The 69,051-nt window shown below is 50.8% G+C and overlaps 4 protein-coding genes across 10 annotated transcripts; 3 read left to right on the top strand and 1 right to left on the bottom strand.

Annotated features, from left to right (window-relative positions):
- The first annotated feature begins 1,260 nt into the window (after positions 1 to 1,260).
- On the top strand, positions 1,261 to 21,268 carry SDC4 (syndecan 4). The gene is made up of 5 exons (XM_079944742.1): positions 1,261 to 1,438; positions 14,189 to 14,327; positions 15,432 to 15,478; positions 16,299 to 16,497; positions 19,739 to 21,268. Exons 1-5 carry the CDS (start codon positions 1,370 to 1,372, stop codon positions 19,888 to 19,890), a joined length of 606 nt encoding a protein of 201 aa, XP_079800868.1. The 5' UTR covers positions 1,261 to 1,369; the 3' UTR covers positions 19,891 to 21,268.
- A 5,018-nt stretch (positions 21,269 to 26,286) lies between these two features.
- MATN4 (matrilin 4) lies at positions 26,287 to 49,544 on the top strand. 7 transcript variants are annotated; one of them, XM_079945001.1, is made up of 12 exons: positions 35,547 to 35,685; positions 37,286 to 37,406; positions 39,871 to 39,984; positions 40,730 to 41,299; positions 42,032 to 42,154; positions 43,970 to 44,092; positions 44,182 to 44,304; positions 44,398 to 44,520; positions 46,110 to 46,523; positions 46,625 to 46,777; positions 48,723 to 48,829; positions 48,909 to 49,544. In XM_079945001.1, the coding sequence occupies exons 3-12, from the start codon at positions 39,906 to 39,908 to the stop codon at positions 48,966 to 48,968; spliced, it is 1,875 nt and encodes a 624-aa protein (XP_079801127.1). In that variant the 5' UTR covers positions 35,547 to 35,685; positions 37,286 to 37,406; positions 39,871 to 39,905; the 3' UTR covers positions 48,969 to 49,544. The 7 variants fall into 7 exon arrangements, with proteins under 7 accessions (XP_079801130.1, XP_079801129.1, XP_079801127.1 ...); XM_079945004.1 differs by lacking the exons at positions 35,547 to 35,685; positions 37,286 to 37,406 and adding an exon at positions 26,287 to 27,153; XM_079945003.1 differs by lacking the exons at positions 35,547 to 35,685; positions 37,286 to 37,406 and adding an exon at positions 34,008 to 34,754.
- RBPJL (recombination signal binding protein for immunoglobulin kappa J region like) lies at positions 29,036 to 36,118 on the bottom strand (the record flags this gene model as incomplete). The annotated part of the gene is made up of 10 exons (XM_079944607.1): positions 29,036 to 29,405; positions 29,516 to 29,619; positions 29,752 to 29,907; positions 30,656 to 30,808; positions 31,082 to 31,191; positions 31,606 to 31,743; positions 33,944 to 34,118; positions 34,387 to 34,502; positions 34,672 to 34,742; positions 35,934 to 36,118. The coding sequence occupies 10 exons, from the start codon at positions 36,116 to 36,118 to the stop codon at positions 29,132 to 29,134; spliced, it is 1,482 nt and encodes a 493-aa protein (XP_079800733.1). The 3' UTR covers positions 29,036 to 29,131.
- Positions 49,545 to 61,188: 11,644 nt separating the features above from the next.
- SLPI (secretory leukocyte peptidase inhibitor) lies at positions 61,189 to 63,416 on the top strand. The gene is made up of 4 exons (XM_079946164.1): positions 61,189 to 61,399; positions 62,081 to 62,239; positions 62,489 to 62,638; positions 63,225 to 63,416. Exons 1-4 carry the CDS (start codon positions 61,318 to 61,320, stop codon positions 63,227 to 63,229), a joined length of 396 nt encoding a protein of 131 aa, XP_079802290.1. The 5' UTR covers positions 61,189 to 61,317; the 3' UTR covers positions 63,230 to 63,416.
- Positions 63,417 to 69,051: the final 5,635 nt, after the last annotated feature.

A 69,051-nucleotide genomic window follows, 5' to 3' on the forward strand; every position in this document is an offset into this window, starting at 1 on the left:
CTTTATGGTATATATACAGGTGTGTGTGTGTATATATATACATATACATATATATATACAATCAATCAGTGCCCAAGTCTAGGCACTTCGGGCACTGATTGATTGTCATAGAATACTACCCCCCCTAATCATTCCAACAGTACTTGTACTTGGGGCCTCAGAGAACTTTACCAAACCCCTTCCCCCCCCACACACACTCACACACACAAATACACACTGTAAGGAGGATATTCAGGGGATAAGGAGAACATGAAACTATCTTTTACAAAGGGTGGGAGCAGATCTCAGAATTAAGATAAACTTGTCCACCGGTTCTCAAAGAGATCAAACTTTTTTTTTTGCGGTACGCGGGCCTCTCACTGTTGTGGCTTCTCCCGTTGCGGAGCACAGGCTCCGGACACGCAGGCTCAGCGGCCATGGCTCACGGGCCCAGCCGCTCCGCGGCATGTGGGATCTTCCCGGACCGGGGCATGAACCCGTGTCCCCTGCATCGGCAGGCGGACTCTCAACCACTGCGCCACCAGGGAAGCCCGAGATCAAACTTTTTAAGAAGTTCAAAATCTGGAAAACAAATCCCTTAAAACAGAGGTCAGCCACCCTAAGACTAAAAAGTCTGCCCTGCGGCTTGTTTGTGTTCAGCCCACTAAGAATAGTTTTACATCTTTAAATGGTTGGGGGAAAAAAAAATCAAAAGAAGTATGCTATCTCGTGACACGTGAAAATTATATGAAATTCAAATTTCAGAGTCCATAATAGTGTTTTATCAGGACACAGCCACTGTCCTTCTTTTAAGTATTAACATTTAAGGCTGCCTTTGAGCTGCTGTGCTAGAGTTTGAGTAATTGTGACAGAGACCATCTGGCTTGCAAAGCCTAAAATATTTAGCTCTTTACAGAAAATGATGGCTGACCCCTGCCTTAAAACAACCCGCATTCACTGCCCATTTGGAAAGTCTTCTGTCCCTCAGAGGGCAGCGTACCCGGTTGGAAGGGCTAATCTAAATTCACGACCCTGGACAAGTCCTTCCTTTCCGTGGGCCTCAGTTTCCCCAGTTGCCCATCTGTAAAAGGGGGTTAGGCACAGTGATCTCCCGTCACCTGCCTAGCAGGGAATCGGGGATCCGGGTTGCTGGAGGTCAGGGATTCGGGTGGACTGAGCGGCCCGGTCCACGGGGCGGGTCCCTCGGGTTTCCAGCTGGGCGGGCAGGCGTAGCGCCCCGGAGGCCCAGCTTTCGCTGGGGAATTCCTGGCGGGTGCGGGCGACGGGGGCGGGCCGGGGCGGGGCCGGGGCGGACCGATCACCGCCTATAAGAGGGCACGCGCGCCAGCCCTGGCCACCAGCCTTCGCGCTCTCTCCGGACAGTGGTACGATGGCCCCCGCCCGCCTGCTCGCGCTGCTGTGGCTCCTCGTGGGCGCCCTTGCCGTCGCCGCCGAGTCGGTGGGTACTGGGAGATCCCCGGGGGGGGGACTGGTGCCTCCTTTGTTCCTGGGATCCTGCGATGCGGGGGCAATGGGGAGGGGGATGCGCCGCCCCCAGTTAGACGCAGAGGCCAGAGACACTTTGTTGGAAACTTGGCTCCAGGGTCCCAGGGAGGCTCCGGGGAGAGGGGGGGTGGGGGGCTCCCTCGCGCGCCGTGCGCCCCCAGCCTGTTGCGCTTCCCGTCTCCCTCTGGCCTCAGACCCGCCGCGGGCTCAAGGCTCGGACGTGACTAAGCTGGTGTCACCTCGTTTCCCCTCACCCTCTCGCCCCTTCCCTGGTGATCCTGGGGCAGGCTCGGAACCCTGACGCCCCTTCTCGCCCTCTAGAATCCGAGATGGCCTGGGAGTGAAGAGGGCTGCCTGTACTAGGAATGGGGAGGGGTTTAGGGTTCTGCAGGGCCTTGTTTCACACACCGGGGCAAGGAGTGAGCCCTGACCTCCGTTCTGGCCGCAGCCCTGCCACTGGCCTGTGGCTCCGGGCAAGGCCCTGCCCCTTCTGAGTCTCGATTTTCCCATCGGCCCAAAGCGTATGGGGGACTGGGACAGGAGGTGACCAGTGCTTCTTTAGGGTCCCTACAAAGTTGGGACGCTGATTTTTCAAGGGCGGACTGGAGGGGACGGTTTAGGCTCACCACTTGGCCAGGAGTCAAGTCTCTGCTCTCCGCCAGAAGAGCGTTTAGCGCTGGGGAAACCTAAAGTTCCCACTTTGGGGTGGGGTGAAGGGGGGCTGGGGGAAGAGAAGGTCTCAGTGAGCGCCGAGGAGCGTCCTTCTCAGCGCTTACTGGTCCCTGCTGTAGTTTACAAAGCCTGGGGCCCACCAGAAGCTCCGTTCGTCCCAGCAGCCAGCTGGGAAGGAGTGAGCCAATCACATCTGGGAAGTTGGGGTGCAGGAATTGCTGAGAGGCAATCTGACCCCCGCCCCCCAAAAAAGCCTGGGCTTTGTGCTTCCTTGGTGCCCTTAAACCTCGGTTTTGGGGAGAGCAAGTCCAGTGGCGTTTAATCATTAATGTTAATTCTTTATGGGCTCCTATTCCTCTGGGATTACTTAGGGGTGCTCGTTTCTGCCTGGCAGGCTTCATCTGAGGTATGGGTGAGACCCTGAGCTATACCCACCCCTGACCCCAGCCCCCCTTCCACCCCGTCCCCACGTACAACTGCAGCCCTGAGTGATGACAGCAAACATTTAGTGCTTATGGTACTGTCCTAATAGCTTTCTAATAGCTATTTCTAATAGCTGTTGTAGTGGCTCTATCAGCTAGTTTAACTCAGCCCTTCTGTTTACTGTTTTAAACTGGTCCTGAGGCTACACAGGTCAACTAACCTGCCCAAGGTCACACAGCTGATAAGAGGCTGAGTCAGATGCAAATGAAGCAGACAGGCTTCCAGGTCCCTTTTTTCTCTTTTGCACGTATCTTGACGTGTAGTCTGATGCTACTCTGAGTGGCTGCTGTTATGTCTCATCCCTGGGTCACTCTTTAGAATCCATAAAAGATTCGGGGCGGGCCGGCCACAAGGAGTTCTGGGGTAGAAGGAAACCGAGGGCCAGAGTGAGGTGATGACTTCCCCAAACTAAGAAGGGCAACCTCGCCAAAAGGTGAGTGGCTGAGTTAGGACTCGAACCCAAGCCTGCTGCTCCCCGTGCAGTGCTCTCAACTAGGCCGCTGAAGGATGTGTTGGCGTCACAGCTGTGGAGGCATCCGAAGGAATGGCATGGCATGTCGCATCGGCCTGGGTGGTGTGGGGAAAAGGGGAAAGACCCTGGTGGTTGAGAGGTAACATGCCGGTCTCGGTTCAGGGGCTGCCAAGCCTGCAGGTGCTTGGGGGGTCGGGGGAGGAGCAGGCAGCTGTGCCTGGGGGCAGTGAGGAGGATGTGGTTTGGGGGAGGGTATGTGGTGACCCATCAGCTGGAGAAGTGAGCCCTAGACAGCTGCTTCCTGAGAGAGATGTCCGTCTCTCTCATCCTGACCTCAGCGCTCCCTTCCTGGCTAATGTTACGAGATCTTCCACCTTGAACTGGGTCCCAGGGCTTCCCCCCTTTCCCCCGCACCCTGCTCCCAGCACTTTTCTTCCTCCCAAGGTTGTGGCTGGAAAAATCAGACCTAGTCACAGTTGGATTAGACCACAGAGATGATCCGGTCGACACTCTTCTTTTTGCAGGCGGAGAAAATTGAGGCCCAGAGAGAACGGTTTTGGTGATAACAGTTGTTGTTTATGGAGTGTTTTCCATATACCAGGTCTGGTGTATTTTATTCTCATAAAAACCCTAGCATGTGGGGATTATATTATGCCCATTTTACAGGTGAGGTGAAATGGTACCATCTTGGGGTAGCAGAGAGCTCACAGGCCATCAGAATCTCTTGTCCTGTAGTCCCCCTCCAATAATGCTATTGGGGCCACTGCCCAAAGTTTAGGTTTAAGCCAAAGGCCTGTCCTCCCCATGGGTAGTGCCCTCCTTTCCGCCCCCTCAGTGCCACAGGTTTTGGGAAGGGAACACAGGCTGAGCCAGACCCTTCTCTGTTAGGTGGGGCTTGCCGTCCTAAACCAGTTCTTCCTGTCCAGCTGGAAGCATTCCCCTGATCTGCCTTCCTGCCACTCCCTCCCTGGCCAATTAAAGGCAGCCTTGTTTTGGGAGCTGGACCCCCGCCCCGTGGTGTTGCTGCCCAGGGGCACAGACGTGGCACCAGGCCCAGTCAGTCCTGGGGAAGTGTCCCCCACGCACCCCGTGTACTTTAGCTAAGAGATGTTTCTGGTCTTCCTGAGAATTCTCTCCTTGGAAGTAGCGGTGGGGACGGAAGCCCAGGGGATCTAGGACCCTTGAGTGGCCAGAGAGAGTTCTTTGGAATTCTTAGAAGCCCAGAGAGCTACCAAAGGAAAATATTTGGGCCATGCTTTGGAGGGCTGTGTGAGATTGGGTCCCTTTCTCTCTCTGGGTTGACATCCCCCATCTGTAAAATGGAGTTTGAACTGAATAGAGAGCCCCTTCCAGCTCGGGTATTCTATTAATAATTAAGTAGCTACTCTTTGAAAGGGTTGTGGAAACCATAAAGACATCTAAGGCATTCCCTCCCTTGAAGAAACTTATGGCTCATGAGGGTATTAACATACCCCATCAAATTCTGAGCCCTTCCTCCTCCTCCCCTCTTCCAGCCCCCGACACACCCAGGCCAGGAACTCTGCTCTATTCACTTTCAGTGAAATACCTGGCCCATAGTTAGTACTCAGGAAATGTGTGTATGAATGAACAAATAAATGTATGCATGTAACTTCATTCTAAAAGGTGCACTGAGGTTATTTCTTACTGACATGATTGCCTCCCAGTGATACTGTGAGGTGGGTATTATTATCTCCATTTTTACAGGAAAGTGATGCTCAGAGGAACGTAGGGGCTTGCCAAGGTCAGGACCAGGTCTGTCAGGTAACACAAGGTGTCTGATTTGCAGGTCCTCGGAGAACATTCCAGATGAGGAAATTGGCTGGGTTTGATAGTAGATGCCTTGGGTCCTCCTTCTGAATCGCTGGGTGACCTTCAGCAAACATGCCCTCTCGGTCTCAGTGTCCCCCACTCTGGAATGAGGTTGTTGGACCAAAGCCGTCTAAAGGGTCCTTTCTGGCGGGGGGAGAGGAGCTTTCTTGGCATCCTTGGTTAAGAGTCTACGCAAGAAGCAATGGTGGGGAGGCGGGTGGTGGAGACATTCAGCTCCTTCCATCCCCAGCTCCTGGAAACAGGGCTTTTCCAAGTACTTGGAGCGCTGAGCTGGCCTGAATGAGGGGGTGGGAAGCCTGGCCTGGCTCCCCCGCCCCAGGTCCCTCTTGGGAGGAATTGGCTCCTAGCTGTCCTCGGCCTCCTGGACTGGTGGGTGTGATTTCCAAGTGACGACTTAAAATTGGGGGAAGGGGCTGGACAGGGCTCTGTGAGTCACTGGAGGAGAGTGGTAGCTGGCCTGCCTGAGTCACCCATTTCCTTTCAGCCTCTTCGCTAATAGGATGGCCCTGCAGTGGGCATGTTGGCATGAGCTCCAGAGTTTCACCTTGTCCTTTGGGGGCCTATTAGCGATAGTCACCTAGTGTCCAGGGCCTTGAAGGGACATACAGGAAATACTAGTACTAGGCCCCAGACCTTCACAGCGCCTTGCCTGTGTGTGGCCTCTGACGGAATAGAGTTGACCTCTGCAACTGAATTGTGGTTGCCAAGGGGGAAAGGGGGTGGGGAAGGGATGGAGCGGGAGTTTGGGGTTAGCAGATGCAAACTATTACACATAGAATGGATAAACAACAAGGTCCAACTCTATAGCACAGGGAACTATAGTCAATATGCTCTGATAAACCATAATGGAAAAGAGTATAAAAAAGATTGTATATATACGTATAACTGAATCACTTTGCTGTACAGCAGAAATTAACACAACATTGTAAATCAACTGTACTTCAATTAAAAACAAAAAAAGATTACGTAGAGCAAAAGAGAAGAAAATAAGTGACCCCTGGCAGGTAGTGCTCCCCGCCCCCCCCCCCCACCGCCTCCCTTAAAGCAAAACTGAAGCTACCATTGGTCTGAGTTTACAGAGCAAAGCTGGTACAGTCCAGATTGATCCCAGGATTCTGATTTTTCTGACGCTCTCTCTTGCTTCTTGGGATTGGAACATTGATTTGGATTTAGGCAGACCTGACTCCAGAGATGTGAAACCCCCCCTCTTACCAGCCCCATGGCTTGGGACAGGCCACTGGGCCGCTCCAAGCCTCTGCTTTCTGGTCTATAAGAAGATGGGGTTTGTGGGGAGGCTTGTAGGAGATGACAAGGCCGCAAGTGGAGCTCTTAGGAGCCCGCCTGGTAGGCAGGAGGCCTCAGCGAAAGTTCCCAGCTTTGCCCAGGCTGCCTTGTTGCCAGATGGTCCTTTCCTTTAGAGGATCCCACCCTCAGGGGCCCCAGGAGAGCTCTCTCCCCTCCCCCCAACAGCTGCAAGGTGGGAAGGGAGGAGTCTAGGGTGGGGCTGACAGAGCCCAAATCTCCTATTTGTTTGTCTTAGAAGTTTGTTAATTATCGGATGGGTTGATATTTAAACAAGAACCAGTTCCCGGCAGCCCTACCCCTCCTGCGGGGATCGGTAGGAATCCCCCCGCTGAGCAATTTTTCAGCCTGGAGAGAGACGGGGCAGGGGGACCGGACAGCCAGGACACTGCCCGGGCCGCAGGGGTTGGCCTCCCATGCTGGAGGAGCCTTGTGCAGTAGGGGGAGGGCCGGTGTTTCCAGTCCAGAGGCCGAGGGAATTGCAAAAAAAAAAAACGCCCTGGGCTCTGGGGGAGGGAGTGTGATGGTGGACAGAAAAGGTGCAGTGTTCTGGAATGCCAGTTTTCAGATGTTTTCATCGTGTGATGCCTAGGGAGAGAGAAGGCTTGTGTCAACAGCTGGGGCCTGATTTAACCCTAAGAGTTCAAGCAACCTGACTTGGGCGGGTTTGTTATTAACTCACTGGTGATCTTTGGGCGTGGTCCCCTCTGGCCCTGTCCCCGGGAGGCTGGGAGACTGGAAAATGGGTACGTTTCACGTCAGAAAAACCTGAGTTCCCGTCTCAGCCCTACTGCTCAGCCAGGGACACGCAGTTAGTTAATAAGTCATTTGGCTGGTGTGAGCCCCAGCGTCCTCTATAAAACACCTGTGTCACTCCGGGTCGTCATCAGTGTTTGGCAAACTTGTGAAGCTCTGGTTTAAGTTTAGTTTATTATTAGTGGCTAGACAAGGGTTCTTGACCTGGCCAGAGGTTGGCGTGGGGAGGCAGTTGTCTGTGTGCGCGCTGAGAAATGTAAACCAGTAGTTATGGTTCTTGGGGTTCAGAACTTTTTATCCCTCTCACAGGGCTCCAGGAGTCCCCAAAAAGATCACTCTGTGATCCTAACAGTTCTTAACAGCTTCAGCCTTCTGTGGTCCCCCCTACCCACCCCTGTGACTCCCTACCTCCCACCCCAGCCCCAGGCCCTCCTACTCAGCCCCCTCCCTCCTGCTTTACTCTGCATCCCCCCTCCCCCTCCTTCAGGCTTGGAGCTCGGCTGCCCCAGTTTTCTCTGGCACAGTAGCAGAGGCTGCTAGTCAGGTGACACCTGGGGTAATGGAAAGGGGAGGCAGGGAGAGGCTGGTATGTGTGGAAACAGTGACTTGGTGGGGCCCGCCGGTCGTGGCCAGGCCTGCGGGGGACTGGCTGTACTGTTCAACCTCGGGGCATGGGGGCAGTGGTGACCAACGGCTGGGACACTCCTTGCCCTGGGGAAGCCCAGCCAAAAGACGTCTGCGGGACAGACTGACCCGATCTGGAGCTGTGGCTTCCCCGGGCGGCGGGGGAGGCTGGGAAGGGGCAGGAAGCCAGCACCCAGGGCTGATCTAATCGGCCGAGACAAGGCTATATCGACTCTGCCCTAGAGAACACGGGAGGCTTGTTTATACCCTGCCCTCGGATCCAGCAGGGACCTCGGATCCGCTGCCTAGATTACCAGCCCAGCTTCAATGCACCTCTGTCTCTGCGGCCCTGAGGGAACCAGCCCCCTCCCGGCTGTCTCCACCGGTAATCGGTAATCGGAGCAGTCCCCAGCTTGGTTACCAGGCCTCCAGACAGAGGAAGGCTTGTCTCTTTGAGAATCGCCTTTCATAGGTGGGGAAACCGAGGCCCAGAGAGAGAATCTCCCACGATTATCCGGGGTGTTAGTGACAAGGATGCCGCATCAGCTTCGGCCAGGGGGATGTCCAGAAGCTCCCCCCACCCTTCCCCTTCCAGTCTCTATTACTAGCTGGCACCCCTGGGTCCTGGAGCTGCCCTGGATGGGCAGGGGGGATTGGTGAAAAGCTGCTGGCAATGCCAGGCCTGGCTTCTCTCCTGAGCGATTGTGTTCCTAGTAACCCGACCTTGGAGTGGGCAGGGCCGACATTCGAACCCCCATCCCCAGACCTGGCTTAACCCTTCCCATACCAGCACACCAGGTCCTGGATTTGTGTGTGGTTTCTTCTGGCCTTCTAGATATTTTTTTCATCCTCAAGGCAGGTCAGGAAATACTCTGGGGATACAGGTCCCCAAGTAGAGTTTCAAGTGTCTCTCTGGTCACTGCCGTTTGCTCTTTTTGGAAAAACGCAGTTGGTCTCTCCTCTGCCTCTATCTGCTTAGGACAGGTGCTCCAAGCTGTGTGACCTTGCGCAGATCTCTGCCCATCTCTGGGCCTTTCTCTCTTCTATCAGGGGGCCTGACTGGTTGTTAAAGAGTCTCTGGTCTCGGAAGCAAAATAAATAACAAGCTATAGGGTATGTCCCTGCGCAGTTTGCAAAGCACATCCCCACCCACCAACCACTTTTCTAGCAATGCAACTGCTTCGACAACTTTTCCCAGGTCTCTCTGACCCTTTGAGCACTAATCCCCTCAGCCAGAAGGAAGGCAGATGGGGATTAATAATAGCTGCTACTCACTGAGCACCTGCTGTGTACCAGGCCACGTGCTGGGTCCCTTGCACACCCCAATGCGTTTCACTTAATCCTCATCCTTCAGCAAGGTGCTACTAGCCCTGGTTACAAAAAGAGGAAACTGAGGCTTTAAGATGTGAAATAAATGGCCAGGCTTGTATAGTTAGGGAGTGATAGGACTGTGGTTTGCTGGTGGAACTGCCTTCACAGGTCACCACTCTGGTGGTGGATCCTTCCATTTCTGCCAACATGTAGAGTCCTGATTGTGGCACCCAGCTTTTGCTCATTCTAGGGGATATCTGACCCTTCAGAAGGAGGATGGGGGAGGACCATGCCTGGATCAGTGGCCCCTTCTGGGGATCTCCTGCCAGGACCACCGTGCTGGGCTCAGCAGTTAGGGCCCAGGGTACTCGGCATCCCAGCTTCCCCCCAAATTTGGCTTGCCCAATTGACCTTCTGGTCTCACCCCCGAAAGAAGGGTCGAGTGTGTCCCTGACCCCTGGGGGTGGCTTCCTCCCCTGGGGAAGGGCCAGGTGGGGGAAGGCTCGCCTCTCTTTTCCTCCCACCCGTTCTCTGACCCTGAACTTCTCCCCGGTGTCCCAGCCAAGTTTCTGTTCTTTTGTTTAAGCAATATCACTTTTACCTTTGTTTACTCCCTGACCAGGGGAAGGGGTGCCCTGGAGCCCTGGCCTGGAATTTGTACGCTCTGGGCTGTGGCACTGGGGTGGAGAGGTAAATTGTGGGTGGCAGTGAGAAGTCTGGCTGTGGCTAAGACATGGTCTTGAGAAAGATCTAGGTTTGAATCCCACCTCTGTCGCTTTCTAGCTCTGTGACTTTACATGAATGACTCAACTGAAGCTCTCTTTCCGGCAACATGGGTAGAGCACCTTACAAGGCTGTTGTGTCAATAAAAACAGCTCATACGGAGAAAATACGCTCATACGTGGGTACTGGCCCCATGATTTTCCTGGGTGACTGAAGCTGTAGGACTTTGCAGTAGGGTTGCTGACGTTTCCTAGCTTCATGCCAATCGCCTAAGGATTGGATGTGGGTTATATCTGGAGTGACAGCTGCTGCCCGTGGATTTGCTGAGCCCTTTAGGGGCAGCCCAGACCCTAGAAGTGGGAAAGGAAGACAAGTCCAACCCAGGAGCCCAGAGACCTAGGTTCTTTCTTTTTTTTTAATTTTTAAATTTTTATTTATTTTTTATACAGCAGGTTCTTATTAGTTATCCATTTTATACATATTAGTGTATACATGTCAATCCCAATCTCCCAATTCATCCCAACACCACCACCCCCCGCCACTTTCCCCCCTTGGTGTCCATACGTTTGTTCTCTCCATCTGTGTCTCTATTTCTGTCCTAGGTTCTTTTTTTTTTTTTTTTTTTAGGGACCTAAGTTCTAAGTCCAGTTCTGCTTGGGTGACCTTGGCAAAGGCCCTTATCTTTTAATCTGGGTAATAAAGTGAGATGGTTGGGCCTCAGACACCTTCTGTAGGTAGGCATTAGTCTTCACAGCACAAAATAGCGCCTACCCCTCTTCTTTGCTATGGAGGCTCTGGGGAAGCATCCAGCATCTCTAAACCTCCAGGCAGCAGCCCCAGGTGCCCACCAGGGTCTGCTGATTCAGCTGCTGATTTCTGTTGTGTGTCTATGAGTAGGACAAAGATACAGAGAGACCTGAGGGCCCAGACCTGCGTGCACACACGTGTGACCACACGCTCCCCGGGCAGGGATGGGGTGAGCCAGGTGCAGGGTGGAGTCCCTCTCTGGTCAGGGCTCGGCCTGGCTGCTGGGGGGCCTGGTTCTTCAAAGCCACCTCAGACTGAATGGGCCTTGTCTGAAAAGAGGGTGGGGGAAGGGAGGGCTCTTGGCATCCCCCCATCCACACACAGACACAAAAGGGATACTTGCCCACAATCCCAGGGAGCCTGGTTGCGTCTTACTGGTCTAGTCTTAGGGATTCTGCCCACTTGGGAATTTCCCTCTTGTTAGGGGTCTTGGGCAGAGAAGGGGCCACTTCTGTAGTTGGAGAGGATTTAATTTCCTGTGTCCTCCATCAGTACACCTCACAGAGCTCCTCCTAAGCCCTTTGACTTGCTGGAAGAGGCACCTGGGCTCATCTAAGGCAGCCTTCAGGGATCCCTGCCCATTTATTTATCTGTTTGTTTGTTTGTTTGTGGCGCACCACACGCCATGCAGGTTCCTTTAGGGATCCCTGTCCCGCTTGCTTATTTATTTATTTATTTGTGGCACACCACATGGCATGCAGGTTCTTACTTCCCCAACCAGGGATCGAACCCGTACCCCCTACAGTGGAAGCTCAGAGTCCTAACCACTGGACTGCCAGGGAATTCCCAATCCCTGTCCTTTTAGAGCTGAGATAGGTGTCTGATGGGATCTAATCCTGGCTAATTCTGGCCATTCCTGACCTTAAGAAAAGTCATTTATGCTCTCAAGGAACCTGGTATAAAAATGAAGGGTTGGGGACTTCCCTGGTGGCGCAGTGGTTGAGAGTCCACCTGCCGATGCAGGGGACGCGGGTTCGTGCCCCGGTCCGGGAAGATCCCACATGCCGCAGAGCGGCTGGGCCTGTGAGCCATGGCCGCTGAGCCTGCGCATCCGGAGCCTGTGCTCCGCAACAGGAGAGGCCGCAACAGTGAGAGGCCCGCGTACCGCAGCAAAAAAAACCCAAAAAAAACCCAACAACAACAAAAAATGAAGGGTTAGGGATGACCCGGTGACCCCCAAGATGGCTGAACTAGGAATCAATCTAGTTTTCAGCCTGGGTTTTGCTGCAGACTTGGTCTTCATTTCCTGACGTAAAACAGAGCTGTTACCAACCAGTCAGTGTGCTGATCCCGTGGGTTGTTTTGAAACACTCCTCAGCACTTTCACCCACTAAAAGAAAGGCAGGATTCATAAATAACCAGTTGTGGCTCCTGGGAATGAGAAGGTAGGGGAACGTCTCAGCCTGAAACAACACAGTGTTGGGACCCTAGCCCCCATCTTGAGGACTTTGAGCTCTGACTTGTCTCCAGGCCAGATAAGCAAGTGGCCAAAGTACCTTCTTTCCCTCCTGGGCTGGGTTTGACCTCCGCTTGACAGGACTCCCTCCTAACCGAGGTAGGTGGGCACTCTGTGTACACGTGTGTTCATGCATGTGTTTATCCGTATGTGGCTAAAGGCTCAGGTGACCCATGCCTGGGTTCCGGTCCAGTGTGGGGACTTTCTTGCCTGGGTGATCTTGGGGAAGGGACTTATTTTCTGAGCATCCACCCCCGCCCCCCGCCTCCCCCCCTCCCCCGCCTCTTAATACTTCTGCAAATAAGGGCTATGAGGTGGAGCTCATTCACGCTAAGTGCTTAGTGTAGTAAGCCGCTGGGGTCCTGCTGTTTCTGATTCTGGGCCCCAGGGGAATTTGCAGCAGGAGATGGGGGTAGAGCACAGGGACCCCACCCTAGGTACAGGCAGCTTGCGCAACCACGGAGGAGCCTTCCTCCAGTGCTGCCAAACTGAAGCCACAGGCATGGGGCTGTGCGGGGGCTGGAATTCCAGCGCCGGCAACCCCACAGCTCCTGATTCCCGAGTCATGAAGTCATCCCCCACCAGGGCTTAACCCCTTCTGGCTCCCCACCCCCACGTGTATCAAGCGTTCAGCAGAGATTCTCGCCTTGGCGGTGGGGGGGGGTTGCCTGCCCACTGTCTTCCTCCCGGCCTGACCCTGCTCCCTTCCGGGAATCCAGCTGCCCTTGACAGGGTGGAAGGGGACCTGATATGATAGTCCGGTTCCGCCCACCTCTCCCCGGAAGCCTGGGCCTCTCCCACAGATGGTAACCTTGTCTTAGGAACGGATGTTCCTTCTCAGGCTCTCCCCTGTGTTACTGGCAAGTCTCTGCTGGGTGAAGGACAGCTTGGGCAGTCAGAAGCACGCCCTGGCCTCTTTCCTGAGCTATGTAGCTAACTCACTGTGTGACCTTGGGCAAGTCACTGCTGTGTCCGGGACTCATCTTGCAAATTCTGTGAAATGGGAGGACAGGGGCCTCCCTGGGCTCCAGCTGGTGTTCCTGGTTCTGAGGAGACCTTCCACCCCCTGCAGTTAGGGGGTTGGGGAAAAGAGAATGTCTTGGGCAGGGGTGTGTATTGAATGTATTCGAAACCCTGACGCTTCTGGGAAATAATAGGCATTTTAATATTTGAGTTCATTAGTGAAAGAATGAACTTTGCCCAGGGCTGCTGTTCTGTGGGCAGAGGAAGGCTTAACCCAGAAGCTAGGGGGAAGGGTGGTGCGCATCCCATATATTTCCCGACTCTCTTGAAGGAGCTTTGTTTTACACTCAGCTGAACTTGAGGGGATGGGAGCAGGGTAGCTGATGTTCTGTAGGACTTGGGGAAAGTTCTTCGCCTTCCTGGATCTTTCATACTTTCTTTTTGAAAGCTTCTCAGTGGGGATGGACCTAAGGTTCTGCTGGGAACAGCTAGCCCCAATAGGTGGCAGCTGAGTGATACACACGGGTCCTGGAGTGGGTGGTCCGTGAGGGCAGAGGCAGGGCTCACTTAGCACACCGCAGAATGACTGTGGGAGATGTTTGGAAGGCTGAACACACGAGTGTGCTCATGTACTCTTGAGTCCCTAGCTCCAGGCAGAGCCCTGACCCGAAGCTGTCCTGGGGTGTGGGTGGGCCAGCCCTGCCTGTCCCAGCCCCGTCCGACTCAGCTGGGAAAGTTGTCCTAGACAGGGCGTGACCAGCACCAGTGGCCCTCTCCCTGCCGTGGGTGAATCAGCTGTGATAGCATCATAGCGCCCTGGAGTGTGGATGGGGAACAGTGGCTCTGAAGGCGGGCAGCCCTATGTGGAGTCCTCACTTCTCCATCTGCTACTCCCGTCACCAAGAGAAAATGATTTAATATCTTTGATACCCAGCTTCCTCAGTTATAAAATGGAATTAAAGACTGGCCTTTAGAGTTATTAAGAACAGAGCCTGGCATATAGCAAGTGCCTCAGTACAGGGCACCTAAGGTATTTATATTCGGTTCATGACCACCTTTATATTTTTATTAGCTCAGAATGGGAACGGGATTTTTCTAAGGTCACACAGCAAGTTAGGGGCCAGGAGGGGGCCAGGACCCAGGTCTCCAGGCTCTGGCCTGATCCTCTTCCAGCACCCCAGCTCACCTTCCTGAACGCCCACTTCACTGCCTCTCCAGGGTTCAGGGGCTGCTATAGAGCACTGGGAGGCGACTGACTGATGTGTCTCCTGTTTTTACCCTAGATCCGAGAAACTGAGGTCATCGACCCCCGAGACCTCCTAGAAGGCCGACACTTTTCCGGAGACTTACCGGACGACGAGGATGTTGGGGTACCTGGGCAGGAGCCCCATGACTTTGAGCTGTCTGGCTCTGGAGATCTGGGTACGGAGGGTGTGGTGGGCAGGCCAGGGCCCAGGGCTGGAGGGAACCCATCCTCTTCCTCCTACAAGGGTGACCCCGCCTTGAAGTTGGATTTTCCTATCGTGCCCCTCCCCCTAAAAAGGGGGGAAACCAAAGTTGCCGGATCAACCCATCCCTGAAACCCTCTCTGGGCAAATGGTTTGTTGCTTTGAGTTCAATTTTAGTTCTATCTTTGCGCCAGCCCGAACCTGTCCACCTTCGGACAGGGTTGGGTGGGGTGGGCGTGGGGAGGAGGACTGTTGAGTGTTTTTCTTCCTTTGAAAAGGAAAGGGAGCAGCTCAGAAGCCTGGGGACAAGGTGACGAGAGCGGTGTGGGTGGGAACAGAGAGCAAACCCCCTGCTTCGGAGGGCGTGGGAGTAGTGAAGGGGCCCAGACCAGGGGCCGGTAACTCTCCTGGTCTGTGACTTCCTGGCTCCGGCTGCCGGGCTAGACAGAACTGCAAGAAGCATCCCTCCTATGTGTGAGGTGGTGTAATAATTTGAAGTTTGAGCTTTGGAGACACGTAGTCCCGAGTTCCAACTGCCACTCGGTGACCTCTAAGCCTTTGTTTCCTCATCTGTGAGATGGGAATAGAAATGACAGTGCATCGGTGTCTGTGTTGTGGAGTTGGGACTGAGTGAAAGCCCTTGGCATTTACCACACCCTCGGGAAATACACGAATATTGCAATTTCTAATATCTACTGTTGCAATCTAGCTTCTTCTCAAATGAATCCCCTGGAGATCTTGTTAAAATACAGATTTCGATTTAGTGGACCCTGAGATTCTGCATTTCTAACCAGCTACCGGGTGATGCTGTTGGTCCTGGGATCTATATGGAGCAAGAGTTTGGAGCTGACAAAAAAATCTGCCCAGTTACCAGCTCAACATTCCTGTGAAAGAGCCAGGGAGGCAGGTCTCAGGAGCCCCATTTTACAGATGAGATGGCTGCGGCTGGGGTGGGAATGATCACCTGCTGGACACTGAACATTTGGGGGCCGATTGTGAATTCGAACTCCCACCAGCCCTGGGTCATTGACCTGGGGGTAACCGACCTCACATTCACACGGCCTTTCTGTCCTTACAGATGACTCAGAGGACAGCCCTATCTTCCCGGAAGTGATCCATCCCTTGGTAAGCAGCTACACGCTTTTGCCTCTCCTGTTCTTAGTACCTCTTGAGGGGAGCAGAATAAGTGGGAGTCTGACCTCACTCTGCAAGAGGCTTCTATTTGTGGCCCTGGACTCTTGGGACAGGCACAACTGTGGGTCATGGGCAAGCCATCCTCTCTGCAGGGGTAATCAGTAAGTGATAAACACTTAGATGTGTTTCCAGCCTCCTTTTTAGTGTGCGTTTCTAGGTATTTCCCAACATTAATATCGAATTATACATACAGTTCTATGTACTTCGTTTTTCACTTAAAGTGATCATGAGTATTTCCACACGTAATTAAATGTTTTTCCTAGTCATTTTTATGGCCTGCGTAATCAGAGTTCACCCAGTTTCCCTTATTGATGGAAAAGAGGTTTATGATTTTTTGATCCTTCAATGACAACACTGCAGCAAGCATCTTTTACACAAATCTCTGATTAGCCCCTTAGGACAGAGTCCCAGAGATAAAATTGCTGCCTTAATGGAGAAGCTATTTCTGCAGTTTTGCCAAACCACCCTCCAGAATAGAATAGTAATATTCTGTTACTCTAGAATATTCTAGAACACCTGCTTCCCTGTGCCCTTGGTCACATTATTCATTCCCCTTTTGGGACAGATTTACTAGAAAAGTTGACAGCATAATTGTTGAGAGGTTGTTGCTGATTTCTGCTCTAGGACCACGTGGTTTGGCCAGCGAGATGCAGAACCAGATTCCTCACCTGGCTGAATGTCCCTGTCCCCTGCCCTGGGTCCCTCCCCCAACCATGCTGAGTGTTGGTCTCTTTTCCTTCCCTCTATCCAGGTGCCTCTAGATAACCACATACCTGAGAAGACAGGGCTTGGGAGCCGGGTCCCCACCGAACCCAAGGAACTGGAGGAGAATGAGGTCATCCCCAAGAGGATGTCACCCTTTGGTGGGGACGAGGATGTGTCCAGCAAGGTGTCCATGTCCAGCACAGCCCAGGGCAGCAACATCTTTGAGAGGACAGAGGTTCTGGCAGGTAAGGTCCCACGCTTCCCACAAGATACCCCGAAGGGGGAGAGGGCTTCAGGTGGGGGCAGAATAGAGCTGCAGGCAAGGATGCCTCTAGCCCGTTAGGCAACTTGGTACCCCTTCCTTACAACCCCTGGGTGCCCTGGGGCCTTGAAGGATGACACTTCCCCAAAGACTCTGTGCTCAGCCTGTTGCACAGAGAGGAAGAATTACATACCAAGGGCTAAAATAATAAATGTTGAGTCATTCACTTGCCATAAGTCCTTCTCTTATTTACAAAGCACTTTCCCAGCCTGAGTTTAGCACCTGGGGAGTCAATTATTAAAAGTTTAACCTACCTTGAAAACGTCCCCTGAAAGCCCAGAGGCTCCTTTGGGTTGGGCTGTCTTCCCCTCCCCCTGCTGTCACTTGGCAGCCTTGTGACCTAGGCTGAGAAGCTTTCCAGCCTCAGTGGATGAAATGACCCTCAGTTTCCGTGTCTGCAAATGGGTACAGTGCTATCCCCTTGGGTTTCATGACTTCATGAAAAGTAGAATCTAAAATAACTTGGCAAACTGTAAAGGGCCGTTCTGGTTTGTCAGTATAGTTCACAATAGTAGACGGTACAGTACAGTACACTAGTAGTAGGTGGCACCCAGGGAGACTTCATGGGCCAGGTTAAGAAACAGAGGCCTAGAGAGAGTACGTGTTTGGCAAGAGCTGTAGCACTCTTGACTGTAATGTGCTGTGTGGCGAAAGCTCTGTCCCGGGGAGAGGCTGCAGGAGTGGCTCTGTGTAGCCTGGCTGTGGGATCTTCAGCTGGGGTGGTATTTGGCTTCTTCTCTTCTTCTCTGGCAGCTGTGGGGGTCCCCAAAGCTGGGTGGGGGGCTTTGTCAGAGGGAACTCCCTTTCTGGCCAGATTCTGCAGGCCGAGGGCCAGCCTGGATGAACCAGCCTGGTGAAGGGGCACCCTGGGCCCAGGCTGGGTTTTTCCTGTCTTCTGGCAAGCAGCTGGGCCGGCAGCTCCGAGTAGGCTGGAGGTACAGGGAAAGAGCCCTGTGCGCTGCCTGCAACCAGGACAGATGAAGGATCTTGCCTGCATCTTGCCAGGGTATAACCCCTGGGGACATTGGGCCCAGCTCAGCGCTGACCCTGGCCCACGGGTCCCAGAGTCAATGTTCTTTGAACTTTATGTGTGATGTGGGTGGGGTGAGGGATGCTGTCGAAACTAGAGGGGCCCTTAGAGACCTTTTAATCTTTGTAAGTTTCAAACTACTTGGTGGAAGTTCAGAGGTAAAGCCTGCCCCATCTTTCTTCACCCACAGAGTTTCACTTTTATCTGGTGGATGTGGGATAAGGTTTTGGCTTTTACCAACTAACCGTTCTACTGCTTTTAAAGAAAAACGTAAAAACCACTGATCTAGTCCAAACAACTGTTTCTTATACATAGAGAGACTCAGACCCAGAGAAAGCAAACCGCTTACTTTGGGTCATTTAACAAGAGAGAACCGGGTCATCTCAATACTTCCAATGGAGAATTACACAAGTGTGAGATCTTCAGTTGAAAAGTTATATTGTCGAGCTAGCTGAGGTGGGACCCTCCATTCCAGTAGTTTTAAAAAAGCACCTGGGACTTTATCCAGTGCTTGTCATGTGCCGTGTGATTAATGCACCTGCCTCACTGAGTCCCCATAACAACCACATCCGCCAGGTATGGTTATCTATACTCTTACAGATAAGGAAACTGAAGCTTGGAGAAGCCTAGTCACTTGTCCAAAGGCACAAGACCAGATAGTGGTAGACCTGGCATTGGAACCTAGGACCACAGGCACTTCTGAGACTGTCCTTGACCTTGTGGGGAATCCCAGCACAGACCAAGGGTCTAACAGAGGAGTCATCAGAGGGAAAGGCGATAGAAACGGGAAGGGGGTTGATACCTGATAGTCCACGTCCTTTTTCTGGTATTTCCTGGGGGTACTTTGTTGCTGCTTTTTCGTCATTTTAGTCAAGAAAGAGCCTGATTTGATTCTCTGCCACTCTGTCCCCATTCTGTGCATGGATTTGGAGTGTGTGCAGGGGCAGAAAATTAATCTTCTTAGGTTAAGACTGAATTAGGGGACTCAATCTGCTACAGAAAGGATTCTGGGAGATATCCCTGCCCGCTCAACAAACAGGAGTGAGCCCTCCGGGCAGCCTGGTGTCATACAGAGAACATAACGTTCACCTGAAAAGCCCACACCTGCCTGACACTAACCAGGTGCCCTCGGCCAGTGCTCCTCTCTGAGCCAAACTGTGTCATGTATTAAGCACCTACTGTTGTGCCAGAATGATTCAGGGTGCTAGGGACACAGATATAAACCACGAAGGTTCATCATTAATGAGTACTGAGCATATGCTATGCACTGTTCTGAGCTCTCTAAGTGGATTAATTTATTTCATCCTGGGGACAAACCTATGAGAAAGGCACTATTGTGTCCATTTTGCAATGAGAGAGATGAAGGAATTTTATTACTTAGATCCCGCAGCCAGTTAAGTGGCAGAGATAGGAATGGAACGTAGGCCTTAAGCACTGAGTTCGTATGTAGGGACATAAACCACATGTACAATTTTTTTTTTGGCCACACCGTGCGGCATGTGGGATCTTAGTTCCCCGACCAGGGATCAAACCCATGCCCCCTGCAGTGGAAGCATGGAGTCTTAACCCCTGGACCGCCAGGGAAGTCCCAAACCACATATATAGTTATCTATAACGTAGGAGTGTGGACACATTTGCATGTGGTAACTGTGTATGGTAGCATATACCTGCGTGTGTATAGAAGGTATATACCAGTCTATAGACATGTAGGTCTGCACAGGGATGCATGCACACGGGGTCAGCTAGAGAGCTCGCTGTGCTAAGGACCATGGGGTAAGTAGGTTTAAGGGGGATTTCCACAGCCTGCAGTTTCTCTTCTTCCTGGCTCAGGGCTGAGCTGGGAGTTGGCCTGGTGTTGAGAAAGAGCCTGGCTTTGGACTCAAGCAGATGTGGGTTGGAATGGTGCCTTTGTCACTCTGGTTCTATGGTTTTTTCGGTGACTTACAGTGACCCCCTTCTCATTAATGAGGTTGTGAGAATCAAATTCAGTAAGGCATCAGCAGAGCACACCCAGGGGAGTGATGGCGAGGACGTCTAGTGGTAGGAGAACCGACCAGGCGGAAGTGGCCAGTGTACCCCGAGGTCGCGACGGGCAGCCAGCTCTCACCTCACCGCTCCCCTCTCTCCTCTCCAGCTCTGATTGTGGGCGGTGGCGTGGGCATCCTCTTTGCCATTTTCCTGGTCCTGCTGCTGGTGTACCGCATGAAGAAGAAGGACGAGGGCAGCTACGACCTGGGCAAGAAACCTATCTACAAAAAAGCCCCCACCAACGAGTTCTATGCCTGAAGCTTCCTCCTGAGCACCTGCTTGGACTTCACGGGGAAGGGCCGCTGAAGGATTTTGAAGGGTGGACATTAGGGGAGGGGGAGGGCAACCCAGTCCTGATCTATCAGCATCTCCAGCTCCGATTAGGGTTTCAGTGTCAGAAGAGACATCATCTTCTACTGTTCCTGCCTGCCTCTTCTTGATTCTCTGGGCCTCCATTGTCCCAGCAGAAAAACAGGGTTAAACTTGGCCTTTCTCAAGTCCAAGTCTGGGATTGGATCGTTTCTTCATCTTCCGGTTTAGAATCGAGGCCCAGCTGAGAGCCTGTACTGAACAGGCCTCATCCAGAGCCTTTCTAAGCTATTGTGTGAATCCTGCTGGAGGGGGGCCCCCACCCCCGGCCTTCTTCCCTCCCTCCCTTCCTTCCACAGCCTGGCCCCTCTGCCAGGAGCTGGGAGAAGGAACCAGAACCATCTATCTGCACCTGGAGATGTGTCCCTCAAAGGGCACCTGCAACCACACTATGAGAGTCTGTGGTACACCTTGGGCCATTCTAGCCTCTTCCAAGTGACTTTTGGAAATCAACATTTTTTATTTGGGGAGGGTGGGGAGAAGAGCTGAAAGTTCATTGTGAAATGGACTTGTAGAATATTCATAAATCTATTTTTAGTGGGATTTTTTTTTAATGGTTCATTCCTTTGTACAGAGCGTCTCTACCTGGGCAAGAATACACAGAAGCCGAGGCATTCTCCTCCCTCTTGCACCTTTCCACAGTACTTGCTACGTTTGTATTTAATGTTTTTTGTTTTTGTTACTCGAAAGAGAGAGCAGAGTTGGAGATATAATTTTTATTAATTTTTTTTTACTATTTATAGCTTCAGACAGGGCCTCTCCTTCCCTCTTGCCTCTTTTTCTTTAAATCCCCTCCCCGTGTTTTTTGTCTTTTTAATTCTTCATACTTCCCTGCTTATGACCTTGGCCCTTTCTAAAGCTGCTTCCTCTAAGAAGCTTTTGCTGAAATATAGTTTTCTAGCAGATCCCAAAACATAACCTAGGGGATGGGATATTTGTGTCTCTTTTTCATGTAATATATTATTATTCTTCCTTGGTTCTAGCAAAATAGATAAATATATTTTTTCAGGAAATAGTGTGCTATGATATTCCCACGTAAAGCTGGGTGGTTGAGCGAGTGAGTTTTCGTGTGGCTGAGTGGATTTTTGCCTTTTTCTCTGGTCCTGTTCTTTGGTGCCTCCTCCTGATTGGGCTGGAAACCTTCTCTCCAGCTTTTGCTTTGAGCCTAGCTGGGGTTCCTTCATTTGCTGTCTCCTAACTTAAGAGAAAATTGGAGAGCAGTGCTATCCAATATGGCAGCCACTAGCCACATTGAGATCAATTAAAACTACACGAAGTCAAACGTTCGTTCCTCAGTCATAGTAACCACATTTCAAGCGCTCAGCAGCCACACGTGGCTGGTGGCTGGTGTACCAAACATGTAGGCAGAGCCCACTGGCGACGGTTGGACAGCACAGCTCGAGAACTAAGCTGGTTTAACAAGTCACAGCCCCAGTTTTGCTGAGATGACCTTTGTCTCCCTAGACAAAGGGGGATGGGGGAGGGCTGATCAGGCCCTGGCCCTGTTATCTGTGACCCTTCCTCTCCAGAGAGGAGAGGCCTGGAGAGGCCTAGTGGCTTAGCCAGGGCAGGCGACACCTCCTGACCCCATTGGCTGGGGTTGGGGGGGGAATTACCCTTGCTTCCCTCACCTTTCATCACCATAACCCCAGGGTCCCAGCTGGCTGGGTCCTCTTCCTCCCCTGGTGTCCTTTTCCTCTGGCCATGTTGGGAGTGAGCACCTCACACTGTTGTCTGTTACTGATTTTTTGATAAAAAGATAATAAAACCTGGTACTTTCTAGATCGCCTGCCTCTATCATTTTTAAGTTCATCAGACGTCATCCTTTCCCTTGATCTCAGTGGAGCCTGAGGTAATTGCTACCAGACACCAGAGGCAGAGATGTAAGACGCCAGGAAAGAGCCCGGACAGGAGGGAGGAAAGTCAGAACATGCACACTGGCCGGTGGGCCATGTCTTGCCTACCTCGGACTTTTGTTTAAGCGGCACCGTGTTTCAAAAACAAACGCAGAAATCCTTGAATTAGTTGCCGACTATGAAAGTGAGGATGTTTCCCATAAAAATCCAGACTGATTCCTTACTTCTCCCTGGGGGAAAAAAATCAAGATTTGGCAACTCTCAGGCTGCATGGCAGCCGCTGGGAGTTGCTGATGGGCGGGTACCTGTTTTAGATGCAGGCTCTCTGCTTTGCCACAGTCTGCCCACCTGCTTGGCCTCTGGGCATCGAAGCTGGTAGGCTCTGGTCAGATACCATTGATGCCTCTCGATCCTCATAACAACCTTCTGAGGTGGGTAAGATCCTTTTTTTTATTTTTAAATTTAATTTAATTTATCTATTTATTTATTTTGGCTGTGCTGGGTCTTAGTTGTGGCACGTGAGATCTTCGCTGCGGCATGCAGACTTCTGAGCTGTGGCATGCAGACTCTTAGTTGCGGCATACGTGCAGGATCCCCGACCAGGGATGGAACCCGGGCCCCCTGCATTGAGAGTGCAGAGTCTTACCCACTGGACCACCAGGGAAGTCCCAGTTCCTCCCATCTGTTCGATCTGCATTATCCAATCCAGTGGCCACTAGTTACATGTGAGTGTTTAAATTAAAATTAATTAAAATTCAAAAAATTAAAATTCAGTTCCTTAGTGGCACTAGTCACATTTCAAGTGCTCAGTAGTCACACGTGGCTGGTGCCCACTCTGTTGGATAGAGCAGATATAGAACATTATCGACTGCGGTAGGGCTAGGTTGGATGGTGTGAGATTAGCTCAGGATCCCGGGATTTGGATTTCACCTTCATTAGCTGTTACTTTGGGCTCCAATGGGCTCCAGGGAGGTGGGTCAGAACTTGGTCCATAGGAAGTGTTCCCTAAGTGGCACCTTATCCTCATCATAAACACATCTTTTGGGTGAGGTATTAGTTCCAGAAAGCCCTGTATCTTTTATTGCCGTGTAAAATTACCCCCAAACTTAGGGATTTATCACAATGTAAATATCTCACATAGTTTCCACGGGTCAGGAGTTAGCTAGGTGGTTCTGGAGTCTCATGGGATTGTAGTGAAAATGTTGGCCAGAGCTGCAGTCATCTGAAAGCTTGACTGGGCTGGAGGATCCACTCCCAAGATGGTGCACGTACATGGCAAGCGGTGCTGGCTGTCGGCAGGAGTCCTCAGTTCCTTGCCATGTGGACCCCCATAGGGCTGATTTGAGTGTCCTCATGACACAGCAGCTGGCTCTTCCCAAAGAGTGATCTAAGAGAGACAGGTGGAAGCTATAACACCTTTTATGGCCGAACCTCAGAAGTCGCACACTGTCGTTTCTACTAAATCCCATTGATCAAAGGGGTCAACCCTATTCATTGTGAGAGGGGACTACAGAAGGCAGGAGGCAGGACTCGTCAGAAGCCATCTTAAAGGCTGGTTCTTACAGCACCCCAGCTGGTCAACTCTGGACAGGGGTTAATTTATGTGGAATGCTAACTCTGAGTGGAGCTTGGTATCATATTATTTCTGAGAATTGGGCAGGGGATGCAGAGTGGTTTTGGACAATACTGGGCCAGTTTTGTTCATGATCCTGCCAATCTTCTGAAGCACCAGAAGCACTGACCCCTGTATGGGGCAGTTCCTTCCTGGGGCAGAGAGAGGCCTATAGGCCAAATGGATTCCCCCTTGCCAATAATTTGCTATGTGGTTTTGGGGAATGGGATGGTCAGAATTCCAAGGTGACCCCCAAGATTTCTGCCCCCTGGAGTACATAACCTGTCTATTCCCTCCCCTTGAGTACGGGCAAGACCTCTAAATATGATGGATGTCACCCCTATGGTAAGGGCACATTGGGTAGCACCTGTGAAAGGATTTTGCAGATGTCATTAGGGTCCTGAATTAGTTGGTTTTTGAGTTAGTAAAAAGGGAGATTATTCTGGGTGGGCCAGGCTTAATCAGTTGAAAATATGGATAAGAGGGTCTGGGACCTTCCTGATGAGAGTGAGGCTCTCCTGTTGGCCCTGAAGAAGCAAGCTGCCATTGAGTTCTGCAGCTACAAGGACATGGATTTTGCCAACAACCATGTGAGCTTGGAAGAGGGCCCTGTGCCTCGGAGAGACTGCAGCCCTGGCTGACACCTTGATGACAGCCTTGGGAGCCCCTCATCAGAAGACCCAGCCAAGCTGTGTGTGGACTCCTGACCCATGGAAACTGGGGGACAGTAAGCCATGTTGTTTCAACCTGCTATGTTTGTGCTAATTAGTTATGTAACACGGAACACGAATACAGGAAGGTCACTTGCCTCCTCTGGACCATCAGATTCCTCATCTGTCGGAGGAAAATTGCAGTGTTTGGATCGTCTCTAAAAGGGCCTCTGGAGTAACAATGGCAGCAACTGGCCCATATAAAGTGGTTAACTCTGGGCCACTGTTGACCGTACTTTCCATGTATTATCTTATTCTTCATGACATCTTATGAAACCAATCCTATTTTCCCCATTTACAGAAGAGGAAGCTGAGGCACAGAGAGGTTAAGTGCCTTGAACTAGACAAACTCACCCACCTAGTACATACAGCTTGGCTGTCGTCTGAATGTCACTGTTAGCTCTGCATTCCTTCATTTTAAGGTGACTTCTCTGAAAATACATATGAGTCATTAGTGTGAGAAGGGAATGTATATATGTACATATAGCGTACATATATACTTTCTCGACTTACCATGGGGCTATGTCCCGATAAACCCATCGTAAATTGAAAATATTTTAAGTTGAAAATATCATAAGTTGAAAATGCATTTAATCCACCTAACCTACCAAACATCCTAGCTTAGCTTAGCCCCACTTAAATGTACTCAGAACACTTCTATTAGCCTACAGTTGGGTAAAATCATCTAACACAAAGTTTATTTTATAATAAAGTGTTGAATCTCTCATGTAATTTATTGATACTGTACTGAAAGTGAGAAACAGAATGGTTGTCAGTGTATCAGCCGTTCACCCTCACGAACACGTGGCTGACTGGGAACTGAGGTTCATTGCCGCTGCCCAGCATCAGGAGAGAAAACCTGACTGCATCTCGCCAGCCTGGAAAAAGATCCAAATTCAAAGTACAGTTTCTACTGAACACGTATTGCTTTTGCACCATCGCAGAGTGAAAAGATCGTAACTTGAACCATGGTAAGTTGGGGACCATCTGTATAGGTATATACCAGGACACAACCAGCCAAGCCCAGGATACTCCCACGCTGGATGAGGGGCTCTTGGTGTACTTCCGGACCCCAGCCAGGGTCGGGAGGAGGATACTTAGAACCAGATGGCGGCTTGGGGATGAGCTTGGCAGAGTGAGGCCCACTTCAATGCCCTATAACCAGAGTGAGTCCATAGAGAACTTGGTCACGAGGATCTGCCTTACCCCCTGCCCCCATCCCTGAACTTTACCTGCCCCTCCCCGTCCCCCCAGGAGGCGAACAGCCAGCCGTAACAGGTGTTTACCACTTAACCACAGAAATCATTATCGTAGCACCGCTGCCCGGCCTGCCTTTTGTCCCTTGGAGTCTGGAACAGAGCCAGGTCTGCCTGGGGGGGCCTTTTTGGGTGAATATGGTCAGGGCTGACGTTGCAAAACTTAGTATATATCATCTTACTGGTTTCGTTCCCCTTAAAGCTAATTCCTCTCTCCCTTGCCATCTTCACGGTCTGTGCCCACAGCTGTCAGCATCCTCAGGGAGGAGGGGTATGAGAATTTTACCCACACTGGTTATATAATGACTTTCTACTTGAGGAAACAACTGAAAAGAAACGGAACAGAGAGAGAAACCCAAAGGTCAATGCTTAAACCGGAAGATTAGCTTATTCCCAGTGGGGTCTCAGGCAGCATGAGAGCTGGTAAATTGGGAGATTTTGGAACGGAGATTTTGACCTTATTCGTAGTGAGAGTACACTATGTGCCCTACCTCATCCCCCCACCCCCCGCCCCTTGTAAAACACACATTCTACCTACACGTAGCAGGGAATTAAGAGTATTAAGTAGAAAACGAAAAGAATCTCAAGAGCCCCAGACTTAGCATTAAAAATATAGGATTCAAATCAGGTGCTGCCATCAACCTGCTCTCAGGTTCATGGACTTTCTCTCTCAGAGCCTCAGTTTCCCCATGTGTAAAATGAGGAGGAAATATGGACCACAGTAATGACTCTCAACCCTGTGGAGTTCTAATCCTGAGAGCATGGAAGAGTTAAGATTATCTTTAAGGACCCCAACAGTTCTTCCAGCTATAAATGAAAACTCAATTCTTGGGCTTCCCTGGTGGCGCAGTGGTTGAGAGTCTGCCTGCCGATGCAGAGGATGCCGGTTCGTGCCCCGGTCTGGGAAGATCCCACATGCCGCGGACAGGCTGGTCCTGTGAGCCATGGCCGCTGAGCCTGCGCTCCGCAACGGGAGAGGCCACAACAGTGAGAGGCCCGCGTACCGCAAAAAAACAAAACAAAGCAAAACAAACTCAATTCTTGAGAGGAGAACAGTGCCATCTGCTGGTTTCACTTTGCACTTGGAAAATCCAAATACCTGCCAATGCAATGCCATGCAATTTGGTATTTATTAAGCGCCGACTCTGTTCAAGGCGTTGTAATGCACCTCTTAGACACACCTGAATGAGCTCCTTTCTATATGAAGGTCACAGTCTAGAGGGGACAATTGACGCATATATAAAGCTCTTTGATCCAAGGTGGGCAGTACATGGTCCCAGTGGGATTCTATGGGAAAAAGAGTGGAAAGCCTGGGGCCAGGGCCAGCTTCGTGGGCTTGTGACCTTGAAAGTCACACAAGGCTCTGTGCTTAGCAGGGCCCTGCCTTGATTTCAGGCTCTGCTATCGCTGTCTTGAAATTCTTAATAATTTTTGAACAAGGGGCCATATATTTTCATTTTGCCCTGGGTCCTACAAGTTATGTAGCCAGTCTTGCCTTGTGGAAATCTTGAAGAAGTTACTCTGTGAGCTGAGTTTGGAGAACAGGGCAGCAGTGGAGTAGAGGAAGAAACCTATTCTACCAAAGGGAAGGAGAGAGAGAGGGGCGTTTGATGTTAGATGGATTCAGGCTCGCAGCAGGGAAGACGTCCAAGGACAGTCCAGCAGCTGGAACTCAGAAGACGGGCCAGGGTTGGAGCTCTGAGGCCACAGACTTTCAGGTGGGTGCGTAGGTGGAACCAAGGGTCCTGGGGTGCCCTGAGGGGAGTGCAAAAAAAGACAGAGCTGCATGGCTGGGCCTGGCCTTTCAGGTCAACCTAGGTCCTTGGCTTCTAGGACTCCTGCCTTGTGGAGTGGTAGAGGAAGTTCTTGAGGGCAGGGCTGGAAAGGCCCTTGAGCCCTAACTCCCCATGTGATGTGCTACGAAACTCCTCTTAGCCTCTTTACAAGTGGCTTCCTGCTTCAACATCTTCCCGGAGCAGTGAGCTCAGACTCTCCTCGGGCAGGCACTCATGTCGAGGACATTTCCTATCAATTTGCTCTCTGTGTTCCTCAGCCAGGATCCACTCTCGGGGCCATGCCAGGCTTTGAACAAGCTTCTCTTTTCCCATCATTATGGGTTTCAGCTTGCTGATGGCAGAGGACAGAACTTAGCCAAGACTTTGGGGAGCCTAAGAGCAAAGCCCATTTCGCCCCCTTGGGAAATGTCAGCTGCTTCTTTTTCACGGGGGTTTCCATGTTCTAGGGGAAGAGTGTCACAGGAAATGAACTTAGAGTTCAAAGGAAGACCCAGAGGGGTGAGAACTCTCAACCCACATTTCAGACCAGTTCTCCCCATTCGGCACCCCCAGGGGCTGGTACAAGTAGCTGGCACCTCTGAGATCTGCCTCATTGTTCCAAAAGCCCGACCCAGGACCCTCCCTGTAGAGCGTGGACTTGGCAGAGGGTGGGAAGGCTGGGCAGGGATGAATTTTGATTTGGTCCCTGGGCTCCAAGCAAAGAAGCTACTTTCTTGGCTGGCTTATCGCCCAGTTGATCCCAAGAGTTCTGCCTGGAGTTGTCTTCGGAAAGTTTTGTTTTGTGTCCTGTGGTTGCCCCTGGGCCTGGGGTGCCACTCTGCTTGAGGTGGAGGGATAGTTAGTAGGGTAACTTATCCCCAGAGGCAACAGGTGGTCCCCAGGGCAGGGACAGGGACTCAGGGATGCTGGCTGCTTCTGAACCCCCATTCCTCCTCCAGAAAGGGTCACAAATGTAAGCTATCTTCTCCATCTCACGTGTGGTCCTTTCCTCTGTGTGTACGGGGGGCGAAGTACACTGAGGCACCTCCCTCTGTGTGGAGGTGGGTCATACAGATCAGACTCTGCCTTGGATAGGACAGCAGAGCAATCTCTGACCCTCAGGACTGCATTTTACTGGGCCTGTGAGAGAAATGCCTGGGTAGACAGTTTAGATGGCAAGACCTGACCACCACACCAGGGACCTAACCAGCCACCAAAGTTGTGGACCAGAGACCAAACAGCCCGCCTGGGTACTGTGCCTGGCTCCAGCCATAGGAAGAATAAGGAGGGTTAGGGCTTTGTATTGCAGGCTGAAACCCAGTACTCCAGGGCGGGGGCCCCATGCTCCAGAAGGGACTCAGTGCTCTGAGTGGGATCCAGTGTTCCACGTAAGACCTGGTACATCAGGGCAAGCAGGCCACGCCTCAGGAGTCCATTGCCCCTTGCCCGGATGTGTGAAACTATGGATTTCCTCTTCTAGGGGAAACACAGCTGCCGGGAGGGGAAATGCTCTAGGCTTGGAATTTCACGCACTTTTCAGAGTGTGTGGAACTGTATGCAAGACACATAGAGAGATGGAGAAAGACAAAGATGGAGGGATAGGGATGCACAAATAAGAGAGATTTACAAAGTTACTGAGGGACGGAGAGTGTGTGATTGATTTAGAGAGTGAACCAGAAACAAAGACAGGGAAAGCCACACTCCTGACTGGACACAAAGGGAGCGTCACTCAGGTCGTGTCTTCCTAGCTGGAAAAGGATGAGTGGGTGACCCGTGTTAGACCCACAGGGACGGGTTTCTAGGGCGAGAGGCTTCTGCTGCTCGGGCTGCAGCCTTCAATTCCGCAGCACAGGGGCAGAGGGCAGGGCCCAGGACCCAGGAAACCGGCCGGGGATCAGGCCCCGCGTCCAGCCCGCGCCTGCTACGTCTGGATGAAGAGGTGGAAGTTGGTGCGTGTAAACTCGTGGTGGATGCTCTCCAGGAGCGCATCGGCGTCGGCGGCGGGCGCAGAGGCACCCGGAGGCCCGGACCGCACGCTGTACTCCGGGGTGTAGGTGAAGGAGAAGGCGCTGGGGTAGAAGAGGCCGTCGGCACGCACGAGGCTCACGGGCACTGTGATGGGTGCGCGCAGCCAGCGCCAGTCGCTGCCGAAGGCGGCTATGTCTGGTACCACGCACACGAGGGACCGCGGGCTCCTGGGGGCGGGGCATCGAGGTCAGGGCTGCAGTGAGAGTGATGACATGCATCCCCCCACCCCTAACCTGCTTCGTTCCCTGGGACCCATGGGAGTCCCCCCTCCTCATACCTGTACATGGTTTCGGCCTCCACTTCCCCGAACCAAACCTTGAGCCCCGCGTGGAGGTTTTCACCGTGGAGCTCCAGTGTTGCCACATCGCCCCCGCCACTCAGCTGGGGGAGGGTGAGACCAGGGGGTGTGGGAGAAGCGGTGGCCGAGAGCCCGCAGCCCTCCCTCACCTGCACTCCCACCCTCCAGCGCAGTCGGTATCCACGCCCGCCAGCGTCCCCCAGCGCGCGATTCACCTCCAGGGTGCTGATGAGGGGCACCGGAGTGACAGGCTCCCGGGTACACGCCAGGCTGGTGCTGAAGGAGAATTCCACTGACTCGGTGCCGATGATGGTCCAGCAAGAGCTGTCATTGAGCACCGCCTTGTTCGCCTCCTTGGGGCAGGGGGAGGCCTGGGGGGAGATCCGAGGGCATGGGGCAGAAGCCGCGGATGGTGGCTGTCAGCGCGTCCATCCAGCGCAGTGCAGAGGCTTCCGCGTTCCTAGCGTTCTGGTCCTCGGCTCTGCGGTTTACCTGCCCTGTGAGCTTGGACAAAACCCTTAAGTTCTCTCTTTAGAGTTAAATCAGCTCGCTGGACTAGCTGGTTTCTAAAGGTGTATTTTCTTAGAATTCTAGAATTCCATGTTTTTAAACATTGTGCAATTCTGTGCCCTAACATTCCAAAATTTAAAAATTCTTTGGGAGGGATTATTGCTGAATAATAATGTTATTTTCTACATGTTATGGTTTTCTCTCTTATGATAATATAATAGTTTATTTATATTTATAGTAATATATTATTACTATGATAATAATAGTAATTTTCCACAATTCTGTCTTAACATTCTACGATTCTAATTGTCTTTGCTCAATAATACTCAATACTATTACTTATTATTATTTTAATTTACATTCTACAATTTTATATCACAACATTCTATGACTTTAATATCCTTTGGGAAGGAGTATTGCTCAACACCATTATCACTATTTTGTCTACATTCTCTGATTCTGTCCCGATAGTCTACGATTCTAACGTTCCACGGGAGGCAGTATTGCTCAGTAAGTAGCAGCCATGATGCTGATGGTGACCTTACGTTCTACGTTCTCAGCATTCTGACTTTCTGGGACGCCTTGGTGCTGATATTCTCTGCTTCTCACCTGAAACTGCACCACCTTCTCTGTGGCGAGACATAAGTAGGTGCCACCTCCTCCTGGAGGACCACCTGGGAACTGGAATGCACACTTGTGCAGCTGGGAGATGGGCTCATCCACGTCGAGGAGTGCACACTGTTTAGCTACTTTGCGGATGATCTACAGCAAAAGGGTGGGAGGAAGCGTGGCAGCAAGTTGCCTGGGTGCCCACAGGCTTCCCTTCTCTCTTTCTTCGGTAGCCAGGCAGGACACTGGCATATTCCCCCCACGCCAGCGCTCGACCTCCACCCAGCCCCACAAAGCACTGAGTATCCCAAGTGAGGATAGGTGTCATCATGCTTTGGGCTCTCACTCTCCAGCGCTGCACTTGTGGGTCACACCCTCTGTGTGGATCTGGGGGGACCCCTCCAGCTGTGCCCTTCCTTCCCATACCATTGGAGGTAGTGTGATGCCCGTGACCGTGCAGATCAGCTGCACCAGGGAGCCGTAGTGGACATAGCCCTCTCGAGGCGGGAAGTCTCCCTGGGAACAGTGTTCATCAGCTGGGAGTAAAAAGAAGGAGGGAAGGAAGGAGGGTTTCAGGGGTTCCAAGCTTCTGCCCCAAATCCCACCCTTCTTGCCTCTAGCTCCACCTCACATTGCACATGGGTCTTATGGGCAAGGTTGGCACACAGGAAGGCAGCTAAGGCTGAAGATTCTCAGCCTGGAGATGTCATTTGTGGCCATCCTTGCGAATGTCTGCCCCCTGGGGTGGGGGCTGAGTTGAGGGAAGGGGCTGGACACTGGAGTCTGAATAGCTTGGATCAGTCACCAACTCATTGGGACCTTTGGCAAGTCTTTTTGTGTTTCTGAGCCTCTGTTCCATGGGGCAAATTTTACTTTCCTTGAGGAGTTGTGAAGATTTAAAAAGGGAATGCATGTGAAGTGCCCAGCCCCAGGCCTGCTGGTGGGATTACCCAGGTGGAGAGTGAAGGCAGCCCACTGGCGCGCACTGGCCACGAAGTCCCCATTCTCCACAGAGAGGTAGCGCGTGGAGACCGTCTGGGAGCGCAGGCGGTTGAAGAGGGAGACCTTTGAGCCCGAGGATATGCACACTGTGAGGGGAGGTGGAATCAGTGCCCCTGCCTGGCTTGGTCCCTTGGACTTGCCAGGTAAGTTCCCATCCTCTGTCCCCTGAGCCAGTCTGGCTCAAATTCCCAGACACACTGGGCATTCATATGTCACCGCTATTTATCTAGCACCTGCTGTAGTCCTGCTTCTGTACCTTTGTCTGGTTCTTTTTGCTGCCTGGGCATCCTTCAGTTCAATAAACAGAATTTTATCAAGTAGTTACTAAGTGCCTACTTGGTGGCTGGCACTGTGCTGGGTACTGGGTGCCAAAGGGTGAATTAGACCCAGTTTTGCTCTAGAGGAGTTCACAGTCTCAGAGGGGAGACAGAGAATAAATATAAAATTTCCATATGATATAGTGAGGGCTGGCTGGGTTAAGGAGGGCTTCCTGGAGGAGGTTATACTCTCAGCTGGGAAGCATGAAGTAGGTAGGAGTTGCTCAGGGGGCTGCGTAAGCAAAGGCTGCGTGGTGTGAAACAGCAGTACATTTCTAGGGCTTGACATTGATCTCTTCCAGCCTTTTAACACGGGCTCAGAGCAGCCACTTTGTTTTCTAATTGGATTTTGACCACCTGGGGAGAAAGCACTGGGTCATCGCCCTCTCTCCCCTCACAGCGCTAGGCATACTGTTGGTGTGCAATGTATACTTAACCCAAGTTCCTATCCATTGCATAATGATGATAGCTGATGCTTATTGTGTTTCAGGTACTGTTTTAAATGCTTAAAATGTGTTAGCTCTTTTGCTTCTCTTAACAACCCTCGGAGGTAGATAATATTATCTCTACTCAAGAGAACAACTCCCTCTAGATCACACAGCTAGCCAGTGGCAGAGCCAGGATCGAAACCCAGGCCGCCTGGCCCCAGAATCTGCACTCGAAACCATCACACTACACCACTTTACCCCTGCCTGGCCCTTTCCTGACACCAAGGGCCAGCCAGAGCACTGCCTGGATCTGAGACATTCTTCAAGGTTTTTAACAGACAGTAAGGTGTAGGGGTGGGAGCTGGGCTTCACAGTCACATTGACTCAAGTTCAAACCCTGGGTGGGCCATTTTCTAGCTGGGAAAACTTAGGCAAGTCACCTGAAGGTGACAGGCCCAAATATTTCTTTTCCTCCTTCCTTCCTTCCTCCCTCCCTCCCTCTCTCTCTCTCTCTTTCTTTCTTTCTTCCTTTCTTTTCTGGCCACGCTGCATGGCATGTGGGATCTTAGTTCCCTGACCAGGGATTGTACCCGCGTGCCCTGCAGTGGAAGCGCTGAGTTTTAACCACTGGACCGTCAGGGAAGTCCTAGGCCCAGATATTTCTTAAATGAATGCATGAACGTTCCAAACCTCATTTTCCTCATCGATGACTCACCTTACAAGGATGAGCATCAAACAGGGTGATGTATGTATATACCTGCCAAGAAAGTCCCCCGTCCCCTACTTCTCCCTTCCATCTTCCAGCGAGGGTAGCAGTGATGTTGTCATTGTCATTCAGGCTTTGTTTCCTCGTATTTTCAAAGCCATCATCCCTGGGATTTGTCACTTGGCATCCAGGGCAGTACTTATCTCAAACTGTCTCTTTGATCAGCTGTGTGTGTCTCTCTCCTCTGCTAGGCTGTCCGTTCCTCCAGAACAGATACTTGCATATACATCAGGCACTGGATAAATATTTTTAACTGAATTTCCCCTGCCCTTTCATCATCACTTTATTTTTTTTTTTTTTGCAGTACGCGGGCCTCTCACTGTTGCGGCCTCTCCCCTTGCGGAGCACAGCGGCCATGGCTCACGGGCCCAGCCGCTCCGCGGCATGTGGGATCTTCCCGGACCGGGGCACGAACCCGCGTCCCCTGCATCGGCAGGCGGACTCTCAACCACTGCGCCACCAGGGAAGCCCTCATTATCACTTTTAATCTGTCTCTGGCTCAGCACCTGCCGACCATTTTGGGGACCCCCCAACCTCAAGTCGGCCTCTGTCCCCTTCCCTCTGCTCTTGCCTCTCCAACTTTTCCCATTCCCCGACCTAAGCCACACACCTACTTACCCAGACCCCGCCCCCTTCCGACTCAAACTCCACCTCTCCCACTCTGACCCCAACCCTACAATCCAGGCATCTCCCCCTCCCCCCTCCCAAACCTAGCAGCTTCCAGACCAGGGGCACCTCCCCGCCCCGCCCAGCGGCCAGGCTCCACCCCGCTCACGATCGGTGTTTTTCAGCGACTGCTTCTTCTGCGAGGGCTTGGAGATGACCTTGATGAGGCGGCTGTGGAAAGTGCCCAGCTCCCGCCCCCCTCGGAGCACTAGCCGCAGCACCAGCCGGAAGTGCTTCCTCTTGTCTGCGTCCGAGATATACAGGGTCTTGGCGCAACCGAATTCCTACAGGGTTGGCGGAGATGGGTCGTCTCACCCCAGCCCTCAGTCCCTGGATGAACTGACTTTCCCCAGTTATCTGACGTCCGCCCCGTCGGACGTGACATGAAGCTGCACGTCCAAGCTCTTGGGCGCACCCTCAAGGCAGAACCCCGGTCTCTCGGCATCCTCACCTATCTTTTGGCTTCTGCAGGGGAGTAAAGGAGCCCCCCTGCACCAAAGAGAGAGGCAAGGATGGGAGCAAGAATCGAACCCCCTTCCCATGCGCTCTCACCCTGGAGTCCGGCTGCTCTTCGAAATTCAACTTCTGCGTCTCGGCAGCGCTGCCGGACGCGCCGTCCAGTCCCATGTAACCGCAGACGATGGGCCCGGTCTCCCCTGCCTGGTGGGCTGGAAAGGGACGCGAGCGGGCTCTGGAGGGACTCAAGTGTCAGGCAAGCTTAGTTCTCGCCGCCAGAGGGCGCGTTGAGACTGCGACTGAGAACCGCCCCGCTCCCGAGCCCTACTGAGGGTCCCCTTACAGAGGGTGGCGCCCGGCATCCCTGGAGTCCGCCCTCACCTTGGCCCTGCACTGGCTTCACCCTCCATCCGGGACCTGCGAGGTAGACACAGGGCGGGGGGCAGAAGAACCTGCGGAGACATGTAAGCGCTGGACTCGTGTATCCATCTCCCCTTGACTGTCCTGTAGGCGTCTCAAAGGTAGCAAAGACCAGACAGAATCCTTGATTCCCCCCACACACACATCTTTCTCACCGCTCTCCCCAGGCTTCTCCATGACTGTGAACCCCATGAACACCCGAATCTTTCTTTCACATTCCTCATTCAATCCATCCGTAAGTCCTATCCACTCCCTTTAAAACATATCCAGAATCCACTGACTTCTCACCACCTCCACCTTAGTCCCTACTGCCATAGCTTTTTGCCTGGACCTCTGCATCAGCCTTCCAACTGGCCTCTCTGCTTCCACTCCTACCCGCTTCAACCTGTTTTTCACACAGCAGCCAGAATGTGTTTTTAAAAAAATTTTTTTAGACTATGTTACTCATCTTCTTAAAATCCTCCAGCCGTTTAAATTCAAAGTCCTCACATGATTTGGCCGCTGCTTGCCTCTCCAACTTTACTTCCTGCAATGCCCACCTCTTTCTCTAATCCCAGCCACTCTGACTTCTTTTGTCCTGGAACAGGCCAAGCTAGTACTGTGTCAAGGTCTTTGTGTTTTCTGTTCCTTCTAATTGGAACACGCTTCCCTGTGATCTTCTCATGTCTGGCTCCATTTTCACATTCAAGTCTTAGTTCAGATGTCACCTCCTTAAAGGGTCTTTCTACCACCTTGACCTTGCTAGCTAAAGTACATCCCCGCTCCTCAGTTTCTATCACCTTTCCTGGTTCTATTTCCCTTCTAGCTCTCACCACAATCTGGAAGCCTCTTGTTTACTGATTTGTGAGGAGTTTATTGTCTGTCTCTCCCACACGACAGTGAAGATGCCAGGAGTGCAGGGACCATAGCTGTCTTGTTCAACTGTATGCCTGGTGCCCAGCAGTGCCAGAGAGCCTGACACATGATAAGCACTCAGTAGGTAGTTGTGGAATGAAAGAATGAATGAATGGGTGAATGAGGGAGTGAATGGGGACTAGAGATTCACAGGGAGGTTCTGCTATAAACCGAAGTCAGGGCTGATGGTGGCTGAAGGAAAAGGCCCCTGATTGGCCAATAGCTGAGCCCTGAGTCCTCTCCAGGTTCTAAAAGACACTAAAAAGGGAGGGGCACACAGGGCAGAAGGTCGGGTTGCAGGGACCTTGGAGGGCCACTGAGGGACCTACCGCTTCTCATTTCCATATGATTTCTGGGCCACCTTGGCGTGCAGGATCCGCACCGTCTGCTCGCACTGTTGCTGTAGGCACTGGCGCACACCTTCCCTCAGGACCGCGGCGGGCTCTGGGGATGACCTGGGAGTGGGGACAGACCGGCCGCCCACAGCAGGGAGCGTCAAGGGGCGAGGTGGCATAGCGCGCCCGAAGGGGGCAGGTGGAATGCAATGAATGGGAGGAAGGGACTGTTCTAGGTCTGCCCCCTCGGGGTCAAAGAGAAGAAGCCTTAGGCAAGGGAGGGGACTTGGGTGCAAGCTGTGGGCTAAATATTTGGGTTGCGTGGTGCTCACTGAGGTCTGCCTGGAGCCCACCCGGGACCACCCAGGCGCCATTCTGCAAGTCTGGCTCCACTCCCATTGCAGCCTGGAGCACTGGGGAGAGGCCCCAGAGCCACAGAGGCCCCGCTTGTGCCGGTCTTGTGATGGAGGCAGAGTTTGTGAGGGCGCCTGGCTTCCCTGCACCCTGGGGGGACCCACCCTGGTGCAGTCTTGATGGGGGGGGAGCTTTTGCTGGACCCCTGGACCAGAGTGCTCTCTCGCGTACCTGCAGATGCCTGGGAAAATGGATGGGCCCCCAAACTCTGTGCCCAGGATCCTGGGGGAATATTTTCGTCTTTTCCAGGTTAAAGCAACACTCTCAGCCCCCTTTCTCCCAAGAGAAGGTGCCTGTTGCTGTCTTAGCTTTCCTTCTCCTGATTACAGGGCCTCCATCGGCCCTGTGGAGTGGGCCAGTTAGAGCCTAGGGGCCTGGTGGCGTCTTCGCCTGGGAGTTTTGATGGGTGAGGGTGATGGGCCCAAGACCTAAGTAATTGCAGAGACCGTGGAAAGGCGTCGGTGATGGCGGAATTTGAGGGACTACCAGGTGGGGCCTGGGAAGAGCAATGAACCCTGAGGCTACCCTCTTCGCAGGATCAGAGTGCGGGACCTCTCCCCACCCCTGGAGGGGACGGCGGGGGATAAGAGCCGGGCCGCGCCCTCGGAAGCGGAGCCAAGCAGCCGGCGGCCGAGCCAGGCCCCGCTCCGCCCCTTGGGGCTCTCCCCGGGGAAGGGCCTCGGAGGCTTCCAACGCATTCCAGCTGCGGAGAGCGTAGCCGCCCAGCCTCCAACCGTAGCCCGATTCCGGCCCCGCAGCTGGCGTCTGCGGCTCCAGGGGTGGCGGGAGCAGGGGGCGCCGCGCTGGCCCCGCCCCAGCCCTTGGAGGAAGGGGAGTCGCTCCCTACCAGTGGGAGGGGTCGCGGCCCGCGTTCCCCCTCCCCACCCGCCAGCCCCCGGGTTAAATGCGGCCGCCGCCTCCGCTCGCTCCAGCTGCCTGGCCGTCCGCACCTCGGGCACGCTTCCTGCGCCGTTACCTGGTCCAACTGTCCGGGAGGCTCCGCCCGTCGGCTCCGCTCTGCGGCCGCGCCTCCGAGCTGTCCGGCAGGCTTAGGTGAGTCAGAGGGCCTGGGTGCGCTGAGGGGTCTGCGGGGAGCAGGCATCCAGCCAGACCAGGCGACCATATTTAAGCGCGGCTGCACCGCCTACGATGCCCCCGTCCGACCTGCTGTGCCCTTCCCCACCTATGTCGGGTCCTTTCCAAATTGAGGCCCCACCAGCACGGCCGCCAAAATGGAGAGGGGGGGACTTTTTCCCTGACCTCCTCCCTCCAGGAACCTCCCCCCCCGGCTCCCCCCCCCCCCCGCCGCTCCCCGGAACGTCCTCAAAGTGTTTATTCTTCAGCCAACCCTTGAGGAATTATTCGCAGACCTCTCCTCCCTCAAGAGTCCACTTTCCCCACCCTAAGGGCATTTCTTCTTAAAGCTATGATTAACCGCCTCAGAGGCGCTCTGGGTTCTAGTGTCAGCTTTGTCACCTTGCCACGTTGCTGTGTGACCCGGGCAAGACATTACCCTCTCTGGTCCTGCTTTCTTCCTCTGTAGAATGAGGGGTTGGAAAGGTGATGAACTTTGAGGCAAGGACTATTTCGACTTTCTAGGATTGGGTGGAGGTGGGGCGCCAGGCGAGATGTTGGCTCAGGCCAAGAGCAAGATAAGGGGAAACTTAATCAAGGTTTGGGGGCTCAGAGGCTTCTGCAGGTAGGAACGGATGGGAGGCAGCGAAGGCCCCTGTGCCTTTACCCTCATACTCCGCAAGGGTGCTCGCCTGCCTTGACTGTGGCCCAAGCTGGAGAAGGCATTCCACACCCTCCCACCTCCAGCTGGCACATCTGGCTTAGTCACCCTCCCACGATGGGTCCTGCCAGAGGGATTTTTGTTCCTCTACCAGGCCTGAAAGGCGAAGACGGTGAGGATCCAGGACGGGAAGGGCGCCTGTCGCTCCCTCCAGGCACCCGACCTTGCTCAGAATAGGACCATTCACGGAATTGGGGAGGGGGCGGGGCTGCGGTTGGATTAGGGTCAGCTGGCCCCCTCTGCCAAGAAACAGAAACAGAAAAATGGCTAACACAGCTTCAGCAGGGGGTGCGGGGGTGGGGGTGGGGTAGGGACCCAGGGAGCGAATGGAAGGAAAAGAGGTGACGCCTAGGGGCCAGGTTGCCAGACAGCTCAGAAGGGAGAAGGGAAGCCAGGAGTCCTAGGTTCCTTTGCAGCTCGGCGGGCCACCTTCTTGGGCCTCACTTTTCCCATCTGTATAATGGGAGTCCTTCATGACTCTCAAGGGGCGTCGCCAAGGGCCGCGGGAGAGTGAGCGCTCACCTGCCCCCACAGGGTCCATGGCTGCGCTCCGAGGCCCGGGCCGGCTCGCGTCCGGGGCGCGTCCAATGCCACTGTCCCCGGAACCCTGCGCACTTCTGCTCTTTGGCCCTAACGCCGGATATATTCTGCCCGGGCCTTATCTCCAAGGCCCTGGGGCTCCCAGCCCCCTATTTGCTTTGGGCAGGGGCACCTGCTGGGCAGATGTGGGCTTCCCACGGCCACCTAGCCAACACAGCCAGACGCGCGAAGGCGCCCCCTGGCGGCCTCTCCTGAGAGCTGGCGGGAAGGGGCGGCGCCAAGTCGCGACTTCATCTGCGTGGAGGGTTTAGACCAACGCGATGCAGGCCTGCAATGGGGCGGTGCCTGTTTGGCTGTGGGGTGGGTTGGGGGGGTGGGCGGGAGGACAGTCACACAGAGGCGCCTTGTATGCAGAGAGGAGGGGGTGCGGTGGGGAATCGTTTCCCTCTGCAAAGGTTCACGCGGGCTGGTTCTCGGAACCCCGCAGGCGTAGGATTGTATCCTGGTGCAGCCACTTTCTTGCCGCGCGACTTCGGGTACTAGCGCTGAAGTTTTCTGAGCCTGTTTCCTCATCTGTGCGATGGGAACAACAACAGCCTTAGACCCATAGAATTGTCGAGAGGGTTCAATGAATGCCACGATGCATGAAAAACGTTTAACATCGTGGCTGGCATTAAGGAAAGGCTTTTCCTTTTTATTTTATTTTATTTTTAATATTTATATATTTAGCTGTACCGGGTCTTAGTTGTGGCATTCAGGATCTAGTTCCCTGACAAGGGATCAGACCCAGGCCCCCTGAATTGGGAGCGCGGAGTCTTACCCACTGGACCACCAGGGAAGTCCAAGGCTTTTCCTTTTTAAATTCTGTATCTTTTTTTTTTTTTTTTTTTTGTATGTGTTGGGTCTTCATTTCTGCGCGAGGGCTTTCTCCAGTTGTGGCGAGCGGGGGCCACTCTTCATTTCTATGTATTTACTATTCTGCAGTTCTGCAAAGCAGAATTCCTTGTGTTTCCAGCAATCTCACCGTGATGAAATTTTTTTATTACGAAAAATTTCAACATACACAAAACTAGAGAGATTAGTAAAATAAACCCATGACCCTCCTCCCCCTCAAAATGCCCATCACCTAGAATAAGAACTCTGCAAATTCTACTGCTTTGCTATTTTCCTTCCTCCCTTCAGGCTCTGATACCCCTGTTCTCTGTTCCCCGAGGGCGATGAGGGGGCGTCTATGCTCGCAGCTGCCCATGTTCCTGCTCCTTCTCCAGCCCTGGGAAACCCAGCTCCAGTTCGCAGGTGAGCCAGAACCCAGCCCTCAGAAGCAGGGGGAGGGGAGCAAAAGCAGGTTCTCCATCTGCAGCCAACTGCCTGCTGGGGAGAGCAAAACAAGAGCTTTGGAACCATAGCGCTTGGGTTCGAGTTCACAGCTTCAACTCTCTGGGCCTCAGCTTTCCCATCTGCAGGATGTGGCTTGGAGGTACCCAAGGTGGGCTCATGCAGAACTGTCCAGTTGGTGTTTAATTTTTTTAAGTTAATTGGAAAAAATCAGGAGATTTCACATAAAAACCCTAATTTTGGGCTTCTCTTGAAAAGACCCAAGATCTGCCAACATGGGGTTGGCAGATCTCACGGCTGCAAGGCAACATTTGTCTGGAGCTGCCCACTTTATGAGCTATAGAGGCTCTCTGGGTCCTCCGTCCTAACCCATCACATTCACTCATTTATTTATATTTATTTATATTGCCTGCCTAACTCCTGTAGGCATTTGAGTTTGCGACGTCCCCTCGCCCTCCTTGCAAGTGGATAACACCTCCTCAGTATAGCCCTCAGAGCTGTAGGATAGAGATTTGGTGCAGTCTCCCAGTCCAGGCCCTCCTCAAATGCTGCGTGAGTGGATGGAGCTAACCTGCATTTGCTAGGTTAAGACTGTGCTGGGCGCTGTTACACCGTGAGAGCACCATTCCGCCCTGGGTTTCTGTGGGGTTCTCCCGGGACGTGAGGCTTGGCTAACCTAGGAAAGTCCTCCCCGATCTCCTCGCAGGTCCCAGGTGCCGTACTGGGCCCCTGGATTTGGTGTTCGTGATTGACAGCTCGCGCAGTGTGCGCCCCTTCGAGTTCCAGACGATGCGGCAGTTCCTGGTGAGCCTCCTCCGCAGCTTGGACGTGGGGCCCAACGCCACGCGCGTCGGCGTGATCCAGTATTCGAGTCAAGTGCAGAGCGTCTTCCCGCTCGGAACCTTCTCACGCCGCGAGGATATGGAGCGCGCCATCCGCACTCTAGTGCCACTGGCGCAGGGCACCATGACCGGGCTGGCAATCCAGTACGCCATGAACGTGGCCTTCAGTGTGGCCGAGGGCGCGCGCCCGCCGGAGGCGCGCGTGCCGCGCGTCGCTGTAATCGTGACCGACGGGCGGCCCCAGGATCGTGTGGCCGAAGTGGCGGCGCAGGCGCGCGCCCGCGGCATCGAGATCTACGCCGTGGGGGTTCAGCGCGCTGACGTGGCCTCCCTGCGCGCCATGGCGTCCCCCCCGCTGGACGAGCACGTCTTCCTCGTCGAGTCCTTCGACCGTATCCAGGAATTTGGCCTTCAGTTCCAGCGCCGGCTGTGTCGTGAGTGAGGGGAGCGCTGGAGCGAGACTCGAACTCTCCAACCGCTCCGATTCTCATTCCCACCACAGTGAATCCTATCCCCCTCCCGGCTGGCCCCGCCCACGCCATCTTTAGCCCCTCCCAACAGGCCGTGGAGTTGCCCTGGCTTACCGCGGGTTGTGTGGAATTCCAGCTCTGCCCATTTTTGCTCAAGGCTTCGCCCACAAGGAGCAACGTTTAGCGTGCCCGCGTACCTTGATGAGCTGTTGTGGTTTACCACAGGCTTAATGTCTAACTCCAAAACCGCCTCTCTACACAAGAAGCACCACCCCTCAAGGCTGAGAGCCATCGCCCACTCGGGCGTCAAGCCCCGCCCACTTGGGGATGACCCCTCCCCCTCTCGTTTTAGCCCCTCCCACAATGCTGCAAGATCTGTTCTCGTCACACCTTGAGTTATGCCGCTTACCTTGATTTAGCATCTCTCTTCTTCCTCTACTTTACACCGTATAGTCTTCCCTTATCCCACTGACAGCTCTGGCCCCGTGCTCCTGTCTTCCGAGCCTATTCACAGGGGCCACTGAGGACCTATACTTTCCCTAAGACCTCCCACCTGTATTGGCCCCTCTCAACCAAGTCATATTCCATCTAAAGACATCCTTGAGCATGGGGTCTGCTCTGACCTCATTCAGCTCTCTCTTGTTGGAGGGTTCTCCCCATCTGTCCCCTGCTGATTCTACTCTTGTATGTCCTCAGGAAAGGACCTGTGTGCTGAGGGGGGACACGGCTGCCAGCACCAATGTGTCAGCTCCCCCGGCACGTTCCACTGTGCCTGCAACCCCGGCTACCGGCTAGCAGCAGATGACAAGAGCTGTTTGGGTGAGAGCTACCCCCACCCTCCAGTCTCACTGCTCCTGAGCCTTCTGTGGCTCCCCATTGGCCTAGCATCAGTACAATGAGTCTGGAAGGGCCTTTGGAGGTCAAAGTCCAGCTCCCTCACTTTACAAGTCTAGGAAAGGGAAGGTGTCGCTTGGGGTCATGTAAATCCTTGGTGGGACCAGGGCTAGAAATCTTGACCTCACAGAGGTCATACAGTTAATACAGTTAAGTGTATTTTCTATAGCCTTGTCTCCCCCCTCTTTCAGGCTCATCTCCTACCTGGCTTCAAAACAGCTCCCAAACTTGTGTAATTTCACAGGCATATCCTTACTGTTTCTGTTACTTGACAGAATTGGGGTCTCCATACATCTCCTACATTCCCCACCCCCATATACGCTGCTCATTCCTGCTTCTGCATCTCAGTTCTTTCCGGGCTGCTCACCTGGGCTGCTCTTGCCACTCCTCTTTGCAGCTGCAGATCTCTCAAGGCCTGGTTCTTCATGTTTGCTTTCTGAAAAGCTATGACACACAATGCCTTGCTTATACAGTTAGGATTTTTCCCCCTTTGTATGTATGTCCAATCCTTTGATCATAACGGCAGCTGTCATTTACTGTGTGCCAGGTTAGCATCAGACATTAAGCTAGGAGCGTTACATGCATCATCTCTCAAGCTCACCACATTCTGGAAAAAGAGGTCCTGTGTTTCCAATAACCCAGATGTCAGCTGGGGTCTTCTTGTTTCTGGGGCTTAGAAAAGGCTGGCGTGAAGCCCCATTTGATGACCTGTGAACATTCAAAACCCTTCCCAAGATCTCCGGGAATTCCCCAAGTGCTTACATTCTGTGGTCACCTCCAGCTCTGAGCTTCTGCTGAATTCAATTTATGGGTCCTCGCTCAGTTTCTCAGTCCACACATGCTGTTCTCGTCCTGTGGATGTAACTCAGCCTCTTCCTTGGTTGACACACTTGTGCACACAAGGGCGTGTATATGTTAAGTCGCGCATACGTCTATTTTACTAAAGATGGGGAGTGGACAGAGGTGTGACTTACATCTAAGTGAAGTCAAACATACACACAGAAAAAGAAACACCCATTATTTATAATTGAATATTAGGCACCCTTGATCCCGAAAGTCCTCAGTCACCCCTCTATAGGGGATTTTCCATTGGCAAACTCAACCCACAGTAAATCATCTCCACACCATCTCTCTTGTCCTTTTTTTCCTCTCTCCACTCCCCATCTCTTTTCTAGGAACCCCACATTCTCACACTTTTATGCAGGGCATCTCATCTCTCTCCAGCCCCTATTCCCCAGCTCAGCTCTAGGCCATATTTGCACATCGAAACCATGAAGATACTCAGCGCGGCAATAGTTCACCCTCCTCAGAAGGCAGTTGTAAATAACAACTGTTCTCTTCCATTATATCCCCATTTTGCAGATGGGGAAATAGAGGCTCAGACGGGTAAAGTGGCAGAGCCTCACTAACTCTGGTCCTCCTCTGTGAGTTAGTGAACATTTTGAGGGCAGGGGTCCTGTCTTCTACAACTGTGGATTCCCATTCTTATGCCTGGCTCAGTCATGGGCCCACTGGGATACATCTGGAGCTTGAATTGGGAGGGCCTCTTGGCTCAGTAGGAAGGGGGCCTTTGCTTGGAGGAATTACAGAAGCCTGGGTACCACGCCAGACTTATTAAGTCAGGATTTTGGGTGGTTGGGGTCCAGGCATAGGTATTTTTAAAAAGCTCCCCAGGTGGTTGTGCTGTAAGGGCTGACAAGGGCAGCCCCAGGGCATAGCCTGACCTCACCTCTTCCTCAGCCCTCGACCTGTGCACTGAAGGGACCCATGGCTGTGAGCATCACTGCGTCAGCTCCCCGGGCTTCTATTTCTGTCGCTGCCGAGCTGGCTTTGTACTCCAGCAGGACCAGAGGAGCTGCAGGGGTGAGCGAACCCCCCGATTAGCACCTGGACCAAGGTCTCTGATGGCTCCAGGCAGAAGTGACATCTTGCTGTCTCTTCCTTCCCACCAGCCATTGACCACTGCAGCTTTGGGAACCACAGCTGCCAGCATGAGTGTGTTAGCACCTTTGGTGGGCCACGGTGCCGCTGCAGAGGGGGCTACAACTTGCTGCCCGACGGCAGGAGCTGTCAGGGTGAGGAGGGGTCTCCTGCATTTGTGCAGAGCGACGAGGGATCTTAGCTGGTGGAGTCCACCCTGACTCGTTCTGTCTTGTCTCTCCTTTAAGCCCAGGACCTTTGCAATGGCGTAGACCATGGATGCGAGTTCCAGTGCGTGAGTGAGGGCTTCTCCTACCGCTGCCTATGCCCTGAGCGGTGGCAGCTCCAGGCAGATGGCAAGAGCTGCAGCCGTGAGTTATGGGTGGGAGGGGGTTCTGTCTGCCTCTGACCCACTGCCCACATTCTGAGTATCCTTGACTCTGTCCTGTCCTTGCTGTGGCCCAAGAATGTGGTATGAGTGTGTGTGTGTGTGTGCGCTGGTGGTGGTGGAGTTGGAGGGTGTGCCATGCCCTGCCTCCATGTCTTTCCCCTCAATCTTCTACCCTGCTGCCAAGGTTAACTTCAAAAATACATATTTGATCACATTTCTCCCCTGCTCGAAAGCCTTCTGTGGCTCACCAGTGCTTACAAAATAAAGATCAAATGCCTTACCCCTGAGTTTTTCAAATGGCGGGTGTAACCACAGTGGATACACAAATGCTGGGTGTAACCACAGTGGATAACAAAATCAAATTAGTGGGTTAAAAACTAGAAATTTTTTTAAAAAGAGAGAGAGAAAATAGAGTTTACTGCATGGATGTAGAAAGAGTAAGTATTGTTTCACGAAACTTAGTTTTAATTATATGTGAGTATAAGTGCATCATGATGTATTGTTACATTATTATTATTAATTATTATTTTTTTTTACTGTGGGTTGTGGTCAAATTTTTGAAACCACCGCCTTAGGTCATTATAATCTAGCTTGAGCCAACCCCATCAGCCTGTCTCCTGACAAACTTGAACATTTGAGCCATACTGGCCTGCCCATTCCCAAACGTGTCCAGGGCTCCCAGCTTCCATGCCTCCACACACATTGCCCCCAACATCTAGAATGTCCCTTCATGCCTTGGAGAACTCCTACTCATCCCTGAAGATCAAATCACATGTCACCACCTCCATGCAGCCTTCCTCACTAGCTCCAGGAAGAATGAATTACCCCTACCTTGCTCCCTGCAAGCCCCTCTATTCAAGCACTTTCCTTGATGGTAGCAAATGGCATGCCTCACTGCTCTGCTCTATCCTGATATCCTATGGGTCAGGATTATGTTTCATTTATTGGCGAACCTCCTTCAGGGCCTAGCAAGGTCCCTGTCTCAGAACAGGGGAGGCAATCTTGTAGAGTGATTAAGAGCTTGGGTTTTGGGGTCAGACAGACCTGGCTTCAAATCCTGGCTCAGCCACTACTAGTGGTGGAATCCAGAGCAAATAAATGACTTTATCCTTCAGAATCTCAGATTCTTAGAAAATGGGGATAATACCCAAGGTTATTGGGAGAATTGAGAAAAAATATATAAAGCACCTAGCCCAGTGCCTGGTACATGGTAAGCTGTCAAATAGTAATGTTTTTGTTTTTATTTATTATTGTTAGTAGTGGTAAAGTTTAGAATTCTGTCTGATACATAGTAGATGATCAATAAATGGTAGCTATTGTGATGATGATGATTAAAAAGATGCTTTTAGCAGGCTTGTGGTAAGCGCTTAATAAATGGCAAAGATTATAATGATGCCACCGATGATAATAATAATTATTATTAGTTAGCACAGTGCCTGGCATAGGAAGGACTTCACACATAGTATCTGTTATATAATAAATGTTTGCGAGTGAATGAATGAGCAGGTGGCTGCTGCCAGCCAAGGATCTGATCCCTTAATCCCAGCTCTTCTGCTCGGGTGGGCGTAGGGTGCCAGGAAGGCCACGTGGACCTGGTTCTGCTCGTCGATGGCTCCAAGAGCGTGCGTCCGCAGAACTTCGAGCTGGTGAAGCGCTTCGTGAACCAGATCGTGGACTTCCTGGACGTGTCCCCGGAAGGCACGCGCGTGGGGCTGGTGCAGTTCTCCAGCCGCGTGCGCACCGAGTTCCCACTGGGCCGCTACGGCACGGCGGCCGAGGTGAAGCAGGCGGTCCTGGCTGTGGAGTATATGGAGCGCGGCACCATGACCGGGCTTGCGCTGCGCCACATGGTGGAGCACAGCTTTTCAGAGGCGCAGGGCGCGCGGCCCCGGGCGCTCAACGTGCCCCGCGTGGGCCTGGTCTTCACCGACGGCCGCTCCCAGGATGACGTCTCAGTGTGGGCGGCGCGCGCCAAGGAGGAAGGTGGGCTTGGCGCGGGCCGCGCTGGCCTGAGGTTGGGTTGGATGCGGGGAGGCGGCTTTCCCGAGACCTAGGGTGCCCCCTTGAGTCCCTCGACGCTGCAGGCATCGTCATGTACGCCGTGGGCGTAGGCAAGGCGGTGGAGGAGGAGCTGCGAGAGATCGCCTCGGAGCCAGCGGAGCTGCACGTGTCCTACTCCCCCGACTTCAGCACCATGACGCACCTGCTGGAGAACCTCAAAGGCAGCATCTGCCCGGGTGAGCACATCCGTCTCGGGACCCCTCCCCTTCTCTCACTGCCTACCCTCCGAGATCTCCCGGTCCTATTCGTTCCCGCCCCCTTCGTTGAGTGACAGACAGGGGATGGGCTCGCTGAACAGAGCCTCTTTACTCAAAGTGTGGTCCGTGGACCGGCAGCAGGGCTGTCACCTAGTGGTTTGTTAAAACTACAGCATTTCCAGCGCTCTCTAGACCTACCGAATACAGTTTTGCACTTTGACGAGACCCTCAGGGGATTAGCATTACGTTAAAGTGTAAGAAGCACAGGACTAAACTACCTGTTCCCCAAATTAGTGGGCGTTCAGAATAATTTGGGGGGAATTTTTTCAAAGGCACGCCCAACTCAGCATTGGTGAGGGGAGCCACATCATAAGCCCTTTACCTTGTTGGGATTCAACTTTACAGACCTGGCAAAGCGGCAGGACTGGGTGTGTTTCAGGTACACAAAGATGTGTATTAAGTATATATATTTAATATATATTTATTTCCTTGATTTCCCCATCTGCAAAGTTAGGAGCCTTTCTGGACCTGTTATCAATACCATTGATAAACATGACATACAGACTAAGATATAACTTTTAAATCATAACAGCAACTCTGTATTGAAGGCCAAGTGCCAGGCATTGTACTGTAATATTAAAAATGGCACACGTTTACAGAATTCAGTGAATCTAAGATACCATCCCTTGTAAGATTCATTATTTTCTATACTGCTAAGAAAAAAAGGATGCCAAATTTAATTGTAAGGCAACCAATTGGATTTCAGAGATGTTGAAATGTATGAGGAAATAGACTTGGATCAGTGGGTCTTTTAAAAAAATATTTATTTATTTTATTTTTTATTTTTGGCTGCGTGGGGCTCATGGGATCTTATGTTGCAGCGCACAGGCTCTGTAGTTGTGGCACACGGGCTTATTCCCCCCCTGCCCTGCGACATGTGGGATCTTAGTTCCCCCACCAGGGATCTAACCCCATGTCCCCTGCATTGGAAGGGGGATTCTTAACCACTGGACCACCAGGGAAGTCCCCTGGATCAGTGGTTCTTAAACATTAGTGTGCCTCAGACTCACCTGGAAGGTTTGTTAAAACACAGATTGTTGGCTCCAACCCCAGAGTTTCTGACTCAATAGGTCTGGGGTGGAATCTGATCATTTGCATTGCTAATAACTTCCTAGGCGTTGCTGATGCTGCCGGTTCAGGGACCACACTTGGAGAACCATTGGCCTAGTTGAAATACCCTATAAAGTGTTTCCTTGCATCAGGAAATGCTCTAGATCTGCACGCTCCAATAAGGTAGCCACTAGCTACATACACCCATTTAAATTAAATTACATTAAATTAAATAATTTAGTTCCTCAGGTGCACTAGCCACATTTCAAGTTGAATAACCACCTGTGTCTTGTGGCTACCGCACTGGACAAGGCAGATACAGACCATTTCCTTCACTACATAAAGTTTCATTTGGACAGTGCTGCTGTGGACTCTTGCTACTCAAAGTGTGGTCCACAGACCAGCAGCAGCATCACTTGGGAGTTTATTAGAAATGCAGTGTCTCAGCCCCTTCCCTGTTAAGAACAAGAATCTATATTTTAACAAGATCTGGTGATTCCAATGAGCATCAAGGTTTGAGAAACCTTCTAAGATGTGTACACACACGAAAATCACTGAATCCTGAGCACCGCCGGACGAAAAGGTGTTCTCATTGTATCCATTTTTACAGGTAAGGAAACTAAGGCTTAGAAAGGTTGAGGGGGTTTTCCAATATCTCACAGCTACCTAGCTGGTACTCATCCCAGGTCTGTCCAAATCCCAAACCCGAACACTCAGCCGTAGGCCGGGTGGAGGGATATCGGAGAGCCTCAGCCAGGGCTGGTTGGTCCTCCTCCAGCTTCTCACTCCCCCACTCTCTGTGCCCGGCTGCCAGAGGAGGGCATCAGCGCGGGGACAGAGCTTCGGAGCCCCTGCGAGTGCGAAAGTCTTGTGGAGTTCCAGGGCCGCACGCTGGGGGCGCTCGAGAGTCTGTCGCAGAATCATATCCTTTGGGTCCAGGGGCGCGGACTGGAGGGGAGAAGGGACCCCCGCGAGCCCCGGTGGCTTCCTTAACCGCTCACTGGCCCAGCTGACGGCGCGCCTGGAGGATGTGGAGAACCAACTGGCCACCCAGAAGTGAGGGCCGCGGGTGGCCCGGACCCGGGCAAGGGGGGCGGCCCCGCGGACTGGGCCCCCTCGTGCGCCTTCCGGGCGCTGGGGCCGGGCAGAAGCTGGGTCCCCCAGGCTTGGGCTGTCGGGGGGGAGGCGCTGGCGGGCTTCCAGCGCTGCGCTCGAGCTGGCCTCGCCTGGACCAGAAGCCGGACTGCGGGGGATCGTGGGAGGGGATGTGGGGGACGCGTGCTGCGCTCAGTTCTTTGTAGGATTTCTTTTTTTGTTTTCTTTTTCTTACCAAAAAAAAAAAAAGAAGAACAAAAAAATCTGGTTTCCACGGGGTCGGTGTGCGTGTCTTGCTGTGCCGCCAGGCGGAGGGGAGGCCAGACGGAGCGCGCTCCGGCGGCGCCCGGGCGGCGTCTCCTCGGAGAAAGGCGCATTGTGCGGGGGTCGGGCCGGGGGGCAGGGGACCGGGAGCTGCTTCCCCCCGCTTGTTTATTCAGCTGAGAACAGATGGCTCCTTATGCAGGCTGCAGGAAGGGAGGGGGCTCCACGGGTACCCTGGGGGTCTGGGCAAGTCTGCGCCCCTCCATCCCCCAGCGGATCGGACACCTCGCTCTCTGGCCGTGCCTATCTCCTGGTGTCCCCGAGTCTGGCTCAAAAACTGTTCGAACTGGGCGGGGCGGGGGCGGGGGTGTTGGCGCGAAGCGGGAGGCGGTAATCGAATCCCCTAAAGGGACGGGAGCGGGGAGGATAGGTGAGTTTCGCCTGGATTTTATCTCCCTGCACTAGATAGGAAAAGGAGGGGGTGTCAGCCAGGACCTCTGGCCCAGAGTAGCCTTCCCAGCCTGTGTTTTACCTCCAAAAAAACAAAATAAAAACGAATCCTCTTTAGGTAAAGAGCACAAACTGGTACAATTTCCCAAGTGCAAAGATGAAAATACTTCCAGTCCTAGAGTGATTATGGGCAAATTACTCTGGGTTTGTTTCCTTATGTGTAAAATGGGGATTGAAATCGTTATGCCCAAGGGTGATGGTGAGAATGGAGGAAATTATTCTAAGGCATCTGACCTTGTGCCTGGTACTACGTATTAGGCTCTCAGATGGCAGCTTTTAATTTTTAATAGCTAACATGTTTAGTCTTGGGCATTATTCAAAGTGATTTGCAGGTATTTTCATTTTATCCTCACAGCCTTGTGAGGTAGGAATTATTGCCTTTATCATTCCCTTTTACAGACAAGGAAACTGAGTCAAAGAGAGGTTAAGTTTCCCAGAGTCACATGACAAGTAAGAAGATGAACCAGGGCTTCCCTGGTAGCGCAATGGTTAGGAATCCGCCTGCCAATGCAGGGGACACGGGTTCGAGCCCTGATCTGGGAAAATCCCACGTGCCGCGGAGCAACTAAGCCCGTGCGCCACAACTAGTGAGCCTGTGCTCTAGAGCCATGAGCCACAACTGATGAGCCCGTGTGCCACAACTACTGAAGCCCGTGCACCTAGAGCCTGTGCTCCGCAACAAGACAAGCCGCTGCAACGAGAAGCCCGTGCACCACAATGAAGAGTAGCCCCCGCTCGCCGCTCGCGCAGCAACAAAGACCCAACGCAGCCATAAATAAACAAATAAATAAAACAAATAAAAATGATTTAAAAAAAAGAAGCTGAACCCGTGTGTTTTCATTTCCTGTGGCTGCTGTAACATCACCACAAATTTAGTGGCTTAAAAAACACACAAATAGTTTTTGAGGTTAGCAGTCTAAAAGGGGCTGGCAAGGCTGCATTCCTTCTGGAAACAATTGTTTCCTTGCCCTTTCCAGCTTCTAGAGACTACCAAATTCCTCTCATCACCTCAACCTCTGCTTTGGGCATCATACCGCCTTCTCTGACTCTGACCTTCCTATCTCTGTTGCATAAGAACCCTTGTGATTATACTGGGCTGACCCAGATAGTCCATGATAATCTCTCCATCTCAAGCTCTTCATCACGTCTGCAAACGCTCTTTGCCATGTAAGGTAACATATTCACAGATTCCAGAGATTAAGTTGTGGACATCTTTGGGTGTGTGCGTGCGTGTGCATTATTCTGTCTACCACACAGGGCTTGAAGCCAGGAGGACAGAGCTCAGAGCAGGCACTTCCAAGCACGCACATGCCTGGCCCCTCACTGGCCATGGCGAGGAGGGAGAAAGATGATTGAGAAAAGCCCCCGAGTTGGGGGAGCCCAGGGCTGGAGGGGGTAAAGTCCACCTGACTATAACAGAAAGAGGACCCTTCAGGTGAAGGGATGGAGCAAAGGGCAGGTAAGGAGGGAGAAATCACAGAGGAGGGGACTTCCAGCCAAACCTTAACCTACAGGATGACAGGATGATTGAAGTCTCACCTGGACCTGAGGGTCAGATGAGCAAAAGTGCCCGTCCAACCCCTTTGTTTTGCGGCCGGGAAACCAGGCCTAGAGGGCAGAGTTGTCTGCCCAAGATCACAGTGAGAGAACCGGGGGTCTGACTGTAACAGGGACTTCAACGATGGGGTGGCACTGAGGCAACGGTGAGGCCTCCTCCCTGGAGCTGGCCAGGACTGTCTTCCGTGGGGTTTCTTTTCTCACCTGCTCTTCTCCTGTAATCTCTACAGTAGCCACTGGATGGCGCTTGGAGCTCTGATTTGGAGTTGGGTCCCAGAGCCCTTACAGGCCTTGGGGGCTGGCACTTGTGCTGAGCCAGGCCTGCCCTTCTCCGAAAGACCCTCCTCCCCCTTCACACCCCTCCCCCGACTCTGGCGGACCCTACCACCCCAGCCTAGAAGCTGCTTCATTTCCTAGGCAGTGACCACACACTCCTGGATTGGAAGACCAGCCCTGCTATTTACTAACTGTGTGTAGGTATTGACAAGGGCTGGTTCCCTTGTCCATTTCCTGATTCTCTTTTGGGGAGGCTGCAGGAGGCAGAACTCCTTTATCCACTCTTTGGAAGCTAGAATGTGGGCATGAGGGCACAGCGCAGCTGTTAAGAGCACAGACATGGGAGCCAGACTGCCTATCCGAATCCCAGCTCTGCCATGAGCTGTGTGACCTTAGGCAAGTTTCTGAATTTCTCTGTGCTTCTGTCAAAGGAGACCCAGTTTTCTCATCTGTATAATGGAGAGGATAGTATTCCCTATGCCACTGGGTTTTTGTGAGGATTGAATGAGATAATCCATTTTATATTCTTAGAACTCCGCTTGGTACATCGTATGTACAAAATGCACCGCTGGGGTTTAATAAACTCTATGCTTTCTCCTTGGACTATGAGTCTTGAGGGAACAAGGCCAAGGTTCAGGGACAGTTGGGAAGTCATTCAAGGCAGTGCAGTGATAGTACAGTAAGTCCCCTACGTATAAACCTTCAAGTTGTGAACTTTCAAAGATGCGAACGTGTGTTCGCATGTCTAATCACGTAAGTTAGTTCATGTGTCTGGCGTACATTGTCCATGCATGCATCCCGTACAAGTGGTTGTGCTTTTGTGAACTTTATTGTACAGTACTGTGCAGTAGCCCAGGATGTCCGGAAGCAAGCGTAAAGGCAGCAGTGTTGTAGCTGGTACTGCTAAGGAGTGCCAAGTGATAATGATGGAAACAAAAGTGAAAATAATTGAGAGAGTGGAGCCACAAGAGGAAGAAGAAGTAACTGAAGAACCCCAGAGGTTCACAACACAGGAAGCGGCAAGGGAATTTTCTTTATTTGAGGAGGCACTGTTAGTTTTTTGTTGGTTTTTTTGTTTGTTTGTTTGTTTTATAAATTTACTTGTTTATTTTTGGCTGCGTTGGGTCTTTGTTGCTGTGCACGGGCTTTCTCCAGTTGTGGCGAGCAAGGGCTACTCTTCACGGTGGTACGCGGGCTTCTCATTGTGGTGGCTTCTCTTGTTGCAGAGCACGGGCTGTAGACACACGGGCTTCAGTAGTTGTGGCACATGGGCTCAGTAGCTGTGGCTTGTGGGCTCTACAGCACAGGCTCAGCAGTTGTGGCGCACGGGCTTAGTTGCTCTGCGGCATGTGGGGTCTTCCTGGACCAGGGCTTGAACCCCTGCCCCTGCATTGGGGACAGGCGGATTCTTAACCACTGAGCCACCAGGGAAGCCCGGCACTGTTAGTTTTTGAGTCACAGGACCCGAACGTAGAATGGTACACGAAGGTTACAGCAGCCATTCAGAATGCGATCCAGTGCTACCGTGTCATCTATGAAGAGAAAAAACGAGCTACCACCCAGACATCACTGGATCACTTTTTCAAGGGGGGAGATAGAATTGAATCCAGCAAGGAACCAGAACCTAAGCCATCAACGTCAGGCGTGAGTGAAATGGCAGCTCGCCCTCCGTCTCCTGTTGCTGACGATCCTTCGGCTCTACCATCTCCCACCTCCTCTCCCTCCTCCAGTCAGTAACTTTTCTTGCCTGTTCACCCGATGCCAGCCCCTGTATGCCAGCTGTTGTACTGGACTACTGTACTTTTCAAGGTACTGTACTGTAAGATTAAAAATGTTTTCTTTATTTTTGTGTTTGCTTTTTATGTATTACTTGTGTGAAAAGTATTATAAACCTATTACAGTACAGTACTATACAACCGATCATGTTAATTGGGTACCTAGGCTAACTTTGTTGGACTTACGAACAAATTGGACTTAGGAACGCACTCTCAGAATGGAACTTGTTCGTATGTATGGACTTACTGTATTGAGAGTCCGTTGATGGAGCCCTAACCAGATGATTCTTGCTGGTGACCTTGGCCGATTTTCTTGGTTTCTTTTATTTCCACAAACTACGTGATATCCTGGCAAGGCTTCCAAGTTGCACAGTTTCGAAAGTCTTGGTGGGAGAGAGGCACATACTCAGAACACAGGGTGAATGGTGCCCCCTAGCGTTGTGAAATGGTCCTCTCGTTAGCCTTCCAATAGAGCCCTTTCTGCTTAGCGAGCCAGGCTTGGTGTGTCTGTTGCTTGCACCCAAGACCTCTGGCCATGCCCTGCTGCATTCTTTGTAAGGGCTGCATAGTATTCCATTCTATGTAGGTGTCATATTTCATTTCAGCACCCCTTATTGGAGAATTCTGGGTAATTTACAGCTCTTTGACATTCCACAGACAGACACAATGACATGCTTCTTAGAATCTATTTTCCAGCCCTTGTAACCTCATCTCTGACTCTTCCTACCCCCACAGGCTCACAGTTGGGTGGGAAGTGACCTCATCCACAGGCTCACATGGTGGCTGTGATCCTCTGCCTGTTTGATCAAGGCAGGATTGGCCAAACGTTTAGAATAGCAGGGAGCTCAGTGGGCCAGGAAGGGAGTGACAGATGATTCTGGGAAGGCAGGTGTGTTTGGGCAGCCAGCCTGGGCCCCTCATGCCCAGACCCCTCCCCTCCCCCTGTTGGGCTTCATCATCTCAGTTCAGCATGGGAGGAAACATCTGCACAGCCTCTGATGCCTTGAGGGACCAGTGACTTCTGTGTCCCCCTCCCAGGGGCATCTGCACTTTAAAAGAAGCCTGGAAGGAAGGGAGTAAGGCTCACCCACAGGGCACACTCTTCACGGTGGGATTTCAGGCAGTCAGGGTCACATACCTGAACAGAGACCATCCTATGTTCCAGGGATGGTGATGGGCTCTTTATCCTATACGATCCCATGTCATTCTTATGGCAACATTGTGAGGCTGGTATCACCAGTTCCATTTCACTGAAAAGGCAACTGAGGCCAGAGAGGGGAAGAGATGTTCCCAAAGCCATTCTGGGAGCACATCTATGTCCAGGGCTCTTTCCACTTTATCAGTAATGGGGAGAATGTTTGGAGTGAAATTGGGAGGCTTTCCCCTGACTTAGTACCAGCAGCCGAAAGGCAGAGGTCTGGGAGAAGAGAGGAGACTGGGGGAAAGGGCTGGGGTGAGTGCTCTCAATTCAGCTGCTTTCCAGAAGCTTGCGAGTCCATGGCATCGATTGGAAGCCAACAGGCCAGAAGCTGACTAAGTTACAGGTTGTACTGGCAGGGCAAGTCCGACGTTGGCCAACAGTTGGGTTTCCCATGCCTTGAAAGTATTCCTCAGGCTCTACTGCACCTATGGGAGTAGCTGGGTAGAAGCATAGTGATGGAGATAACCTGTGGCTTTGTGCTCCCCTGTTGTGATGCAAGCCTAGATGTATCCAGAGTCCAGTATGTGATCCTCAAACCCCCACACAATTGCAAGAGTGTATTTCCCGTGTATCCCCATCGTGAAAGATCAAAGGAGGCTGACCTCACACAAAACCCATTTGGGAGCACAAGCCTCTGTTGCCCTGGACCATGGATAAGAGATCACCTGCCCGTTCCCCCTTAGGGAGAGCATCTACCTGACATTTCTAACTTCAACACCTTCTTCCATCACTTTAACAATTTTGTACGAGGGAGCTGTGATGCAAGACTTCAAATTAGGATTCAATATGACGCGTTGCCTTGACATATGGTAAGATAGGAGGAGACCTGGAATGTCCTAACCTCAGGGTCCCCTATCCACTCTGCTCCCACTGATAAGATCATCTAGCTAAACAACCCCCTTATCAAGGACCAGGCGCGGTTCCTGCTTACCTCTGAGTAACGCCTTTCAGTTCCCTGCTAGCTCGTGGAATTATTTCAACAAGCCAATCACATCCTCATATGGGAACCAGGGAACATCCTGCCCTCTTGACACTACTAACCCTGCCTCCCACGACCCTTGGTTGCTCACTCTGTCCCCAAGTGCAACCTCACGTGGTCCTGTGTGGTGTGTGGTGTTCTCCCTCGAGCTGAGAACCGATAAACTGCTGTTGATCTCATCCAGTCAGTGCTGGGGATCATGTGTTTGGCTGTCCTCATACCCTAGGGTAGGAGTCACTCCCTCACCAATGGGGTCTCCCTGAGAAGTGCTTTTACCCCGGTTACTTTTGATCAGGGTCCTGGAAGTGAGGGTTGCTTGAGAATGGAGAGCAGGAGGCCACATCCTAAAGAGTCTTGGGTTTGAACTTCAGCTCTGCCATCGACTGGCTGATTGACTACAGGCAAGCCCTGTATCTCTCTCATCCTTGATATTGGTTAAGCGTCAGTTGCAAAACCAGGAGTGACTCTAGCTAGCGTAAGCAGAAAGCTATTTATTATCATGAGTTTGTATCCTATAAAATCGCTTGAAGGGCTGGAGGAGGAGGCTGTAAATTGAGGTTCTGGGATAAATTCCCCCCCACCCCCCAACACATCCTGAGTCATGTTGCCTTGGCCACAGTTCAGGAATGCTGCTCTGCCACAGTCTGTGCCCTGCGTTTGGCTTCCTTCCAGACTAAGTTCTGGTTGGACACTTTAGAGAATGAACCTGATTGGTGAAACTCAAATCACATCCAGAACCACAGCTCTGGGAGTGGGGCGGAGTGTTGGTCTCAGAATTGTAGCTTTTAATTTTCCAGCCTCTGGTCTATATAGAGATACAGCAAAAAGGTTGAAACGGATGTTAGTAAGTCAATCCATAGATTCTGCTACAGCCTCTGCTCTCCATCTCTGAAATGGTTTGCTGGGATCCTCCCTGTTTGCTGGGATCTCTGGGTGGGTTGGAAATGGATGAGGGGTTGCTGCCTAGAGTCAAGCCCAAACTTGTACCATAGTCAGAGGCTCTCTGGAGATTATCTATATAAGTGATTTTCAACCCTATAGACCCTGATGCCTTTTTTATTTTAGTCATATCCCCTTTACTAATCTGAAATGAAATTAATATCTAATATAACTTTGCTATACATGCAATATCAAAAACAGGTTAATATGGTGTCCTAACTGTAATTATAGGAATGAAATAAAAGCAAAGGAAAAGTTGTAGTAAAGTGATATGTACCCCAATATTTAAACGTTCCATCAGGGCTACTGTAATGATGTAATCAAGCTATTCATAGGGAATATACACTGAAGTCCTCATGTATAAATGAGTGTGATGTACACAACTTGCTCTCAATGGTCAGAATAAACCATTATCTTTCACACACACGTGGAAGAAAGAGAATGATAAACATGGCAAGATATTAACATTTAGTGTATCTGGGTGAAAGGAATATGATGATAATTCTTTGTACTATTCTTCCAATTTTTTCTATACGCTTGACATTATTTCAAAGTGACAAGTATAATAACATGTTAGGATGTTGAATTTCTCAGTGTGCTAAAAAACCTTGTAAATAGATAGGGTACATCCCAGGAGTTTAAGGGTAGTTCAAGAACCAGAAATTATCAATGTGATTAAGTAAATTAAAAGTTTAAAGAAAAGAATTCAAATGAATCTTTAAATTGATTCATAAAAGCCATTCCATATTGTTCTATGTTCATTCATGATAAAAATACACACTATACTAGGAACAAAAGAGAATATTCTTCACCTGATGAAGGGTATTTACAAATACCTACAGCAAGTTTTTTTTTATTTTATTTATTTATGGCTGTGTTGGGTCTTCGTTTCTGTGCGCGGGCTTTCTCTAGTTGTGGCAAGTGGGGACCACTCTTCATCGCGGTGCGTGGGCCTCTCACTATGGCGGCCTTTCTTGTTGCGGAGCACAGGCTCCAGACGCGCAGGCTCAGTAGTTGTGGCTCACGGGCCTAGTTGCTCCGCAGCATGTGGGATCTTCCCAGACCAGGGCTTGAACCCGTGTCCCCTGCATTGGCAGGCAGATTCTCAACCACTGCGCCACCAGGGAAGCCCCTACAGCAAGTATTATACTCAGTGGTGAAACTCTAGAAGCAGCATCCTTAAAGTCAGTACAAGGCCAGACTGCCCTCTATCACCACTCTGATTCAATATCAAATTAGTGATCGTAGGCCAGTGCAATAAAACTGGACATAAAAATAAAGAGGAATAGGGGTGGGAAAAGAAGAGATAGAATGGTTAATGCGTACAGATAATATGAATGTCTTCAGATGAAATTCAAGAGAGTCATGGGTAAACTATTAAAATTCATGAGAAAATATATTGAGTTTGCAATTACAAAAGTCAGTATACAGGGCTTTCCTGGTGGTGCAGTGGTTAAGAATCCACCTGCCAATGCAGGGGACACAGCTACAATCCCTGGTCCGGGAAGATCCCACATCCCATGGAGCAACTAAGCCCATGCACCACAACTACTGTGCCTGCGCTCTAGAGTCGGGAGCCACACTACTGAGCCCATGTGCCACAACTACTGAAGCCCATGCACCTAGAGCCCGTGCTCTGCAACAAGAGAAGCCACCGCAATGAGAAGCCCGCTCACCACAACGAAGAGAAGCCCCTTCTCGCCGCAGCTAGAGAAAGCCCGCGCCCAGCAACAAAGATTCAAAGCAGGCAAATATAAAATAAATAAATTTATTTTAAAAAGTCAATATACAAAAAACCAGTTGCATGCTTACACACCAAAAACTATCAAATAAATTAAAGAGAGAAAAAGCTCCTATTCACAATAGTCATGAATTTTATTACTACCTAAAAATAAACCAAGAAAACGTTTGCAAGAATTACACAAAAAAATTAAAATTTATTATATGACTTGAAGAGGACTTGAATAGAGTAATGCTTATTTTTTTATTTGTGAAGACTTAATATGGTAAATATTTTGGTTCCACTCAGTAATTTATAGCTTTGATGTAATTGTAATAAAAATCTCAACAGATTTTTTTGAGGACATTGAGAAATTTATCCTAAAATTTATGTAGTAGAGGAAAAGTGCAAGAATAGACAAAACAATTCTGAATAAGTAAAACAGAAAAGACTTGTGCTGCAAAGCAACAAGGTATGTAAAACGGAGATGTTAATGAAAAGAGTACCAAGGAAGACTGGTTTGAGAATAAATAAATTGAGTAATAATCGAACACAGAAACACATCCATCTATATACAAAAACTTGGTACAAAATAGATGTGGTTTTATAAATTAATAAGGGATCATGATACGGGGGAACAACTGGCATTCCATAATAGGAAAAAATGGAAACAAGATCCCTAATTCAAACCATTCACAATAAATAAATTCCAGATGGATTCATGACTTGAATGTGGAAGACAAAACTTGTGAAAATATTTAAACAAAATGGAAAGGATTGTGTAAGGATGGTTTGACGTAAAAAGTACAATCCAGGGCTTCCCTGGTGGCGCAGTGGTTGAGAGTCCGCCTGCCGATGCAGGGGACACGGGTTCGTGCCCCGGTCCGGGAAGATCCTACATGCCGCGGAGCGGCTGGGCCCGTGAGCCGTGGCCGGTGAGCCTGCGCGTCCGGAGCCTGGGCTCCGCAACGAGAGGCCCCAACAGTGAGAGGCCCGCATACCACAAAAAAAAAAAGTACAACCCATAGAGGGACAGATGGGTAAAACTGACTCCATCAAAATAAAAATACATATCCTTTTTTTTTTTTTTTTTGGCCATGCCACACAGCTTTCGGGATCTCAGTTCCCCCATCAAGGATTGAACCTAGGCCACGGCAGTGAACGTGTCGAGTCCTAACCACTGGACCACCAGAGATTTCCCTATCCTTTTTAAAAGATGACACCAAACACAAAGTTTATGCTAACTGATGTTTCTCTCTGGAGCTCATTTATCATCTGCACATCTGGCACATGAATTGCACAAACTATAGATGTGAACCTCACAGGGGTTCTCTCCTCTGACCCCAGCTTTGGACTCACGGTACCTCTTGGCTGCTTTCCATGTCTAGGCAAGAAGCATCAGTTCTTAGACCGTCCCTGACCAACCTCACCCAAAGTATTTCCTCTTCCTCTCACCTTGTATGGCAGACCAAACTGGATGACTCATATTACCTACTTAATATATTGTCATGAGGTTTAAGGGTGCTAAATCACGCAAAGTATTCAGCACTGTGCCTGAAACGCGACAACTTCTCAGTAATTATTAGCTATAATTATGTAAAGGAACATTCATTAAGTGGGAGAGTCAGGATTTGAAACCTGGTCAGTGTAATTCCAAAGTCTGTGATCTTTTAATGACATGTTTTCTCCCTCAAAGAAATCATAGTCTTGTGTGGAAACAAATCAACAGGCAAAGAAGTAGGTAAGGCGAGGCCCAGAGAAGAGCATCTGACATAAAGGATGTCGGAGACCCCCTCCTCTCCCTTCCCCCAACACCAGTGGATGGCAAGGCAGATGGTATTTGTGAGTGAAAGAGAGAGAGCCAACCAGAGGCATGACTGAGTCTTACAGCCAAGAACCAGAGATGAGGTATGGTAGCCTTCCTTACGAAGGAACAGCCGCCAGTCTTTCTCCTGGTCTCTCTTCCTACCCTCGATCCTAAGAGGCCATCTTGTGAGCACAGCCCAGACGGGCCTTGAGAATAGGAGAGCCTCTACCAGCAGTGCCCTCAGTCAGCAGTGTGGGGCTGTTGAGTCATGGCAGTACCGGTTCTAGACGAGAACTTCACCTCGTAGTTTAACCCTCGCATTGTACAGATGGGGAGATGGAGGTTCAGAGAGCTGCAGTGTTCTGACCAAGGTCACACAGCGAGTCAGTGACAGAGGCTCTAGAGTACAGAAGTAGATTCCACAGACAGTCAGTTGGACTAAGGATCTTTTGAGATATAATAAATAATCCGAGTTAGCAGAAGACTTGATAACTTTCTGTGAGCTCCGAGGTACGTGTGTGTGCGTACGTGCGTGCGCACATGCATGTGTGTGTATCAGAGAGAGACTATTTTGTAATAATAGTAATAATTATAATGGCTACCATTTTTAAGTGTCTACTATATCCCAGGCCTTGGGCCAGAGGCGCATTTACTCCCCATGACAATTATAAGAAGAAAAAGTATAATGGTGCTACTTTACAGAAACTGACACTAGAAGGTCTTCTGACTTGTCCAAGGCAACGGATAGTAAGTTGTGGTACCAAGGTTTGAATCCAGATTAGGTTAACACTAACATTCATACATTTGCCTACTACACTGTGTCGTATCTATGTGTCCCATTAACTTTTGTATCCCCAGGGCCTGGCATAGTGCCCCCAGGAGTGGGAGAACTAGGGGTGCATTGCCCAACGTCTCAGCTCAGAATCCAGGTCTAAATAGCATTTTTGCATTTGACCTTTTACCCTCCATCTCCACTAACAAGGCTAAGGAGCCTGGGGCCCCTACAATGCTCAGGGCTCAGATGGACACCTGAAATGGTTTCCTTATCAGCCTGGCGACATCTCCCAGGCCAGCCTCTCCTATTTCTTCTCTGGCCTTTACTCTGTTGGCCTAGCAGTCTTGCTCGGGACAGGAATGACCGGTATCAAGCTTCCCGGTCTCTGGCCAAACTTCCTGCTTATGCCATTGAAGCTGGGAGGGGCCGAGGAAATGCTCGTGAGGCCACGCCCACTAGGGAAGGTATAAATGGGGGCGGCTGGGCCAGCAGAGCCACCCCTGCTCTCACCATGACGTTCAGTGGTCTCTTCCCCTTCGTGCTTCTTGCCCTGGGAACCCTGGCACCTTGGGCTGTGGAAGGTGCTGGAAATGGTGAGTTGGAGTCACCCTGGTATGATCCTGGCTGCAGGGTCAGAGACGGGGGCTCGTAGTGGTGTGGGGATGGCCCCTTCTCTAGACTGTAATCTCTCAGCTTAGTTTCAGGAGACGTCCCTGGGGGTGTGTTCATGTCCATCTGGGCTCCAAGGTCTCTGTGCAAGCTTCTGAGCATCTGGAAATTCTTCTTTTCCTCAGCCATCTGTCAGCCCAGGTCTCACTGCCTTTCTATTCTTATTCCTCTCCCTCTCTTTCTCTCTGCCTCATTTCCCGGTCAGTGGCTCTCCAATCATCAGTCTGACTCTTGCTCGTTCTTCCCGTTAATCTCTGTTTTCCTGTCTTTGGCTCTAGCTCTTCACCTGCTCTGTCGGTTCTATTTATCTCTGTTTATTTCCCTCCATCTCCGTCATGCTCAGCCTGCCTCTCTGCCTGTGTGGAGCCTTGCTTCTCCCTGGGGAAAGAAACCTTGGCTGGGAAGCCTATGCCTTCCTCCTGACCACGTGTGTGATTTCATCAAGCCTGTCACTCTTCATGGAGATCAGACAGGGACTTCACTTTGGACTTTGTGGATGGTCCCCTGAGTGAGGGTCACTCCTGGAAAGCGGTGCTTTGTCCAGGAGCCGTGATGGTTACTCAACACCCAGCCTCCTCCAAAACTCTTGAACTTCTCTTCCAAAGCTTTGAAAGCTGGAGACTGCCCTCCTAGAAAACCTGCCCAGTGCCTTAAATATGAGAAACCCAAGTGCAGCATTGACCGTCCGTGTCCAGAGAAGAAGAAATGTTGCCCTGATGCTTGCGGAATGACATGCCTGGATCCTGTCAACATCTTGAACCCAGGTGAGGAGGTGAGAGAGCCACCAGCCATGCAGCACTGGACAACTGGCCACCTGCATTGACTGGGGGCCCAAGGTCAGAAGAGAGCCAGAGCCTACCTTGAGGGGGTATCCCGGCCTCAGGAGGGATGTTGTGGTCATGGGGATGGGAGGCTCAGGCTGGGGCAGGGCCTGGGGCAGGGGCTGGGGTCCAGAAGCAGGGGGCTAGTATGGAAGGTACAAGGTTTCTAACCCATGTCTCTACTCTCATTAGTTGAGGAGAAGCCTGGGATGTGTCCAGTGTCCCTCACCCGATGTATGATGCTTAACCCCCCCAATCGATGTGAGACAGACAGCCAGTGCAGGGGTGAATTAAAGTGCTGCGAGAGCTTTTGTGGGAAAGAGTGCCTGCTCCCTGTGAAAGGTAAGGAGGGGCTGGGGCAGGCTGACCTCCTTCCCTCCAGCTCTCTCAGTCTCAACCCTCTGGAGTTCCAGGCATATAAACAGGGGGACTCCTGATCTGGACCCCAAGGAAAGCCTCTGCCTGACTCCCTTGTCTTCCGAGAGCCCTGTTCCCCAGGCCTCAGGGCAAGGATTTCCATAGGATGACTCACGGCTCTGATTATATCCCAGCCCTTCTGAATAAGGGCCCCAGGGCAAGTGACTCTGAGTCTCAGTTTCCTTATCTGTAAAATGCACATAATGAACTTGAAAGTGCATTGTCAAAAGCACTGTGCACTAAGTATGTATTATTAAGGTTATTTCCAAGATGTTGTCTAGGGTCAAAGCCCAAAAGATCAGTGGATTTTGAGGATAATCTTGCTCAATGCTCCAACCTTAGAGTTTTCTAGTAAAATAGAGACTTGAAATCAGCCTCCCGATACCAAGACTCACACAACTATATCAGCACCTTGCTATTTTCTCTATCTCAAGGGAGTTCTTGGGGAGAGAATGTGGAGATGACTTGGCTGGTTCCTGTATTGAAGTCCTGATCTCATTTTCTCTCACAGCCTGATTCCTGCCACTTGGAAGTGGCTCTGGATTCCTACTCTGCGTGGTGTGGGAATTCCCTTCTACTCCCACGCTTGGATCACTGGGGCACTCCGTGGTGAAGCCTTGGTCCTATCACCAATATCTTCTTTGCAGAAAGGCTTGGCACCCAGTAGGCTGCCAGCAAATGCCTGTTGATTGGTCAATAAATAAATGAGCATATTTCTCTCTGTACATCCTGCTTCTGTGGTTCATTGGGGAATACCAGTTTGGTGGGAGATGATGAGGGAATGTCTGAATAAGAGGCCTCCCTCTTACAGATATGGAGTGGAAGGAAGAGGCTTAGGGGCTGGACAGACCAGAATTTACATCATGAGTCTGAAAAGCCTTGGCTCTGTGGTTTGGGACAAATGACTTTATCTCCTACATCTTAATCTCTTGCCCTGCAAAGTGATGATAAAAATCAACTTGTCACAGTGTTTGGTGTTTGGAGCATTGGGGTATCCAATGCAAAATGAAGAGCAATGTTACAGGGCCATAGCAGGTTCTCAGAAAATGGTGGATACTTTCCTTCTGTGGTGATCATGAGCCTCTTTCATTTCTCTTCTCTCCCAAGACACTATTGCTTCTATCTTAAAATAAGTGTTGAGGAGAACAACGTGTACCCGATTACCAGTCCCAAGGGAGGACTCCAAACACATATGTCTGTCCATTGTATGCTGGTATCAGAGTCTCCAAGGAAAGCACAGCATGGATGAAACAATGCTTCACTTACACAAGATGCTTCTATAGCGGGCTTCGATTTCCCATGGCTAGGGAGTCTCTCCTGGCACCTGATACCGGGCAATTTACATGTAGGCACTCCTCTCATGACACGGTAGAAGGACCCCATCCCTTCCCCATTGAGGGCAGATACAGCAGTGGGGTTAACCAGATGCCAGAGGGCACACACACAAAACAAAGGAGCATGCGTTGAGCTTAAAACAGGGAAAGATATTTCCACTCATGACAATAAGCCTGGCACAGGTTGTATGGGCTCCTTATGTCTTGGTAAGTAAGTATTCCAGGTCCAAGGCCCATTCTTTTGTAGTGGGGGATGCATGCATGAGACTGCCTTTTCCAACACTAGGAGTATTGTCATGGTAGGTCATTTTGATGACATGTTCTTGGCCAGAACCACAGGACAGTGATATGGTTCTTGACTCAGTGGCGTGGAAAGAGTAACAAGAACCGGAATTCCGAGAGCTAGAGCCAAGTAGGGAACTTTGCTCTATGGATTCTAAAGGAAACAGAGAACTTAATTAGGTTAACGATTAAAAAAAAGACAAAATAGGGCTTCCCTGGTGGCGCAGTGGTTGAGGGTCCGCCTGCCGATGCAGGGGACGCGGGTTCGTGTCCCGGTCCGGGAGGATCCCACACGCCACGGAGCGGCTGGGCCCGTGAGCCATGGCCGCTGAGCCTGCGCGTCCAGAGCCTGTGTTCCGCAACGGGAGAGGCCACAACAGTGAGAGGCCAGAGTACCGCAAAAAAATAAATAAATAAAAAATAAAAAGGAGTATTTGCAATTTAAAAAAAAAAAAAGTACAGGAATGGAGGCTAGCCAGACCACATATCAAAATATTATTAATTATATTATTTTTACATTATAATAATAAATGTAGTATGATGTTGGTATAGGAATAAACAAATAGTCTAATGGAATAGAACAGAACATCTAAAAGGAAATCTGTGTATTTGTGGAAATTTGTTATATAAAAAGGAGGAATTTTTACAACTGGGTAGGGCAAAGCTCAAACTAGTAATGAAAACAATTGTTTTATTTTTTAAAGTTCACACTGACAACTTTTATTGAGGTTAATTTTTAACATAGAGTATTAGGGTTCTACCCTAAGAGAAACAGAACTGGTAGGACCAGTAAGATATATATATATATATATCACAAATGTATTCATAGCAATGTATATATGTGTGTATTTACTTATTTATGTTTATCATGAGGAATTAGCTCACACAGTTATGGAGGCTGAGAAATCCCATAATCTGCCGTATGTAAACTGAAGACCCAAGAAAGTCAGTGGTATAATGTAGTTCAAGTCCGAAGACCTAAGAACCTAAGAGCTGGGACTTCCCTGGTGGTCCAGTGGTACAGACTCCGCACTTCCACTGCAGGGGGCACGGGTTTGATCCCTGGTTGGGGAACTAAGATCCTACATGCCTCATGGCACAGCCAGTTTAAAAAAACCCGTTAGAGCTGATGGTGTGAATTTTAGTCCAAGGGCAGGAGATAATGAGGTGAGATGTCCCAGCTCATGCAGAGAGGCAGGAGAAGAGGTGCAAATTCCTCCTCCCTTCACCTTTTGTTCTACTGGGCCCTCAACAGATTGGATGAGCCCACCACACTGGGGAGAGAAATTCACTTTACTGAGTCCACAGATTCAAATGCTAATCTCATCTGGACACATCCTCACAGGCAACCTAGAAATAATGTTTAACTCGAGCATTTCATGGCCAGTCAAGTTGACACATAAAATAAATGATTACAAGTCAACTCGGCACCTATATGAATCTTTTTAAACCATACTTAATCTTCAAGTAAAGACAATGACAGGGTCATAATTCTGCCAGACAGCGTACAATTATCCTGTATACAAACCAAAACACATTCATTCCTTCCCCAGAAGAGGAAGTAAAGCTCTAGAGTGATGTTTACTCTCCTCCTTCATATCCAGTAACAAATTCTATGACATAAAATTAACGATACATAAATACTATGATATAAGGTCAATACATCTTATGTTACATGATAAGGTAATAAGAGAGGAAAGAAAATAAACACGCATACACATGTATTTATAGCAAAATAAGGAGGAAATGTCATGACTATTACAGTCCTCATTTCTGTAACTGGTCACATGGCTGTAGTTGGTATTTATAACTACCTTTTTCCACTGCCCATTCTATATTCCTTTGTCTTCAGCAAGCACTTCAGCTGGTCATCGTTCTTTACCTGATGGGGTGACCCAAACTTTCATTCCTGAAGGGTCTGGGCCATTAGTGGCCTTGCCTGGATTGGGTCATTGTTTTCTGATGACTTAATTGCAGAGTATGATAATATTACCAGGTCCCTAAGGGATCTCCTGTATTCCAGACATACTCTTCCTTACCTCCAGTGTGGAGTAGGAGTCCAATTTCCCCTTGGTAGTCATGATCAATCATCCCAGCCAACACTGTAACTCTCTTCTTTGACTGTTGATTCAGAGGCATGAGGTACCCAAAGTGGTAGGATGGTAGTTTAACTTCCAGTTCAATGGAATCATCGTTGTGTCTCCTGGTGGAAACATTTCTCCCTCCAGAACTAACCCCTCTAGGCCAACAGTGCACAAAGTCAAGGGGACAAGTAGGCAAAAATTTGCTCATGGCTCCCTGGGGATAATAGTGGGTAGTACCCCTCCTGTCTCTACCTCTTGATTTCGGAACCCGTGAATCCTGATTATGGGAGAAACAGCATCATATATTGGACACTGACTGAAAGCATAGACGGCCTTCTGAAAAACCTTGTCCCAGCCCTGCAAAGTATTGTCAAACAGCTGGCACTCTACCTGAGTCTTCGAAAGGCCATTCCACTGTTCTATAAAGCCAGCTGCTTCAGGATGGTGAGGAACCGGGTAAGACCAGTGAATTCCATGAGCATGGGCCCATTGCCACACTTCTTTTGCTGCGAAGTGAGTTCCTTGATCAGAGCAGTGTTGTAAGGAATACCATGACAGGTGGATAAGGTATCCTATAAGTACATGTTCGGTAGTTTTGGCAGAAACATTGTATACAGGGAAGGCAAATTCATATCCAGAGTGTCTATTCCCCTTCCATGATGGAAGTGGTCCCATGTAATCAACCTGCCACCAGGTAGCTGGCTGATCACCCCAGGGAACGGCTCTATATTGAGCATGAATGTTGGTCTCTGATGCTGATAGATCAGGCACTCAGCAGTAAACAGTGAATTATACTTCTACATCCCAGAAAGAAACAATTAAAGATGAAATTTTTATAGTAGTATAAAAAATCAAATAGCTATAAATAAAATTAAGAAAAGATGCGCAGAATCTTTATGTAGTAAATGGTAAAACTTTTTGAGAGAAATTAAAGAATATCTAAATAGAAAGAGATATAGCATATTCATAGATTGCAAACCCTAATATTGTAAAGATGTATTTTCTCCCTAGATTTATTTATAGATTCATTGCCACCCTGGATGAAAATCCCAATAGGTTGTTGTTGCTTTGTTTATTTGCATGTGTATGTATCTTGCAGAAGCTATTTAAAAATTTATTTGGAAAAAAAATTTATTTGGAAAAGCAAAGGGACAAGAATAGCAAGGACATAAATGAAGAAGAATATAAGAATAAGACAGAGAGGGGCTTCCCTGGTGGTGCAGTGGTTAAGAATATGCTGCCAATGTAGGGGACACGGGTTCGAGCCCTGGTCTGGGAAGATCCCACATGCCGCGGAGCAACTAAGCCCGTGCACCACAACTACTGAGCCTGCGCACCACAACTACTGAAGCCCGTGCGCTTAGAGCCCGTGCTCCGCAACAAGAGAAGCCACCGCAATGAGAAGCCCGCGCACCGCAAGGAAGAGCAGCCCCCGCTCGCCGCAACTAGAGAAAGCCCGCGTGCAGCAACGAAGACCCAAAGCAGCCAAAAATAAATAAATTTTGAAAAAACATCAAAAAAATGATAAGGCAGAAAAACTTATGCTACAAATTATTAAGATTTATTATAAAGTTAGAGTAAATAAAATATTGCGATATTGGCCAAGGATAGATTCATAGACCTTTAGTGTATAAGCATTGAATGAGAAGACAGAAAGAACTCAGTAATGTGAACAGGGCAGGTTTAATATGAAAATGATTAGTGGTTACAAGGGATTAACTAAAAAGGAAAGAAAGAAAACCCTAGGGCTGAGGGAGAGTAGTCGGGGAAAGAACAAAATGCAGGAGAGTGAATCCTCTCCAAGGTTAGGATTTAGACTCATTGGAGAGGATGTGGTGGCAGCCCACTGGTTGGCAGAGAAGTTGGCTGGGTCGTCCCAAGCCAGAGCTGGTCCACAGTCCGAGGGGTGCTGGAGGAAAGCTCTGGGAAGCTGCCTGCTATCATCATCTCACACTGGTCAGAATGACCATCATCAAAAAATCTACAAACAATAAATGCCAGAGAGGGTGTGGAGAAAAGGGAACCGTCTTGAACTGTTGGTGGGAATGTAAATTGGTACAGCCACTGTGGAGAACAGTACGGAAGTTCCTTAAAACTAAAAATAGAACTACCATACGACCCAGCAATCCCACTACTGGGCATATACCCTGAGAAAACCATAATTCAAAAAGAGTCATGTACCAAAATGTCCATTGCAGCTCTATTTACAATAGCCAGGACATGGAAGCAACCTAAGTGTCCATCGACAGATGAATGGATAAAGAAGATGTGGCACATATATACAATGGAATATTACTCAGCCATAAAAAGGAACGAAACTGAGTTATTTGTAGTGAGGTGGATGGACCTAGAGACTGTCATACAGAGTGAAGTAAGTCAGAAAGAGAAAAACAAATACCGTATGCTAACACATATATATGGAATCTTAAAAAAAAATGAAAAGAAATGGTCAGAAGAACCTAGGGGCAAGACAGGAATAAAGATGCAGACCTGCTAGAGAATGGACTTGAGGACACAGGGAGGGGGAAGGGTAAGCTGGGACAAAGCGAGAGAGAGGCATGGACATATATACACTACCAAACGTAGAATAGATAGCTAGTGGGAAGCAGTCGCATAGCACAGGGAGATCAGCTCGGTG

The sequence above is a fragment of the Stenella coeruleoalba genome (assembly GCF_951394435.1).
Source record: "Stenella coeruleoalba genome assembly, chromosome: 15".
Taxonomy (NCBI): domain Eukaryota; kingdom Metazoa; phylum Chordata; class Mammalia; order Artiodactyla; family Delphinidae; genus Stenella; species Stenella coeruleoalba.

Excerpts from the sequence above, each read along its gene's own strand:
- SDC4 (XM_079944742.1), top strand. The coding sequence starts at position 1,370 with ATGGCCCCCGCCCGCCTGCTCGCGCTGCTGTGGCTCCTCGTGGGCGCC. Across the intron at positions 1,439-14,188 it reads TTGCCGTCGCCGCCGAGTCG|ATCCGAGAAACTGAGGTCAT; the intron begins GTGGGTACTGGG and ends TTTTTACCCTAG. Across the intron at positions 15,479-16,298 it reads CGGAAGTGATCCATCCCTTG|GTGCCTCTAGATAACCACAT; the intron begins GTAAGCAGCTAC and ends CCCTCTATCCAG.
- MATN4 (XM_079944999.1), top strand. The coding sequence starts at position 37,258 with ATGCGGCCGCCGCCTCCGCTCGCTCCAGCTGCCTGGCCGTCCGCACCT. Across the intron at positions 44,093-44,181 it reads GGACCAGAGGAGCTGCAGGG|CCATTGACCACTGCAGCTTT; the intron begins GTGAGCGAACCC and ends CCTTCCCACCAG. Across the intron at positions 48,830-48,908 it reads TCGAGAGTCTGTCGCAGAAT|CTGGCCCAGCTGACGGCGCG; the intron begins CATATCCTTTGG and ends CTTAACCGCTCA.
- SLPI (XM_079946164.1), top strand. The coding sequence starts at position 61,318 with ATGACGTTCAGTGGTCTCTTCCCCTTCGTGCTTCTTGCCCTGGGAACC. Across the intron at positions 61,400-62,080 it reads TGTGGAAGGTGCTGGAAATG|CTTTGAAAGCTGGAGACTGC; the intron begins GTGAGTTGGAGT and ends TCTCTTCCAAAG. Across the intron at positions 62,240-62,488 it reads TGTCAACATCTTGAACCCAG|TTGAGGAGAAGCCTGGGATG; the intron begins GTGAGGAGGTGA and ends TACTCTCATTAG.